This window comes from Musca autumnalis, unplaced genomic scaffold (assembly GCF_047663935.1).
Source record: "Musca autumnalis isolate F117 unplaced genomic scaffold, ASM4766393v1 scaffold_4, whole genome shotgun sequence".
In the NCBI taxonomy this organism is placed as follows: Eukaryota; Metazoa; Arthropoda; class Insecta; order Diptera; family Muscidae; genus Musca; species Musca autumnalis.
In genome coordinates, this window is record NW_027411977.1 from 202,473,760 (window position 1) to 202,545,848 (window position 72,089).

Sequence of the window (72,089 nt, forward strand, 5' to 3'; positions counted from 1 at the left end):
TCGACCAGAAGCTGTGTTGGCATCAACGTAGAAAAATGGCTAAAAATGGGTTGAAGCCAACAAGTTTTTTATGTTCCCTTCCGAATTATGGCTTAACCTTACATTTCATAGACATATGCTCAAAGAAAGTCGCAAAGATTACTCCATGGGCAACATGATACTAGTGTATCATTTTCCGATATATCCACTGCATCCATCTAAAATTGATGCTGACATTTTGTAGCCGGAATTTCGGGGTTTTTTGATTTTTTTTTTTTTTAATAATCCGGAAGTGCAACAAGATAATATTCCAAACTCATAATAGGATCATAGGACTCGTGATTTTAAGTCGTTTAATGTATATCTCATGAGTGTGCTCCTTACAATATCCTAGTAATTGGAGTCTAAGGGCTAAAAGTTGACGCGTGAATTTTCTTAAAAAACATATTTTTTGCGTGTAAAATTTACAACTGTTATTCAATTTCCTTTGAACCCCGCGTAAATTTTGTTCTTTTACCCGACGGATCTAATGAACCCTTCCGCGAATCCTTTATCATAACTTACAGAGATACGCGAGTTATAAGGGTCTTTTACGCAAAATAGAATGTGGAGGCGGATGTGCCTTAGGCCGCCATCAGACCATCTGCTTTTTCGCATGTATGACATCAGCTGTTCTGTATATTAGTATACCCAAGGTGACAACATACATGTGAAAAAGCAGATGGTCTGATGGCCGCCTTAAAGAATCTATTTGAAATAGGTGTATACTGACGTATTTTGGATGGGTGCTAATGAAACCGGATGCGCATCAAAATCGTATGCACATTGCGCGACTTTTGCCCACTTTAAGGTTTTTGGCATTGTGAGATGCAACTGACGGCACACTTTGGTCGCTGAGTGAAACATCGAAATATGCATAGATATTGAAAGAGATTGATTCGCAGTATTCAAACTCGGATGCGCATCAACCGACTTTAACTAATTAGCGAATAACAAACATTTTAATTTTCATATTTTTTGAATGATTGTAATTTCAATATTACTCTTAATATCCTATCCTTATAAGTTATCACAGTAAGCAGTTAAGCACTCGCGATGGTAAACCATATTTCTTGATGAAGCTTTATTAGAGTACATTAATTACTGTATGGGATTTTAGCGAAAAAGTTGGAGAACTCCCAAATATTTTTTTCTAATTTTTCTAATCGAACCAAAAACAAGTAAGCAAAGGTTATAGTCGGGCGGGGCCGACCATGTGATACCCTACACTACTGTACTTGGAAATTCGCTTTCAGAAAATAAAAATTCCTTTATGGAACAAATAAGATTATTTTAAGAAAAAACTTTATCGATTCTACAACCTTATCACATTAAGCTTGGGACATACAGTTCATCACCGAGTCCGAACGGCGTGCCCTAAGACACCACTTTTAGAGAAGTTTTATATGGCTGAAATACTCAGAAAATGTCGCCAGCATTACTGCGGTGTATTTTGCCACCGTTGAAAGTTTGATGTTACCTCGCCGGGGAATTGAACCAACGACATTCTGCGAAAAAGGCGGATGTGAAGTTGAAATATAGCTCCATTCTATGGAATAATATTAGAAACGAAGATACGTAATGATTTTTTTTGCTTTGAGCATATTAAATGTCTCCGAAGTCTATTCTTCAAAAATCAAAAAAATGTAAAATTTCCATGTTTTGACATATCTAATAGGTTGCCACCGTGGTGCAATGGCATGCACACCCGCCTTTCACACTGAATGCCCGGGGCACTTCAACGGTGGCAACGGTCGTTCGTCGTCCAATTTTATTGAACACTACAAATGCTATATACAAATTTTAAAAGGGAACATTGTTAGTCCGGTCAAAATAGACACGCGTATAAGGGGGAAATAGCAAAAATTCCCACAAAGCTGAATTTTGGTGGAGAGCTACGGTTGGCCATTAGAAGCAACGTCCTAAAAGTCCCTATCGATCCCATGTGTGCAAAACAAGTTATTCGGGGTCAAAGGTCATTTTTGGAGGTGTAGATTCAATAATTGTCTACAAGATTGGTCTTTATGATTCTTAAAAAAAGACTTACCATTTTCGAGATATCTAGATCTAAAGGTCAAATAAAAAATTAGCCGCGTAAGTACATTATGAGGCGAACCGGTTAAAGTAACGACACTATGTGTTAGATACTTCCGTAAGCTTTCAAACGATATACACTTTGCAGTAATCGATTCAGTAGAACCGGGTCTAACCCGGTTTTTAAATTTAGCCTTTCGGGTCTAATAACCGGCGAACCGGATCCGCAACCGTTGAAAATTTTACATTTCCATAATCAGCGCAACAAACCCTACCTTCGGACAAAACTTGAAAAAAATCGGAGAGTTTTCGTTGGGGACGCTCCCGTTGGGCTTTCGATTATACATGTGGGTTAAATGGGCTATTTTTGCATAAAATGACTTTAACATTGAATAACTCTACTAAACACACTCCGATTTTGTTGGAATTTTTTTTAGAAGATAGCTATAATTTCACTCTTCAAGAAAATATATATTTTTTGGGGGACAGACCCGATTACTTCGCTTATTTTTGCCGGTTCGTCTGAATATGTGCATATTTCCCTTATAAGTGCATAAAAATCATGTGTTTTTTAGAATAGCTATATCTCAAGAATGGTTCCTTCTAAGAAAAAAATTATCAGTCGCCTGTTGACTGTGAAAGCGAACGAACGTCTGTGTGTTTTGCGCTATTTTCATTGAATTAAAAATGAATTCCACAACCAAATCGCCTACATTTGAAATTGACAATAACAAGGTCTATAAAAACCTTACCATCGGTCCTAAGTTTTTGTTAATGTCGAGAATTAATAGTGAAGAAACATTAAAAAACGTTTCGCCTTTTCTAATTAAAAAGGTTATAGACAGTGTTTCTGGTGAAGTTGATTCGTGTAAAAAGTTACGCAATGGTGATCTTCTCATCAAAACTAAAAATGCAACACAAGCAACAAAATTAATAAAACTTATTTCTCTCACCAACGAAATAAGAGTTGAAGTAAAAGAGCACAACAGTCTCAATAACACCAAAGGTGTCATCTATAGCAACGACCTACGAGGAATCTCCGAAGATGAAATTTTAACAGAACTTAAACCTCAGAATGTTGTCGAAGTTCAAAAGATTTTGAAGAAGGTTGATGCTGCTTTGGTTGAAACCGGGCTTATTATACTTACATTCTCACAAACAAATCTACCTGAAAATATAAAAATCGGATACGAAAGTACCAATATTCGCCCGTACATACCCCTACCACTGAGGTGCCGCAAATGCTTGCGCTATGGTCACATGACTAAATTGTGCCAGAGCGACAAAATATGTATTAATTGTGGAGACTCAGAACATTTAAATGACAACGAGCTCTGCCAGAAAACAACTCAATGTATCAACTGTAAAGAGGAGAATCTGAGTGACAACAATCACTCTGCTCTCAACAAGAAATGTCCAATCTTTCTTAAATATAAAGAGATTCAGACAATAAAAACATTGGAAAAAGTTGACAACAGAACAGCTATCACAAGATACCAACAACGACATCCAAATGACAAGTCATTTACAAAAGCTGCTCGCGAAATTGTTAAGTATGACGATGTTACATCCAACAACACTGCGGAGAAGAAAGACAAAGCAAAGGAATTACCAACAACATCTACTTCGAAAAAAACAACAACAGTCACTATTCTCCCGAAAAACACGTCAAAGCGAACGAGGAATGAGTTGATGAAGAACAAGAACGTTGCTCCCACTAACAACAAAAAAGTGTGCATCAACAAAACTGAGGATGATGATACCATTGATGGGCAGAAATGCTCTCCCTCACACACAAAAGTGTAAAAAATACATGAGTCTCTCGCAATTTGCCCATCAGTGATGATACGGACAGTGACATATAAACATCAACACTCTCTCATATTATACTACTCTATCTCTCTTTTTACGCATTTTTACTTGCACACGCTCTTTCCCTCTTTTCTCTCTTTCATGGTTTTAAATATTCTGCAATGGAATATTAAAGGCTACTGCAACAACTATTGTGAACTTCAGAATTTGATAAAAATGCATAAGCCCAACATAATATCATTACAAGAAACACACACTAAATCAGTAAGAAATTTTCCTATACCTATTAATTTTTGTATGTATTATTCAAAAAATTCAGCTCTCCTTATCCATAAATCTATTCAACATGAATTTATTGGCATATTTGATAATATTGATTCAGTCGTGGTTAAAATTGTATCTGATTCTACTTTTTATCTTTTTTCAACCTACCTAAACCCATCTGGTTCTTTTAATATAAAAGATCTGGAAAATCTTTATTCCTCTTTAAATCCTATTATGATAACAGGGGATATGAATGCTTGGCATCCTCTTTGGGGATCAAGTACAAGTAATTCTAGAGGAAAAATGTTGTCAAAATTTATTACTCAGTCAAATTTGATGATATTAAACAACGGATCCCCAACACATTTATCCACTCACAATACATTCACACATATTGACCTTACTTTGGTTTCACCAATTTTGGCAATTCATGCCAATTGGATAATTGAAAATGACCTGTATGGTAGCGATCATTTCCCTATCATTACAACTTTATTTCAAAACAACAACAATATCAGCGAACATCGTCCAAAACCTTTATTTAATACCCGAAAAGCAGATTGGGATAAATACAAACTTTTATCTGAAAAACTGTGCGATGAAAGGCCTAGTAGTCACAACATAAACAAAGAAACGGCCAATATTCAAAAAATAATACTTCAGTCTGCAAACGAGTCAATACCTCAACACAAAATTTCTCACAATAAAAGTTTGGTTCCATGGTGGAACAGGAAACTTGAAGAGCTTAAGCGGCAAAGGAACCATTTTCTCAATGTATTTCGTAGAAACATAACAACTGAAAATCTCATAAAATACCGCAAAATGAATGCATTGTATAGACGAGAACTAAAGCTTTCAAAAAAATTATCGGTTGAAAAATTCACATCTGACATCAACAACATAAGTCCAACTGAAAAAATTTGGAATAACATCCGCCGATTCTGTGGTTTGAAAATTAGAAACTCTATTAATTGCATCTCCGATGCAAATAGTAATTTAATTTCAAATTCAGAAGAAATAGCCAACAGTTTTTGTGATTTTTGGTCTAGTTTATCTGATGACTTAAAATTTTCTGCCGAATTTCAATCTGCAAAGAACATTTACATGCAAACCCCCACCTGTTTAGTGCCCAAAAAACATGCAGTCGCGCTTGAAAATGATATAACGCTTTTCGAACTTAAACTTTCTCTCAATCAAGTTAAAGGCAAAACCCCAGGTATTGATAGAATAACCTATGACATGATTCGAAATTTGGGAGATAAGACCAAACTCCGACTCGTTTCTCTTTATAATAACATATTAAATAATTTTATTCCACAAGTATACAAAAATAGTCTTGTCATCCCTATCCCAAAGCCCAATACTGATAAAACGGCTGTCAGTTCTTACCGACCCATATCATTAAATAGTTGTTCTTCGAAAGTTCTAGACAAAATTATTGCCAAGAGACTGTGGTGGTTTGTTACCACAAACAAACTACTGAGTTGTTATCAATTTGGTTTTAAAAAGGGGAAATCAGTAGCTGATCCCCTTATCTTCTTGGACTATCATATTAAAAGCTCATTAAAGTCGAACAAACACCTCTCAATAATAAGCCTTGACTTTTCAAGGGCATTCGATAAGATTGGCTTACATGTCATTCTTAAACAACTTGAAGAATGGGGTATAGGACCAAAAATTCACAATTATGTGAGAAGCTACATGATTAATAGAAAGATTAAAGTCAGAGTCAATTCCCATTATTCTGAAACAAAAAACCTTTATAATGGCATACCGCAAGGGTCGCCTCTTTCGGTTGTCTTATTTTTGATTTCGTATAACAAACTTGCAAAAATTCTCGAGTCTCACAAGGAAATCAAATTTGTTTCCTATGCTGATGATTTTGTGATCATTAAGAATCTTAGGAATACAAAAGATCCAATGATCAATATCGATAGCGTTCTAACAGACATAGAAAATTGGTGCATCTTTTCTGGAGCCCAACTTTCACTAGAAAAGTGCAAACATTTACACATATGCCGAAAACATAATTGTTCTCCCAATCTTCTTTGCAATAATAACACTATTCCCTCCGTTCCTAGCTTAAAAATTCTTGGCATGACATTTAACAAGAAATACAACTGGAATTCACATATCGACGAATTATGTTTATCTCTGAACAATAAACTTAACATAATTAAATGTTTATCCAATAGGAAATTCCAATGTAACACTGTTACCTTAATTTCAATTATTAACTCCCTCATTATTTCCAAAATTAGCTATGGTATTTTCCTATATGGATATACGGCCAAGTCTATCTTAAATAAGATAAAAACAATTTTTAACTCCTCTGTCCGAATTGCTCTTGGTGCTCATCGCACGACAAGGATTATTAATATGTTATTTGAAGCCAATCTCATGCCCATTGAAAACTACAGGGATTTGTCAACTGCTAAACTCTTCAAAGCAATATTATTAAATGATGGTTCTCCTGTTATTGAGTTGCTTAAAAAAGCTGTTAAAACCAAGAAATTCGTCGAACTTGATTCGGCATTAAATCGTATTAAGAATTTTTGTGATGAATATTGTATTCCATATAACCGGATGACCTTTTTAAGCAATAAACCCTTCTGGAATTTAAACTCCTTCCCAATTGATACTTCTCTTAGGAAATACCGAAAAGAAACCACAATATTGCAAGTATATGCAAACGAGTTCCAAAATATTCGCGAGAAATACAGCCATTATCAATTTATCTATACAGATGGATCCAAAATTAATAGCTGTATCAGTTACAGCATAGTTAAAAACGAGGAGATTGTAATGAGCTCTCTCCTCCCTGAATATTCAACCGTTTTCTCTGCGGAAATTATAGCCATATATGAAGCAATAAAATACACCAACAGTTTGAGAGGCAAATTTGTCATTGTTTCTGATTCGTTATCTGCTTTAGACTGCATTTCAAACCACAACAATAACAACATATATGCCTCCCTCATTAGAAATGTTTTAAATCACCACAAACATTTACTACTTTGGGTTCCTGGCCATTCAAATATCAAAGGAAACGAGTTCGCTGATACTGTTGCGAAGGAAGCATTCAATTGTCCTCTTATCACAACAGCAAATTTATCCTCAACTGATATCAAAAAGTTTATGAATAAAGATTTCTACAGTAAAAGGCTTTTACTGTGGGATAATTCCTCTGACTGGTATAAATTCATCAATCAAAGTAAAGTCAATATAACGGAGTATCTAAAAAATGATATATCTCTTTCCAGACAAGATCAAATAAAAATTATTCGCCTCAGATTAGGGCACAGTCGTGCTACTCATGATCATATTTTGGACACAGAATTGAAAAAAGAATGCAAATTTTGCAGTTCAAATATATTCGACATGAACCACTTATTAATCAACTGCCAATATATTAAACAATTTACTGATTTAATTTTTCCAAATAATAATTTGATTGATATTTTACGAAATCCACATAATATATCACAGAAATTTGAAATAATTAAATTTTTGAAACTCTGTAACCTTTATCATTCCTTATAAATACATGCATATGCAAATTTTTTCCAAAAAATTCATGAAAAAATTTAATCATTTCTTGTAAATACATGTATATCAGGAAAAATGTATAAAATTGTCTTTTCCATTTCAAAAAAATCAAAAAAATTTGTTGATACTACATCAATGATTTTTGGTACATAGATTAAGAAAAAGATCAGCATTCCAAATCTGTTTTCGTTACTAACTTTGATCGTTGCGCGCAAAAGATATGACCGTTTTAATTATGATAATTAGAAAAAAATCTAAAAAAATCGCGGCTTAATATAGTTAGCTGTTATATCCTATTATCGTTAACTGAATTCGTAACCTTTGCGATGATGCAAAAAATAATCGCGAAGTCTCAATGGTTTCGCGAAAAATCAATTTTGTTAAATAATTTCACGTATTTACAAACATATTTTTAAAACAATAGCGCTCATAGTTACGAAAAATATATAAAAAAAATTATAACAGCATCCAGACATTTTGAGGAATAAAATGATACCTAAGTTGTGAAGGTTGGAGCTATAGTATTCATGTTATTTGCAAAAATACGAAGAAAATATTAGGAAAAAATTAAAATCATATTATTCTAATTTTATTTTTTTTATGATTTTATAGGAAAAGTTGGAGAAAAAATGTTTGAGTTCTTCGGCATTTTCGTCAAAATTTCACGCAATAATGATGATATTCCGTTGTAACAAATTTTTCGCTTATAGTTTTCCTATTGGATAATATTATTAGAACCTTATATTAAATCACAAGGAATTCCAATTGTGGCATAACGTTAAAATAATGTTGTATTGAATATTACAACATTTGAGACGCATATAAACCGCGTAATTATGAAAATGACATGATGCGCATCCGATTTACCAACACAGCGAATCAATCCCTTTTATTTGATGTACAGTTTGTCAAATTCTATTTAGCGGTCACGATGTAGCATCCGCTGCATATTAGGGTGCAAAATACAGTAAAATGGTCATCATTTCCGCGAAGTTCATTTACATTTTATGCGCATCCGATTTCAATAATCACCATTAAAAAATACATCATTCTATACCGTTTCAATGCGATCCATCAAGAACCGTGGATGTAGCATCGCACTCAATTTTTAGAAAAAATCTTGTATATCTCTGGATTTACGAGAGTTTTTAAATATCTGTTTTCGCGCAGTTTAAACACGCGTATCGATCTATTTATTTAAGTAGAACTGACACATCAAAAACGCGTTTTAATATGCGATATTTTCAAAATAATTTTTTGCAAATTTTCGAAATTTGAGGGGTATCATATCCGCCGATCTAGTGGGTGGATTTTTACGCGTCGTGGCTTGTTAGATTCAGAACGTAAAAAAACTAAATTTACGCGAGTTTCCACGGAAATCGAATGACGTTTGTAAATTTTAAAACAAAAAAATTGGTTTTTGAGAAAAATTTACGCACAAAAATTTCGTGTTTAGGCGCAGATTACTGTGATCCTGTGAGGGCTACACCCTCATGTTATACATTAAAAAATGCGAAATCGCGAGTACTACAATCCAATAATAAGCTTTTAGGGAAATCCATCTGCGCGTCCCGATTAGAGCAAAAATTCAAAAAACCCCATTTTTCAGGTTTCAAAATGTCAGCATCCGTTTGAGGTAGATACAGCGGATATATTAAAAAATCATACATTAGAAACTTCAACTCTGAAGTGTGCTCTTTAACTTCTCCTTTGAGCAATAAGCTCTACATTGTGTTGTAAAACCACTAATTGGAAAATAACATAATGAAACTCGTTTATTTCAACGATTTTTCCCGATTTTTTTACATTAGTACGACCACAGCTTCCGCTCAAATTATTATTTAAAGAAACCTCTCGATGAATCGTGCTAGAACAGTTTACTTTGCCGAAATGCGGTCAAAAGTTATGGTATAATAAAACTGATCGCGAGTTACAATACCCCATACCTCAGTTTCAACATAAGTTAATTTTCTACAAAAAGCTTGATATATGCTACTTTTTTCTAATAGACTTTTTATACATAAAAATGTTCTTGCTAATTTCCTGTACACTATTTTTTTTTTAGCTTAAGGCCTAGTAGCCAGAGCTTCCCCCCTTATATTTGTAATTTACTTATAAATATAATTGTTAATAAATAAATAAAAAAAAAAGAAAAAAATTATAAGGGTCAAACTTGTAGATAATTTTTCTGTCTACAATATTTACTTTAGTCACTTTTTGATTAAATCAACCGTTTTCAAAAAATAAATCCGAAAACCTAAAAACCCTTAAATTTTGACCTTTGACACCGAATATTTTTTTTGCACACATGGGATCGATGGGGACTTTTAGGACGTTGCTTTTAATGGCAAACCCTAGCTCTCCACCAAAATTCAGCTTTGTGGGAATTTTTGCTATTTCAATGCCCATTTTGACCGGACTATGTGAGTTTATTGAAGATCTATCGTCCAAAAAAAGTGCCCTTTACCATACATATGCTTAAAAATGCACAAGATTTTCTGCTTTTTAGGGTATTTCGGAAATAGTTCATTGTGAATATATATTGTGATATCAAAAATATATTTTGACCGTTAAAAAATAACTAATAACGAGTAGAAATTGAAATCATTTGAATGCAAACAAATTTATGACTCCCAAAATATTCATATTTAATTATACGCCTGAAGGGAGTTGGAGTCTTCACCAAAATTAACATTTCAACAAAATTTTAATGGTAGCGACACCGAGTGCATTTTGAAAAAAGGTGGCGAAGTGAACCTATGCTGCAATATAGATATGTATAACAGTTCAATTGGACATTTAATATGCTAGGGCTCCACGTAATTTGCAATAATGCTGGGTATTTCTCCATCATAATAGAGACAAATTGTAGCATGGGAGGAAAATGTTTTATTCTACACATAACCTATTATATATTAGGCAGTAGGCCCGTTAGTTACCCAGGAGACATATTGTTGCAATTTGCATCAGGGGAAAGGTCAGTCGTTCTTTTTCCATATGTAGGCTACTTTAATGATATATGCTCTACAGGAAGTAAAATATGGACCAAATTTAAAATTTTTTATATTTTTCATACAAAAGTTAAGGTCAATTTAAACCACTAGATAATATGAGATCATCATCCAAAATTGTATACATGTTCTTCGACTTAAACTCTTACATCGTGCAAAATCTCTTGACTATTGATCTATAATTGCGACCTCTAGCGTGCTTCTGATTACACTACAAACAAATAACTGCATATATTAGGCTGTATCTCTGTTATCTGAGCACGTAAATCAACATAATTGGCATCAATGGAAAGGTCAAGAAATGGTCTTCCAAATTTTATTTACGTGGGCGGAATGTATCTTCCAGGAATACATATATAAGCTGTATATTAAAAATTTTCACAATTTTCACACCAAAGTTGTGGTCCATTTAACCCTCCAAATATTATCTGATCACTATCTCAAATTGCAAGGTTCTTCTTTGTCATATACTCATATCATAATTAAAATTTCGAGGGGATCGGACTATTATTGCGACCTACAGAACAGCTACAATATCGGATAAAAATTATCTTTTTGGTCCATGCAAAATTTCGTGACGATCGGTCCATAATTGCGGCCTGTAGTTTATTTACAATTTATAATGGACAGGCGGACGGACGGACACACATCTCAAAATCGCTTTATCTCGTCGTGATATGAATATTGGTATACCACATTGGGGGTCTAGGACCAATATTTCGCGGTGTTACATGCATTTTTCCCTAAACAAAATTATAATACCCTTTCCACACAGTGGTGTAGGGTATAAGTATATGTATTTGGAATAATATGTTAACAATAAGTTTTTTCTCTTGTGTTGTTGTTATAATATGTAATTTATAAAGCCAATGTTTAAAATGTTTGTTTCATATTTTTTACGCGTTGTCTAGATTCTGTACGTATTTTTAATTTATTTTTTAGAGGTTTATACGAATTTTGTGGTAGCATAATTTTGATTTGCTCCCAGATTTTTTTTTAATTTTTTAGATTTTTCGCGGAAATAAAAACAAATTTTAGAAATTATGGTGCATCTACGGATTGATATCAAATGTTGTTACTGACATATGCATACGTTTTCTCAATAAAACAAATGATAGTAAAAACCGCTATTACTTTTGCGCGAGTTAGGATAGCGATCCGTTCCGAATTAAAAAAAAATATATTTGTTTTGGACGACTGTCCATCTATGTTGTTTATTACAAAGGTTCTGATTGAATGAATACAATTCTTGTTAATATATGACTTATAGCTATGGTAGTAAATTGCATTTATGATTATGTGTTATGTGGGAAATTCCTATTCAGCGTATTTGTGGTAGGCATGTGTCGTTCAGCCGTGTGAATATTATTGGTTTTGCAATTTGGAGTTGTCATACGATACGACCCACAGAGGGGAAACATAGGCCTAAAGTTGCTCAAAACTCAAAATATGAAAATCGTTTTTTTATGAAAAAATGTTGATATACGGTAACCAGACTCTTTTCTGCATTTCCTATAACCATCCTCGACTTTGTAAGATAAACCAATCCAATGCAGCAGTCGATCGAACTCAGCCATACTGAAAACAGAAAATAAATTTTCGAAAACTAAGAAATTAGGTGAACATTAAAATGACGTTATTTTCGCAAAAATTTATATTTTTCATTATTTATTGTTTTTGTACAGTCTCCGAACAAGATTAGCATTTAAGATTGTCTGGTTGATTTTACATTTTTGGTCTTTAATAATGGTGATACATATCCTCTTTATGAACATTTTTTATTATAATTTTTAAGATTACTACAAATTCAATGGGTGCCACCGTGGTGCAATGGTATGCACGCCCGCCTTGCACACAGAAGGTCGTGGGTTCGATTCCCCGGCCAGGCAACATCGAACATTTTTCAACGGTGGCAAAATACCCCTCAGTAATGTTGGCGACATTTCCTGAGTATTTCAGCCTTGAAAAACTTCTCTACAAGTGGTGTCTTAAGACACGCCGTTCGGACTCGGCGATAAACAGTAGGTCCCATATCATTGAGCTAATATGAATCGGGGTGCACTCATTGATATGAGAGAAGTCTCCCTTGTCCCGTATGGGATGTTGTGGAACAATGTTTTTTTTTTTTTGTTTTTTTTTTTTTTACAAATTCAATAGCGAAAAAGTCTATTTCCCCGTCGTTTCCCGACTATAGTTTCTTCTAATGTTTTATGCGCTTGAGTCTCATATATCTGATTCAATCATAAAAAATTGCGCATATTTGCGCCATTCCGAAAAAAATCTAATTTTTCTCAACTAAAATATGAAATATTTTTATATGGAATTGCAAGGTTTACTCACACTAAATTTTGTTCCGCCTTATAACCGGGACTCTTATTTATCAGACTAAACCAACACCTATCAAATATGTTTGCATTATTCAGAAACATTCACGACTTTTCTCATGCGAATTGAGAAAAATTTAATTTAAGTAAGTTTTAAAAAATAAAATTTGGAATGAAATATATGTATATGGGACTATATATACATCTGTACCGATTTGTTTGAAAATTGGCTCAATGTTTTTTTAGGCTAGTTCAGGTTGCATGTGTCAAATTTCAGTGATATTGGTGCATTTTTATCTCATATCAGATGCGAATATATATGGAAGCTGCATCCAAATCTGGACCGATTTTCATTATTTTCTATAGGATTAATCCTTGTACAGAAGATATGCTTTGTGCAAAATTTTATATCAATCCGACTATAAATGAACTATCTAGGGCTTTTGATCAACTTTTAACACAAGTTTCCCCTCTGTGCGACCGGTGGATGGCCGTGTGAATATGCTCATCAGCATATTTATGTTGGCGTGTGTTGGGTGGCCAACGTAACTCCTCCCCCCTTAGAAGAGAGTGACGGCCACAAAGAATTGGAAGTAGATGTGGCCGGAACGATGATATTCGGTGTTACGTGTTTGCGAGTTATCCTTGCAAGAGCACAAAATGTTGTCATCATTAACGAAGCGAGGATTGCTATGGCTAGGTAAGTAAGCTTCATGTTGTCTTCGGTCTCATTCTCAAGGAAAAGGACTGCCTTCTTGTTTTCAAAGTAGAAATTCGCCAATTTCTTCAAATTTAGGGTTTCAATAGTTGATTCTTCATCTATTCGAGTGAGTGCAAGAGGGGCAATATGTGTATGTTCCCAGAACGTAGTGTGGTTGTCCGAGTACCGTATTCCATTGATGAAAACGTCACAGGATTTGTAACGCAAAACAGCAGTTCCTTCTACTTCAGGTGTATTTTTACTGCAAGTAGAGTTTATTAGTAAATTCTTAACATTGATAAGTATAATATAATTCTCTTCAAGTGCGATAATTCCTTCGGCTTCTCCAACGTCGTTGAATACGCATCTGGCTTGCTTGTGATTGATCAGGGACCCAATACACGATGATTGATTTATGTTTCCATTATACGATGAAGATTGGCAATAAAATGTTTGTTCTATCCTGGGACATGCTTTTTCAAAGTATTGAACGCTTTCTTCATTGTGGGCTATATATGGCTGAGTTACGATTATTTTTGTTTTATTAATTGGTAAGGGAATTATGTGACTGAATTGAAATTGACTCTGAGAAAGGACAGGTATTCTTACGTTGAATATAATGTTACTATTGTTGTAATATGCCTGTAGGCCAAGGAGCTCATAAGCATGTTCGTCTGAGATAAGCTCGACAGACTGCTGGTTCAATACATCATAAATGAATTTCATTTCGTTTTGGTTTAATATTAGTTTAGAAATTACATTTAATTTAGCTAAGACTATAGCTTCAGCTAAATTGGTTATGTGGTCATTAAGCAAATCTATGTTGTAGTTTATTTGTTCTAAATACTGCATATCGTGTAGGATGTTTTCTTCCTTTTGTATTCTGTTCGACATTTCTTGTGATAACTTTGTTAAATAAGATTCTATTTTGATTTGTTCTGTGTTAATATGGGAAGTCAAATTTTTAAACCGTTCTATCATTTCTGTATTTAGATTATGTTGATTTTCAAGGGTAATTTTGATATTTCGTTTGTTAGTTTCTAATTTTTTTATTTGTTTGTTTAATTCATGTGCGTCTTGAGCGTCCATATTTCCGGTAATAAATTTTATTGCAGTTCCCAGTCCATTAATAAGTCCTCTTTTTGTCCTTTTGGAAGGCGTGAGAGTTGTAAATTTACTTTGCAGCTCTTTAAGTTTAAGGTTCGTTATTTTTACCGAGTCCGTTAATCTCCCTTGTTTTTGAAACAAGTCTAATACGTGAGCAATTCCTTGAATATTTTTTTCATAGTCATCTAAATTTACTATGTGTATAAGATTGCTGTAATTTTCGATGATTCTTGCTGGTCCGAGATTCAATTGTATTATCCCTTGGTCTTGTTTAATATTTTGTATTTCAATCAGTTGGGTCAGCTAACGAATATCTAAACAAAAAATATAATTATGTTTTCTTTTTAGTCTTTAATCTTGATTTATGAATTTTTTGATTTCTTGATGTAATTATAGTTACTCTATTATTATTTTGGACTTTTTGTTTTGAGAATCTAGGTGTCATTTTATTTCTTCTACATTCTTTTCTACATTCTTTTCTGTCTTGATTAAGCTTTTCAATTCGATTTTGCACGTCCTTTTCCAATTTTTCCTTAATGGAAGGGTAAAGGATTTCCTGGAACTCATTAAGTTTACGTAAGTAATCGTGTTCGTTAGTATATTGTACGTCTCTGTCAAATTTATATGTTCGTCCGTGGAAAAGCTCGTAGGGTGTTAGATTAGTTGCTGAATGAATAGCATTGTTATATGTGATTAATGCTTCAGATAATATTTCTTCATGATCCTGTTCTAATCTGAGTTCCCTTCGTTTTGACATAATTATTCGGTATATTTCTGTTATGGTTGAGTGTAATCTTTCAATTGGGCCATTGCTACTTGTTTGTTGAAAGGAAGTAGAATGTAAAATTATATTATATTGTCTACAGAAGTCCTTAAATATGTTGCTCGAGAATTCCGAACCTTGGTCACAAATTAATTTTTTAGGAATTCCGTATTGTCTGAGAAAAGTTTGTAATGATTTTGTTACTGTTAAACTAGTTCTATTGGGAAGGTTGTATGCAGCAGCGAATTTAGAAAACTTATCTATTATAGTAATGACATGGCGATGGTTAATTGAATAAAGGTCAATATGTATTATGTCAAGTGGTTTTTCTGGAGTTTCTGGTATTTCATATTTAATCCTTGGAGGATTTCTATTGTATTTCAGCGTTTGACACTTTTCACAATTGTTTATCGTTTTAGCAATTTTATTTTTGAGGAATGGGAAATAATATTGTCTTTTTAAATGAAAATAGGTTTCGTTTATTCCGCGATGATTGTTGTTTTCATGGTATTCCCTGATAATGGCTTCCTGATCATCGTCTTGTCTTACGTCAGTCAATATTACCGTACATCGTATCACATTGAATAGTTTGTTATGTGAAAAGTGTTTGGAATATGTTTGTTGAACAATCCTAAAGGTTTCATCATCTGTATATATAGCATTTATTTTGTTCGGTACTATGAATTCTTTGAAAATATTAGTTATTATGTCTTCAGTAAAATGTGAACGTCGAATAGTTTTCCTTTGCTTATTTCTGAATATTGTCTCTATAGTCAACGGTGATCCTGAATCCGATTTTTGCAAAACAACCTGTAAGTTAAATTCATTCAATGGTTTTTCTGAAATGTAAATTCCATCGTCCAAATTTTCTTCCGCTGAATGTATAGTTGTACCCTGTGTTCCTTGATCAGAGGCAATTTCATTTATATTAAGATCGGTTTGCAAGTTGGTATGTTCCATTAATTTTACTCTACTTAATGCATCAGCATTTGTGTTAGCTTTTCCTTTTTTATAAATAATAGTGTAGTCGAATTCCTCTAATTTTAAGCGCCATCTAATAAGTTTGGAATTGGGTTCTTTTAGACTCATTAACCATGTTAATGGTCTGTGATCTGTAACTATTTGAAACTTTCGTCCAAACAGGTAAGGCCTAAAGTATTTTGTAGCCCAGATAATTGCTAACAGTTCTTTTTCGATTGTGGAATAATTACTTTCTGTTTCTGATAAGGTACGAGAAGCGAAACATATAGGTTTGTCCCTACCTATAGTTCCTTGGGACAGAACTGCTCCTAGAGCGACATTGCTAGCATCAGTAGTTAAAATGAATGGTTTTGTAAAATCAGGATATTGGAGAATTGGGTCATTTGTTAGGATGTCTTTACATAATTCAAAGGCCTGTATATATTGTTGTGTTAATTCCACGGATCGTCCTTTTTTTAAACAAACAGTAAGTGGTTTTACTAATTTTGCAAAGTCTTTAATAAATTTTCTATAATATCCCAATAATCCTAGAAATGCTTTTATATCTCTTTGTGTTTTTGGAATAGGAAATCGTTTTATAGCTTCGATTTTGTCTGGATTTGGTTTAATTCCTTCCGTGGAGACTATATGTCCCAAAAATGCCAATTCCTTCTTTAAAAATTCAGATTTATCCAATTGCACCTTTAAGTTCGCTTGATGCAGTCTCTCAAAAATGTCCTTTAAATTAGAAATATGCTCCTGTAGGGAGTTTTTCCCTACTAAATCTTTCAGTACATTGTCCATTACCCTCTGGAATGTTGAGGGGGCGTTTTTGAGACCAAAAGGCATCCTAAGATATTCATAGTGTCCCCCTTCGACAGTGAAAGCTGTTTTTTGAATGTCTTTGGGGTCCATCTCAATTTGATGGAACCCACTCGCAAGGTCTAGTGTTGAGAAATACATACATCTTCCAAGTTTATCGAGAATTTCCGTAATATTAGGTATGGGGTAACGGTCTGATACTGTCTTTTCGTTTAACTTCCTGTAGTCTATAACTAGTCGCCACTTTTGTTTCCCACTTGAGTCTTTCTTTTTGGGAACTACCCATACTGGGGAGCTCCATGGCGAATAGCTTTGTCTAATAATTCCCTGTTCTAGCATATTTTGTATTTGCTTTTTAACCTCTTCTTTATGAACATATGGGTACCTGTATGATTTAGTATACACTGGTATATTATCTGTGGTTGTGATACTATGTTTTATTTTATTTGTAAAGGATAATTTTTGGCCTTCCTTGAAAAATATGTCATTATATTTTTTACATAGCTTAATAATTTCTCTCTTTTCTTCTGCGTTTAAATGATTAGTTCGGATTAGATCTTCTATCTCGTTAATTTTTGATGCAGATGGATTTTCTAAATTCCAGTTGTTAATTTCCACAAAGTCTGAAGGTGAATATTTTTGTACTTTAATAGGCTGATCGATAAGGAGTATTTGATCTATGTTAGAAATATTTTGGATTTCTACTTCACTGAACCAATCTTTTGACGTGTATATTCCTTCAGAGATGCATAAATTGGGTGCTATCAAAGTAGAGTTTATGAAAATATCACCGTTCTGTATGTCTACAGGAAGTTTAACTATTACTTTAGTGAGAGCGGGTATTATTCGCTTTTCTGAAGTAAAGTTTGGTTTTATTTTGAGTTGTATGGTTGAGAAGGGTGTTGAAAGGTATAAGGTTGATAAGTTTTTTTTTTTTTTTTTATTCATTTCTTTATTCATGATAAAAACTTATTACATAGTGAATTGGTGCCCCGCGCCTTTAAGGCATTGTTGGGGCGAGCTGGCAATATTTACATATACACGTCTTAGAATTAAATAACAACTCATTTCTGATAAATAGTCTTCTAGACTAGATAATAAAAAAAAAATATGTACAACTTTAATTGTGAAAAATTTATTATTTACATTAGAAGCATTTCTAAGTTAGTAATAAGATGATACTTCATTCTTGTCTTAAAAATCGATATTCTTTCGGAACTTTTAATAGCATCAGGTAATCGATTGTATTCTGAACATCCAATATACTCTATGCGCTGCTTAGTCTTTTCGAGTCTGCATCGCTTTACATTTAGATTTGAATTGTTTCTCGTATTAAAGACAGATTGGTTCCTGGAAAATTCAATGCACGTGTGACTTAAATGTCGTATTGACTTATACATGTATAGGGATAGCTGGAGCTTCCATAAACCATGCACTGGCAAGATATTTTCACACACATTTGTATATAACGACAGCGTTGAATACGTGATAGGAAGATTATATACAATTTTTAATGCCTTATTCTGCGTTCTCTGAAGACTCTGAAGCTCAGCACTTCTTTTCCAACCATACACTATAGGTAAATAATTTAAATGGCTTTGTATCAGACTTTGGTAAATTAGTAGTTTGGTTTTTGAATTAAACTTGTGTTTAAATTTGTACAGAACTCCAAGAGCTGGAGCTATTTTCCTTTGCACATGTTGAATATGTATGTTCCAGTTCAAATTGTGCTGGAGGTGAACTCCTAAATAACACAAGGTGTCGCATTCAAAAATATGCCTTCCTTCAATTGCAACACAAAACGATGTGTCGTTATTGGTACGATATGGTCGAAAACGTATAAGACGAGTTTTATCCGGATTTACCACTAACCTATTCAGGCGAGTATATTCAAGTATTGTAGCAGCGTCGTGTTCAATTTGGGCCTGTAAAATTATTTCATGACGATATGGGTACAACAGGCAAATATCATCAGCATACATTATAATCTTGCCATAAAGGTTAAGTTTACTAATATCGTTAACATACAGAGAAAATAGAAGAGGTCCAAGGACACTTCCCTGTGGAACTCCGTATTTAACATGACCTACGTCACTTTTAACGCCCATCAAATCAACATACTGCTTTCTCTCGTGGAGAAAACTCTGTATCAATTGTAGTGAATTGTTTACAACGCCATAATATTTCAGTTTCTCCAGCAGTATACTGTGATCTACAAGATCAAAAGCTTTGGATAAGTCATAAAATACTCCTGCAACTCCACCATTACCACCGTCTAGACCATCGCATATCTGATTCACCATATATACTAAAGCTTCCTGAGTTCCACATTTTTTTCGAAAGCCAAATTGATATTTGGACAATTGATTAGTTCGTTCCAGGTAGTCGACCAATTGTTTATGCAATATTTTTTCCAATATTTTGTCTAATGTAGGCAATAATGCAATTGGTCGATATTTATCAACGGTACATGCTCTTGGCTCTTTTGGGATTGGGATAACTTTCGCTGTTTTAAGTACTTGCGGATAAACAGATGTGGCTATGATGTTATTAATCAAGTACGTAATCCTCGAAACAATTATATCCGAAGTTTAAATTATTCCAAGTTTATTACAATAATCGTCGGGATGCCGAACAATATTTTCTACCATTTTCTCGGGAATTTGTAGAAAATAGTTGTTAAATTTGCTGCACTGCACTTTTGTATCATTTATCATATTTCCGTTTTCATCTTTAAGAATTATTTCAGGTTTTGCAGACCTACCCAAGTGTTTATTCAAAAACTCCCAACTTTTCTTTGGGTTCTGCTGCAGAGTTTTTAGTGTATCACCATAAAAATTGTTCATGCAAATGTTATTTGCTCTTCTTATAACTTTACTTATATTCCTTAAGATTTTATCAACATTGGAACAGTGTCTGCTCTTCCTTCGAATTTAGTTTTTAGTTGTCTTAAAATGTCTATACCTAGTAGTCCATCAAAATAATTGTGGAATCTAAACACCAAAAATGTTAGATTTCCACTTTGTTTAAATTCTTTGAATATCGGCAATATCGCCTTCTTCGTTATTTGGTACTGATTTAGAACAGTTGTTATTGTGATTGGTTTACAATCAATTAATGTTGTTTGTCGGGTATACTCTGGATTTATGAATGATGCAGACGCTCCTGTGTCAATTAAGAATTTGAGAGGTTTACCAAACGGTGAAGAAATATTGATGTAGGGTAATGTATTACCATGTTTATTAATTTCTACGTAGCCTGTGGATTTTGGCAGGCTAGAATAGGAAAATTTCCAGAGTCATCAATGTTATCTACTTCTTCATAATTTTCATACATTCCTGAGTTGTGTTCATTCTCGTAATTAACGTTATACATTTCCCTCCCGTGTTGTTGGGAACGGAATGTTTTATTTGTGTTACGACTCACTGCAGTTTTAAAATTACTGTGCCCTGAGTCAACGTCCATGGGTTCTGGTTTCCCAGAGTATTTGAATTTACTCATCCCAGAGTTTATATCCTTGTTAAGGGCATTAAAATTCTTATTTTGATTGAAATTATTATTCCATTTCATAGTTTGGAATCCTGTTCCTGGTTGTCTATATTGGGTATTGTAATTTGTTTGGTATGGTTGTCCACGATAGTTAGATTTCCTGAAGTTTGGCCCAAAAGTCTTCTTCTTTTGATAAAATATGTTTTGTTCTTTTAGACAGAGTGACAAAGCTGAGGGTAACGAGTCGGGTCTCATTGCCCTAATCGTTGCTCCTAAAGGTTCTTTTAGACCAGTGAGAAACGTATTTAAACACATTTCAGCATAGAGTTCTTTTTTGGCTTTAATAACGCCTTGATCTGTTTCATGGATCAGGACATTGTTATGGAGTGTCGACTGTATTTCTACAATCAGGCTATAAAATTTTTCAACATTTCCAAATTGTTTAAGACTATGCAAATCTTTTATAAGAGAAGTTTCGGTTCTCTTGTCTGAATAATGTAAGATAAGATTTTTCTTTATTTCATCCCAGACTAATGGTGTTCCGTGCATATTAAGTATTTCATTTGCCTCTCCTTCGATCTTATTTCTTATAGCTCTTAACAAAATCTTAGCACTCGGTGTGCCGTCGATGTCCCTAAGGTGTAATAAAATTTCTTCGACATTATTAATAAACTCGTATAGGAGTCGATGGTTCCCATCGAACCGTGGAAGGTCCTTGATCGCATCCGGTATGCGTAAGGAGTTGAAAACATCTACACTGTTGCAGTTATTGTTACTACCACTTCCGGAATTCATTTTTAATGTATTGTTTGGAATCGAATACGGATGATATTTTAATAAAGGCTTTTCTTTTTTTAGCATTAAATATATATTTTCACAAACGAAGAATCCTGTTTTTCTCTTTTTCCTTTTTTTTATATATATATTTATATTTTTAATAGTATGTATCTTTCTTTTTATATATGTTACTTTTGTATATATCCTTTTGCTTATTTTTCTTTTAATATTTTGTTTATATATATATTCTTTTCTTGTATGGATCCTATTTTTTATATATTCTTGTTATCGTCTTCCGATATATTTTTTTTTGTATTAATTTTTTCTTTTTAATAATTTTCTTTTTTTCTTTTTTTTATATTTATGTATTTCAATTTGTATACTTTTGAATATTTCTTTCTTATTTATTTATTTATTTTGTTTTTTTTTATTTTATTGAGTTTTTCTGAAGATAATCTATGATATCCCTTCATAGATATTTTATCTTCTTTATTATTAATAAAGTCTATCTATGATATTCCTTCATAGATTTTGAGACTTCTTTGTAGATCCTATCTATGATATTCCGTCATAGATTATAAGGATTTCTTGTTGTTATTAATTTATTTATATTATTATTTATAATTTATTAATTCACTTTTAATTCATTTCTTTTGGATATATATATAATAATTATATGGGTCATAAACCATTTCAGTTTCCCTTTTGTACCAATAATAGATAAAATAATCGTTTTATATATGTATGTTGTAATATATGAAAAAAATATGTTCTCTACTTACAAGCAGTCCATTAGGATAAGAACAATTGCCATTGTTGTAAAATTGCTCCACTCTGTTGTTTAGTTAATCTTTTGTTTTAGGTTCTTTTCCCGGTTGTTAGGCGGCGAAACGCTCCGATGGGTATAGGTTTTAAATCTTATTATTCTTTCAATATTTCCTTTAATGGATGATCTTAATTTTTCTTCACTTTTTATACCCTATACCACAATGTGGAAAAGGGTATAATAAGTTTGTTTTCCAAAAAATTCATGTAACGCCGCGAAATATTCGTCGTAGACCCCTCATGTGGTATACCAAACTTCATATCTCGACGAGATAAAGCGATTTAGCGATGTGTGTCCGTCCGTCCGTCCGTCCGTCTGTCCGTCCATTAAAAATTGTAATCAAGCTAGAGGCCGCAATTATGGACCGATTGTCACAAAATTTAGTATGGAGGTCGGGTTTGGACCAGAATAGAACTGATTAGTTTTTGGCGATGATCGTGAAATGTTAAAGGGATGAAATGGACCAAAAACAAAATTTTTGCTCGATTTTGTAGCCGCTCTGTAGGTCGCAATAATAGTCCGATCGGCGCGAAATTTTAAACGTAGTTTTGGTTTGAGATGAAGAAGTAGCGTGCAAGTCAACGGTATGATCGGATAATATTTAGCGGGTTAAATTGATCAAAACTTTTGTGTGAAAATTGGTAAAATTTCTAATGCACATCTTATAACTTTATCCCAAGAAGACGCGTTTAGTGGTATAGGGTATCACATGGTCGGCCCCGTCCGACTATAGTCTGTTCTTACTTGTTCTTTTTATTTTCAGATTTTTGTTTTTTATTCAGTACTTTCTTTATTCGATTATTCCTTTACACATTTTTGTTCTTATTCAGTACTTTCTTTATTTGATTATTCTTTAACACATTTTTGTTTGTGCCACTTTTTCACTTTGTGTTATTTATATAGTCTTTTCACTTGCTTATCCTTTAAGGATATTCACTTGTTCCTATACCGATCGTCGAACCGGTTTACCGACTGCGCCGGTTAGGATAGCGATCCGTTCCAATTAAAAAAAAAATATATTTGTTTTGGACGACTGTCCATCTATGTTGTTTATTACAAAGGTTCTGATTGAATGAATACAATTCTTGTTAATATATGACTTATAGCTATGGTAGTAAATTGCATTTATGATTATGTGTTATGTGGGAAATGCCTATTCAGCGTATTTGTGGTAGGCATGTGTCGTTCAGCCGTGTGAATATTATTGGTTTTGCAATTTGGAGTTGTCATACGATACGACCGGTGGATGGCCGTGTGAATATGCTCATCAGCATATTTATGTTGGCGTGTGTTGGGTGGCCAACGTAACTCGCGCATCGGCCAATTTTGTGAACGCGACCAGATTTGAAACCAGAATTTTTTCCTTAACCACTTTACCAAAAATCGTAGACGTGCTCGAAATGTTTTTTTAAATGGTTTTATTTAACTCACCCCGTTTGTTTTATTATTTATTCTTGGGTCAAATTTAGTAATTCAAATTTGACCCTCTTCCTGTCAACCGATTAATCTGAAATTTTGTATACACTTTGGATTTTGGTGACAATACAATTATGTTTATTCATTATCATTATAAATTCAAGATGGCCGCCGCTACAAAATGGCGGATAACGTAGGTTTTATCAATCCCATCAATATGGGTATCAAGTGAAAGGGCTCAACAAGCAGAATACAATATACTATAAAAAAATTGAAATCCAAGATGGCGGCCGCTACAAAATGGCGGATAACGTAGGTTTTATCAATCCCATCAATATGGGTATCAAATGAAAGGGCTCAACAAGCAGAATACAATATACTATAAACATTTGAAATCCAAGATGGCGGCCGCTACAAAATTGCGGATAACGTAGGTTTTATCAATCCCATCAATATGGGTATCAAATGTACTATATAAAATTAAAATCCAAGATGGCGGTCTCTACAAAATGGCGGATAACTTAGGTTTTATTAATCCCATCAACATGGGTATCAAATGAAAGGTCTCAACAAGTAGAATACAATTTACTATGCAAAATTGAAATCTAAGATGACCGCCGCTACCAAATGGCTGATAACAATTTTTTATCAATCCCACCAATATGGGTATCAAATAAAAGGGCTTGACAAGAAGAATACAGTGCACTATACAACCACAATACTTAAGATGGGCGCAGCCACTAAATGGCGTATAATTAAGATTTAAATTTAGAAATTGAACCTGTAATTTAGGTATCTGATTAATCCAGCCTGAATCCACCACCCAAGCCAACATTTTTTATCGTTTTGAGGACTGTGTGGCGTTAGGTTGGCTAAAAATGATACGTCGTTAGCGGTACACCACCCAAGTTAAGGTGAAAGGTTAAAACGCGCCGAGAACTGTATGGCATTAGGGTGGATAAAAATGATATGTCGTTAGCGTTCTCCCCTCAAGACTCAGGCGCATCTTGTTGTACATGGCCTTGCCCCTTTATTGGACCTCTGGGGGGTCGACCGTTTAAATGTCCATTACTTGTGGGAACAAAATGGTAAAACAAAAATATAAAGAATACAAACACAAAAAAAAAACAGAAACTGCAGCACAACGTAAACGAAGGCTTCAAAAAGCGAAAGAAAACTATAAAGCAAAACGAGCTAAAGAAAGTGAAGATGATAGAAATAGTCGATTACAATTAGCGTCAAAAACACCTGAGCAATATGAGGCCAGGTTAAAAAAGCAACGTCAGCGATATACACAAATGACGGCGTCAGAAACGCCTGAAGAATATGAAGCCAGGTTAACAAAGCAACGTGAGCGATACACACAGATGATAGAGTCAGAAACACCTGAAGAATATGAAGCCACGTTAACAAAACAACGGGAGCGATACACACAGATGTGTGTTGACTTTAATACTATCATGGGCTTCTACAATACATAAAATGCAGGGCAGCACTGTGGATCACGCAGTCGTATACTTAAGTGCGAAACTGTTTGAAGAAGGTCAAGCCTACGTGGCTCTTAGTAGAGTAAGATCTTTGCAGGGACTACGTATGGAGAATTGGGAAACTAACTAACGGGCAAGAAACATTGCAATAATGAAGCACTAAATGAATTAAACAGAATGCGAAATAAAAACTAAAAACTAGAAAATAAAAATAGGTAAAAAACTTTTTAAGTTAAACGGTTTTATGTTAAACATACATTGCAATGTTTAAGATAAATGTACTAAAAACCAAAAAATAATAAAATAGATACAGTCGTGGGAATTATAAACATATGCATAGACTAGACTAAAATAAAACCGTGGGGCACGTCAATTGTCTACAATCTAGTCTATGCATATGTTTATAATTCCCACGACTGTATCTATTTTATTATTTTTTGGTTTTTAGTACATTTATCTTAAACATTGCAATGTATGTTTAACATAAAACCGTTTAACTTAAAAAGTTTTTTACCTATTTTTATTTAATTTTTTTTCAAATAGAATTGTTAAGGAAATTTTGTTTTTACCATATATTCTTGATCAGCGTGCAATTCTACATCCATATAGCCATGTCCGTCCGTCTGTGGAAATCACTCTGCGTCCGAATCTATTGTAGGTAGGTAAAACTTTTGGTATTGAAAACGGGCTATATAGGCCCGTGACGCGTCGACGTTTTAAGGAACTTTGAAGATAGTCCCATTTTACCACCGAATTGGTTGTAATTTGGTATTTTGTGTGTCCAGAGGCTAAAAAACATTTGTACCAAACATTTTTATGTAGGTTCACGTTTGGATATAGCCTCCATAGGACGGTACCTCCCGATTTTCAGTTAAGTGCAGGTTGTAGCTATATTATCATACCAAAATAACTGAAATTTGGTATTTTTGCTTCTTTGGGATATATTGTCAATATTGGTCCACGTTTTGATGTAGCCCCCAAAGAATGGTACCTCCCGATTTTCGGTACTTTGAAGGTTGTGACCTCAATATCGCCCGAAATGACTGAAATTTGGTATTTAGTCTTCGTTTGGGGTTTAAAACTTTTCACGTGAAATTTGTCGATATAGGTCCACGTCTTCATATAGCCCCCAACAGAACAGTACTTCCCGAAGTACCGTTTAGCATCAATATCCCACCGAAATGGATGAAATTTGGTACCTAATCTTCGTTGGGTGTATAAAATTAATATAGATCCCATAGAGCGGTACCTCCCGATTTTCGGTATTTTGAAGGTTGTGGCTTCCATACATTACTGAAATAGCTTAAATTTGGTATGTAGTCTTCGTTGGGGGTATAAAACATTCAATCGGAAAATTTTTCGGTATAGGTTAAGGTCTTAATATAGCCACCATAGAGGGTTACCTCACAATTTATCATTCACCATAATTCAGCAATCCTGCATATTGATGAATCCACTAAGATGATAATGTGTCACATCACTGAAGATGATTTTCTCCGATTTTAAACGACTGTTACCATTTCTTGCCACAATTCTGACCATTAACGATGTTCGGAATGGTCAAGAGACTTCAGTTCTTGAGTCATTTGTACCTTGTAAGCGGGTAAATGCTAGTCTATATGCATTAATAATGTATTTTGTCAAGAGAATTGACATCTAAAGCTAACTATAACAACGCTATTCTAATCTTCTTCAATACAAAAACACATACATATGAATGTAAGCATGTACACAATCAGTTCCGTCTTGTTATTAATCTTACGTCAAATTCTTGACCTTTCTCAATATTTGTTAATACACAACATTGTAGACATTCAACGCTCTCTTCACACTGGTACCGCTCCCATTGATAGACGCTCAAAACAAATAAATATCTGTTTATGTATGTATGTCAAAACACAAACAACAGAACTCATAGCATAGATTAAGCATAAAAATTCATTTCAATAGTGTGATAAGAATGACAGAAAACCACATAGACGGATGTGGGAGATGATATTTAAGTAACAAGAAAATAAGCTGACATTTCGTTTGCGAAATTTTGTCATGTATAAAATCTATAAAAAAATAAATATTATTATTGAATCATACTTTCTTGAAGCACTGTAGCAGCGACGAAATTTAATAAATTTGTATCACGTTTTTTCATGAGTTTCAAAACTTTCTTCTTTTATCCACTACTAGTTGTTTTTATTGTAAGCGATTAAAAATAAAAACAAAACCCCTGAGCTTGGTTTGTTTATATCCAAAAGATCTTTAACAACCAGCGACGTTCGCAGCAGCAGCATACATACCACAATTGCCCATTGTTTCAATTTGTGTGCTCTGGTGTGGCTGCTGATGCAGTCTTATTGCGGTGGGGTTGGCGTTAACATGTTGTTCGCTTATTATTCGAATATCTCTCCGCTTATTTGGGAATTGTTTGGGGGAATTCTTTTCATTTTTATAATTTTATCTGTAGACGCACGCAGAGCAACTTCGCCAATAGAAGATGTTGAAGATATTGTTAAACGTTTGAATAATTTTAACATTAATGATAATGAAAATAATAACAACAACAACAATGACAATCAAGGTAAGTACAGTGACTTTATAAATTTGGATTTCACGACAATGTTATTAGATTGCAATTGGTGTTATTGAGAAGCGGATGGGAAGTCCCAGCATATGATATATGAAGAGAAAGGGGTGTATAAGACACTGTATGCAATAAACAAGAGTGGCGTTAAGTTCGCCCGTGCCGAACTTTTTATACCCTCCACCATGAAGTTTATTGAAGTAAATAGGAACAATTAGTTTCCCTTCGTTCATGAAAGTACTAAACTCTTCTAAACCAATTCGGTAGAAAATGTGTACACCATATTTTGCAAGCGATTTTTTGTACCTTTAAGGAAGACTAAATACCAAATTTCAGTAATTCCGGTTAAAAAAAATTTCGTGGAAAGTTCTATACCCCCAACGAAGACTGAACACGAAATTTCGGTCGTTTTTAGTGGACAATTGGGTCATAACCATTATAATACCAAAGATCGGGTGGTACCATTCTAAGGGAGCCATATGAAGACGGGGACCAAATTTCAGGTGGAATATACCCCCAACGAAGGCTATATACCACATATCAGCGATATTGAAGCCACAACCTCAAAAATACCGAAAATCGGGAGTGCCGTTCTCTGGAGGCTCAAAAATTATATCCTTGTATTCAGGCCCACAAGAACCAGCTTCGGTAAAATTTTTTCTAACAGGCCTTAAATGGCTCTTATTCGTTTCGTTTTGTGGGGTATGGGCAGTTTAAGACCATCTTTATACCTAATGTAAGTTTGGAAGAAATACTACGAGGTGCAACATTTGGACCAAATCGGGTACTCAATGCGAGGGTCATTGTGCTCTTTTATTTTTGGTCGCAGGGGTTTCTGCACATTATTTCCGGAAGTATGGACTTGCCCATGAAACATTATATGGGTGTTATTAGGTCCGCAAAAACTATTCTCTAACTGGCCTTAAATTATATAATCAAAACTTGTTTTGTTGTTGTAGCAACGCAAATATGTTCGTTCGTATATCTTTTTTAGTAATCTGGTTCTGGTTCCTATGTGTCCAGTTTCAATAATTTTATAATTCTGCAACCTGGACTGGTTGCGTATAAAGAATTAGGAGACAAGTGTATGGGGTTATGTGGGCAGTTAAACCTTTGCAGTTTGCCGTACGGGTCCAATCCACAGGCATGGCATGTGTTGGGTAACGTGCCATCAATTCGGGCCTAATATGCGTGGAGGCCTCTACATCGTACCGATGTTAATTGTGCTGCCTTGGCAGTTGGCGTTATTCTGCTGCGATCGATTGGGGTGGTCTCCGAGTACGACATTCACACTTTATCTTTGAACTTTCGCGCAACTGCTTCAGTGTGAATGCTATTCAAGTCTGTCTGATAGACTCATTGATCTAGAGGTTCTCGGGTGGGGAAAGCCGGCCCAATATATTGTGTAGGGATGCTCACGGAGTTATCACACAAGTAGGTACTGCATCGACAACATCTGGTTGCGCTGATGAACCGGTAAAATCTCCGTCTCCTCATGGAGGTTGTCCACTGGTGTCATGTGAAAGCATCCAGTTGCTGTCTCGGGGATGTATTCTGGCAGGTTTGAATATTCTTTCACTTCGTAGCACATAGCTAGCTTAACACAGACCAACCTATAGTCTTGTAAGATGTCAAGATAAAGGTTTGCGCGAACAATTTAAATATCCTACGGTACTATACACGCAATATTTTGTGGCAGTTTGTGGTCGGAATCGGGACACTGCCGACCAATATGTTCATTGGGAGACTCACATATGGCAACGGCGATAGAACAGACGTCAAGTTCGTGGAATCATCCGCATACATTACGAGCTCTGTGCCGTCTGGAGAGTGTGGAATTTCAGAATGATAGAGGTTAAACAGTTCACAACATATCCCAGAATCCATGTTCAGCAACTGCGAAAGTACTCCTCATGGGGTGGTGACTATAGAACCTTGGCTACCGGAAAGGGGGTGATCGGCCTGTACGATTCTCCTCTGCTAGCTTACTTGCCTGGCTTCAGTAGTGGGATCAACTAGCTAACTTTCAAGCCTACCAGAAGTCAATATGGGTGGTTAACTATAGACTGAGGACATTTGTGAAGTACTATACTGCCTGATTCATTCAGTAGCTTAATCATTGAGATTCCGTATGAGCTCTACGCTTTGGATAATTTCCTTTATCGCAGGAGATACATATGAAACATCGCTCATCGTAAATTGCGGTTGTTGAAAGTTACAGACATTCTCTCATCCTTCTTTCCCAGATTCGACAGTGACATAAACGTGACACACAATTTACTTAATCCTGTATCAATGATGCATTGTTTCAGATGGTCTAGTCACTTTTTCCGATTCTGATCGGGCACTAATCTAATGACTTTAAAAGTAAGGCCCATAACTCTGAGTCTTCATGATTCGTGTGACCAAGCTCATCATGCTCATTTGCTAGTCCCGACGCCCCTGTTGGGGAATTTGGGCTAATTTCGGGTTTTTGACCACCAGATATGTGGCGATCGGCTGCAGAAGTGATGACGTCCCGGAAAATTCTCTCAGCTCACCGAAGATCTGAGGGAATAGAGATCTCTCTGAAGCGGTGGTTGGTAAATCTAAACCCTTTGCCAATCAACTTTTCCATGGTTCAAAAACTAATGGCGGTCAAAGGTTATGAAGTCGGGTGGTCTGTTAACGGAGACGATGACTGGAAGATGGTCCGAGCCAAGAGAAATGTGACTGCCAGGACACGTCGTTTATCACAATGGAGGAGCGTCTTCTTTCCCCGTGCTAGATGACGAATAATCAATTTGTTCGGCCAGCGATGTACCCCTCAGGTCATTGCATAGAACGGAATACCAAAGCTCATGGTGAGCTTTGAAGTCCACTAGCATCAGGCGCAGGACACAGATATTCATCGGTGGCACGTACACATTGAGCAACTCTACCTCGGAAGTTCTACACTTTGTTGCTATCCCCATATATTCCATGTATGGTCACTAGAATCAAGCCAAAGTGAGATAGTTCTGTGCTGCACAGACTTGTGCATAAGGAAGGCGAGTCCTCCTCCTTCGCTTTTTGTACGATCTCTGCACAAAATGTTGTAACCATCGCAACGTTGCAAGCTAGAGTTTGGGAGAAAAGGACATTGTAGAATTTTTAGACCAAATTGTGCGCACCAACCAGTTAGACAGGCAGAATCATAAGTCTTATGTCATTCTTCTGGCTGTCTACACAGACTTTTTTCTGGTTTCCTATACAGACTTCTTTCAGGTCGTCTATAAAGGCTCCCATTTTCTCGTCCATAAAGATTCCCTTCAACTTGTCTATAAAGACTTCATCCTGCTCATCTATAAAGACTTCCTTCTGCTCGTCTATAAAGACTCCCTTCTTCACGTCTGTAAAGACTCCCTTCTGCTCGTCTATAAAGACTCCCTTCTGCTCGTCTATAAAGACTCCCTTCTGCTCGTCTATAAAGACTCCCTTCTGCTCGTCTATAAAGACTCCCTTCTGCTCGTCTATAAAGACTTCCTTCTTCACGTCTACAAAGACTCCCTTCTGCTCGTCTATAAAAACTCCCTTCAGTTCATCTATAAAGACTCGCTTCTGCTCGTCTATAAAGACTCGCTTCTGCTCGTCTATAAAGACTCGCTTCTGCTCGTCTATAAAGACTCGCTTCTGCTCGTCAATAAACACTCGCTACTGCTCGTCTATAAAGACTCGCTTCTGCTCGTCTATAAAGACTCGCTTCTGCTCGTCTATAAAGACTCGCTTCTGCTCGTCTATAAAGACTCGCTTCTGCTCGTCTATAAAGACTCGCTTCTGCTCGTCTATAAAGACTCGCTTCTGCTCGTCTATAAAGACTCGCTTCTGCTCGTCTATAAAGACTCGCTTCTGCTCGTCTATAAAGACTCGCTTCTGCTCGTCTATAAAGACTCGCTTCTGCTCGTCTATAAAGACTCGCTTCTGCTCGTCTATAAAGACTCGCTTCTGCTCGTCTATAAATACTCGCTTCTTCTCGTCTATAAAGACTCGCTTCTGCTCGTCTATAAAGACTCGCTTCAGCTAGTCTATAAAGACTCCCTTCTGCTCGTCTATAAAGACTCCCTTCTGCTCGTCTATAAAGACTTCCTTCTTCACGTCCAAATTGTGCGCACCAACCAGTTAGACAGGCAGAATCATAAGTCTTAAGTCATTCTTCTGGCTGTCTACACAGACTTTTTTCTGGTTTCCTATACAGACTTCTTTCAGGTCGTCTATAAAGGCTCCCATTTTCTCGTCCATAAAGATTCCTTTCAACTTGTCTATAAAGACTTCATCCTGCTCATCTATAAAGACTCCCTTCTGCTCGTCTGTAAAGACTCCCTTCTTCACGTCTGTAAAGACTCCCTTCTGCTCGTCTATAAAGGCTCCCTTCTGCTCGTCTATAAAGACTCCCTTCTGCTCGTCTATAAAGACTCCCTTCTGCTCGTCTATAAAGATTCCCTTCTGCTCGTCTATAAAGACTTCCTTCTTCACGTCTACAAAGACTCCCGTCTGCTCGTCTATAAAAACTCCCTTCAGTTCATCTATAAAGACTCGCTTCTGCTCGTCTATAAAGACTCGCTTCTGCTCGTCAATAAAGACTCGCTTCTGCTCGTCTATAAAGACTCGCTTCAGCTCGTCTATAAAGACTCGCTTCTGCTCGTCTATAAAGACTCGCTTCTGCTCGTCTATAAAGACTCCCTTCTGCTCGTCTATAAAGACTCCCTTCTTCACGTCTACAAAGACTTCCTTCTTCACGTCTACAAAGACTCCCTTCTGCTCGTCTATAAAAACTCCCTTCTGTTCATCTATAAAGACTCGCTTCTGCTCGTCTATAAAGACTCGCTTCTGCTCGTCTATAAAGACTCGCTGCTGCCCGTCTATAAAAACTCGCTTCTGCTCGTCTATAAAGACTTGCTTCTGCTCGCCTATAAAGACTCGCTTCAGCTCGTCTATAAAGACTCGCTTCAGCTCGTCTATAAAGACTCGCTTCTGCTCGTCAATTAAGACTCGCTTCTGCTCGTCTATTAAGACTCGCTTCTGCTCGTCTATTAAGACTCGCTTCTGCTCGTCTATAAAGACTCGCATCTGCTCGTCTGTAAGACTCACTTCTGCTCGTCTATAAATACTCGCATCTGCTCGTCTGTTAAGACTCGCTTCTGCTCGTCTATGAAAACTCCCTTCTGCTCGTCTATAAATACTCCCTTCTGCTCGTCTATAAAGACTCCCTTCTACTCGTCCATAAACACTACCTTCTACTAGTCTATAAAGACTCCCTTTTGCTTGTGTATAAAGATTCCCTTCTGGTGGACTATAAAACACCCTTCTGGTCGTCTGTAAAGGCTCCCTTCTGTTCTTCTATAAATACTCTCTTCTACTTGCCTATAAAGGCTCCCTTCTGTTCGTGCATGAACATTCCCTACTGCTCATCCATAAAGATTCCCTCCTGCCCATATATAAAAACTCCCTTCATCTTCTCTTTAAAGACTCCCTTCTGCTTGTCTATAAAGTCTCCCTTCTGCGACCTTTTCACACTCTTCTCTACATTCATCTTTTTAATTAATTAAAATTCCATCTTTTTCCGCCATCACCTTCGTCTTTTTAATTATTTTAAATTTTTCCTGTGATAGCTTCCTCGTAGCATCATTGCATTACATTCCATCGTGAATCCGCATAATGACCCATTGCAATAATTAACGCAAACAACCATAATTTATCACCGGGGTTCAATTTCATTTTTGTTTGTTTCTTCATGTTCTTCTTTAACACTTTTGTTTTTCATCGTTGTGTGTTCTGTGTTTTCTTTTCAAGGACCCCCATGTCTGTTGGATGTACAAAAGGATTTTCCACGACCAAATGATTTGCAACCGCTCTACCTTATGCCAGATACAAATCAATTTTGGTTGCCCAATGAATGGGGACAATTGGAAATACCACATGGGGCTGTCATTGAACTACAATGTACCGAATCATTTGCCAATTTCACAGAGGCGAAAGACAAGAACAACAGACATCACAGCAGCAGCACCACCACCACCCACAGTCCCAGTAGCTACGGCAACATCTTTCGCATTGCAAAGAATACCCGAACAATACGTCCACGTTGCCTGCAAGATAAAAGTTTCATGTGGCAAGGAGAAAAATACGAATTCCGACAATTCATGTGTGCCAGAGCCAACAGATATTTTATCGAACAACTACATGAAAAATGCCCAGCTATGACAGATGACCAATCTTCGGTTACGGCTGAAATGTACCGTGTTGGATTCAACATTAGCAGCAATCGATTTGTGGAAAATATGCGTATCTGCTATGAGCCCAGCCAACTACGTACATTGTATGTTCGCTATGTATTGACACCGGCCAGCATTCATTTCCAGAGAGCAGTAAAGCGCTTAAATTTCAACCAGGCTGGTTACTTCAAAGGTTTCAACATGAATCACATCTATTCGCGTAACAACCAACAACAGCAAGCAGCTGCGACCATACAAGACCAACATGTTCAACATCTCATTGATAACAGACAATTTTTGACCCGAGGTCATATGGCGGCAAAGGCGGACTTTATCTATGCCAGTCAACAAAGGTCTACTTTTAATTTCTTCAATGCTGCTCCCCAATGGCAGGGTTTCAATGGTGGTCAATGGCAGTCAGTAGAGGATGCAGTGCGTAAGTATGCAGCCGATAGGAAGCAAATGTTGCATTGTTATACGGGTACCTGGGGTATTATGAAATTGCCATTGCCATTCACCAGCAACACAAGCGATGCCCACATTAATACGTTTACAACAGAAAGTCCCTTAATACCACAACGTGATTTCTATTTAACCAGAGATGACAATAACAATGGCCTTCTACCCGTTCCAATGCTGTATTATCGTTTGGTGGTCAATAGTCAACACAGTCATGGCATTGTCCTGGTGGGTGTAAATAATCCCCATGCCAGCTTAAATGAAATCATCTCCGAGTATGTAATTTGTGACGATATACACGAAGAGGTTGGCTGGCTGCGTTGGATGCAGAATAAAAATCTACAAAAGGGATATTTGTATGCCTGCCATGTTGGAGATTTTGTCCGAGCTGTTGGTCACTTACCAAGTTATTTGTTAAATGTTACCGAGATATTAAGCTAATTGTAAGCTGGGGAATGGGGGAAAGGAAGGAAAGAGGCAGAAATGAAATAAAATAAAGTAAAAAAATATAGAAAACAGAAGGGAGTTTTTATAGACGAACAGAAGGAAGTCTTTACAGATGAACGGAAGGGAGTCTTTATAGACGAATAGAAGAGAGTCTTCTTAGTTAAGAACAAAAGAGTTTATAGACGAGCAGCCGTTTTTATAGGCGAGCAGAAGAGAGCCGTTATAGAAGAGCAGGAGGGTGTATTTGTTGACGAGCAAAAGGGAGTCTTTATATAGGGAATCTTTATAGACGAGCCGAAGGGAGTCTTTATAGACGAGCCGAAGGGAGTCTTTATAGACGAGCCGAAGGGAGTCTTTATAGACAAGCAGAAGGGCGTCTTTATAAATGAGCAGAAGGGCGTATTTATAGACCAGTAGAAGGCAGACTTTATAGACGAACAGAAGGGAGTCTTAATAGACAAGCAGAACGAGTCTTTACAGAAGAGCAAAAGGGGACCTTTACAGACGAGCGGTCTTTAGAGACGAGCAGAAGGGGGTCCTTACAGACTTGTAGCAGGGAGCCTTAGAGGCGAGGATAAGGGAATTTTTATAGACGAACAGAAGGGAGTCTTTAAAGACGAGTAGAAGGCAGCCTTATAGATAAACAGAAGGGACTCTTTAAATACGATCAGAAGGAGTCTTTATAGACGAGCAGAAGGGAGTCTTTATAAAGGAGCTGAAGGGAGTCTTTATAGACGAGCAAAAGGGAGTCTTTATAGATGAGCAGAAGGGAGTCTTTAAAGACAAGCAGAAGGGAGTCTTTATAGACGAGTAGCGGGTAGCCTTAGAGGTGAGCATAAGGGAATCTTTATAGAAGAACAGAAGGGAGTCTTTAAAGACGAGTAAATAGGGGCGTTATAGACGAACAGAAGGGAGTCTTTATAGAGAAGCAGAACGAGTCTTTACAGAAGAGCAAAAGGGACCTTTACAGACAGAGCGGTCTTTAGCGACGACCAGAAGAGGGTCCTTACAGACATGTAGCTGGGAGCCTTATAGGCGAGCATAAGGGAATTTTTATAGACGAACTGAAGGGAATCTTTATAGACGAGCAGAAGGGAGTCCTTATAGAAGAGCAGAAGGTAGTATTTACAGACGAGTAGAATGGAGCCTTATATATGAATATAAGGGAGTCTTTATAGACGAGTACAAGAGAGTTTTATTGGCGAGCAGAAGGAAGTCTTTATAGACGAGCAGGAGGGAGTCTTTGTAGAGGAACAGAAGGGAGTCTTTGTAGACGAGCAGATGGGAGACTTTACAGACGAGCAGATGTGGTCTTTATAGCCTAGGGAAGTCTTTATTGAGGAGCAGAAGGGTGGCTTTATTGACGATCAAAAGGGAATCTTTATATACTAGAAGAAGGGAGTCTTTGTACATAAGGAGAAGGGATTCTTTATAGATGAGCAGAAGTGGATCTTTATGAGCGAGCATAAGGGTGTCTTTATGGACAAGCAGATGGGAGTATTTATAGGCGAGCAGAAGGGAGTCTTTATAAACGAGCATAAGGGAATCTTTTTAGACAAGCAGAAGAGAATCTTTATACACGAGCAAAAGGGAGTCTTTATAGAGGAATAGAAGGGAATCTTTATAGACGAGCAGAAGGGGATCTTTATAGACAAGTATAAGGGAGTCTTTATGGACAAGCAGATGGGAGTATTTATAGACGAGCAGAATAGAGTCTTCATAGACGAGCAGAAGGGAGTCTTTATAGACAAGCAGAAGATAATCTTTATAGACCAGCAGAAGGGAGTCTTTATAGAGCAGATGTGGGCTCTATAGACGATCCGAGGGAAGTCTTTATTGACGAGCAGAAGGGTGGCTTTATTGAGAGAAGGTATTCTTTATAGACGAGCAGAAGTGGATCTTAATGAACGAGCATAAGTGAGTCTTTATAGAAGAGCAAAAGGGAGTCTTTATAGATGAGCAGAAGGGAGTCTTTAAAGACAAGCAGAAGGGAGTCTTTAAAGACAAGCAGAAGGGAGTCTTTATAGACGAGTAGCGGGGAGACTTAGAGGTGAGCATGAGGGAATCTTTATAGACGAACAGAAGTGAGTCTTTATAGACAAGCAGAACGAGTCTTTACAGAAGAGCAAAAGGGACCTTTACAGACGAGCGGTCTTTAGTGACGACCAGAAAAGGGTCCCTACAGACTTGTAGCAGGGAGCCTGATAGGCGAGCATAAGGGAATTTTTATAGACGAACTGAAGGGAGTCTTCATAGACGAGCAGAAGGGAGTCTTTATAGAAGAGCAGAAGGTAGTATTTACAGACGATTAGAATGGAGCCTTATGTATGAATATAAGGGAGTCTTTATAGACGAGTACAAGAGAGTTTTATTGGCGAGCAGAAGGGAGTCTTTATAGACGAGCAGGAGGAAGTCTTTGTAGAGGAACAGAAGGGAGTCTTTGTAGACGAGCAGATGGGAGACTTTACAGATGAGCAGATATGGGCTTTATAGCCTAGGGAAGTCTTTATTGACGAGCAGAAGGGTGGCTTTATTGACGATCAAAAGGGAGTCTTTATATACTAGAAGAAGGGAGTCTTTGTACATAAGGAGAAGGGATTCTTTATAGATGAGCAGAAGTGGATCTTTATGAGCGAGCATAAGGGTGTCTTTATTGATGGGAGTATTTTTAAGCGAGCAGAAGGGAGTCTTTATAAACGAGCATAAGGGAATCTTTTTAGACAAGCAGAAGAGAATATTTATACACGAGCAAAAGGGAGTCTTTATAGAGGAATAGAAGGGAATCTTTATAGACGAGCAGAAGGGGATCTTTATTGACAAGCATAAGGGAGTCTTTATGGACAAGCATAAGGGAGTCTTTATGGACAAGCAGATGGGAGTATTTATAGACGAGCAGAAGGGAGTCTTTGTAGACGAGCAGAATGGAGTCTTCATAAACGAGCAGAAGGGAGTCTTTATAGATGAGCAGAAGGGAGTCTTTACAGACAATCAGACGGGAGTATTTATAGACGAGCGGAAGCAAGTATTCGTTGATGAGCACAGGGCAGCCTTTATAGACTAGCAGAAGGTAGTTATCAGGTGGCAGTTTTTTAAAGTGTTTGTACCAGGGAGAAAAACTTATATCACCAATATTTTTGAAAATTTAACATAGCTGAAGCCAAGGTTTACCCTTTTAGAACACGCGACTCGTGATTGTATATTATACAAATTAAATACTTTTGGATAAAATGAAATGTTTTTGGACGTGGCAAAAAATATTGGCCTTAAAAGATAATTTGCGTGGAAGCTGTGGCTATATTTATGTTAAAAATTGGTGAAAATGGGTTGAAGCCACTATGTCTTTTTTTGTTTTCTCTCGATTTGTGAGTAAACCACACTTCTCTCGAGTTTCCTGTCAAAGTAAAAGCAGAAGCAAACTAAATAAGGATCATCTTACTAGTGTAGTACTTTTCAAAATTTCGTCTGCTTCTACCATTAAATGATGCTGACATTTTGAAGCCAGATTTACAGTGTTTTTTGAAATTTTCTTCTAATTTCATTCCGCAAACAGGTTTTTCAAAAGACCATATATAGGATTGTAGTACTTGCGATTCTGAGTTATTTGATATAAATATTGTGAATGTAGTCTGCACAGATTCATAGAAATCTGCATCCAAATGTGAAAATTTTGTGCGAACATTTTTCTAAAAATCGTATTTTTCGGGCCTAATTTTAACAATTGTCATTCGATTTCTTCGTACTTGATTGCACATTTTAGTTTTTTACGTTCCGGATAAATCATTCCCCGTGAAAATCCATCTACTAAAACGCGAGTTACAAGAAATTCCAAAGTAGAAAAATCATCTAAAATTGTTTTTGGAAATATCGCGTATTTTATCGCGTTTTCTAAGGTTCGTTTCCACTGCAATGAAATAAATAATACAGCATCTTCGTTTTAGTGGAAACAGAGATTTCACTGATAAGGGAGCTACATTCATTTTATCCCAAAAAATAGTGTGTGATGCTACATCAACGGTTCTTGATTGATCGCCTTGAAATAGATATATATCGATATAGATTTTCATGATGAACACTGAAATCGGATGCGGACAAAAATTGTATGCACTTTGCTCAAATTAGCGATATTTTATAGGTTTTTTAATGCAAGGATACAGCCGATGCTACATCTTAGCCTCCAGTGTAAATTTCGAAAAATATATATAAATTAAAAGATATAGTCTTGCTGTACATGAAAATCACATGCGGACAAAATGATTTTGATCATTACGCGATTTACACGTATTTTAAAATTCATATAAATTAAAATGGGTCATTTGACCTCTGTTTCCATTTCAGAAGCTTTGAGATATATCCTCATTAACCCAATTACCTTCCCTAATGGGAAAGCTTTAATATGAATGTCAATAAAGCAAAATCCGTCTATTTTATTGGGAGATTTAAGCAAAATGAAGGAAGTATTCCTATAGATTTTTTCAATATTTTCTACTACATAATGCATGTGAAAAAATATTTTGTCAAATAAAAAATTCTTTTTTGACCAAAATATGTGTTTATTTTGGCTGTAACATCAAAACTATAACACGAATCTGTACGATTGTAGTCTCATTTGATTCGCCGTTAAGTTTCGATCCACAACAAATTTTTAGTTAATTTTATGACCACTAAATGGGCCTCAATTTTGAAAAAAGTTGACTTATATTCAATAATTTATCAATTTAATGTACATTCCGCGAATTCTGTGTAATATTTTGCAGGTATTATGCAATCTAGTCGCTGAAGTCACTTCGAGAGAACTTTTTTGTAACAATGGTGCTCATTAAAACAATTAGCGTTTTTATAATATTTTTTCTTAAAAAGCGAAATAAAAGCGCCATAACTTTTGTCCGCATCAACCAAAAATTGGCTCGCGACCAGATTCGTACTGGGAATTTTTTTCTTAACCTACATATCAAAAATCGTTGATGTAGCGCGAAAAAAAAAATTATCCTTTTTTTCTGAAATCGAATATTAAATAATTGACAATATTCGTGATATACGACCAAAAGGGGAAGTATATATAGACGGCCAAAGGGAGATGTTTAAAGACGACTAGGAGGAAATCTTTATTGGCGATCTGAAGGGAGTGTTTGTAGACGACCCTTCTGGTCATTTATAGAAACGTATTTTCGAAGCATTGTGGCGTTTTTTATTGGGATAGCGTTTGCAATTTTGTTTTTTCAAAATAGTCTGGCTTAATCCCATTGTTGTTGTTTTAATATTTTAAAACAACTATTTTATTAGTGGAAAAGATTTGGCATTGCTCGCCAAGGGGTAAGGCAGGGAATACTATAGTTTCGATCCACGCCACTGGATCTCATCAGTTCCCTTGTTTCTTGTTTGTGGATATTCTCCACCGAAGTTATTTTTCAATAACTTCTTCAACAAGAAACTTTTTATATCCAAACATCAATCGTCAGCTCGAAGTATAAAGGTAAGCAAAGAAAAAAGTTCAATGAGAAGTTTTTCCTTGGCAACCTCATACAACTCCGACGAAAGTGTCTGCGAAAACAATTCAAACCTCTTCCACTTGTATGTGTCGTCGACGTCGACGTATTTTCTATAAATGACCAAGAGGACCTAGAGGCAGTCTTTATAGACGACATAAAAGGAGTCTCTATGGAATCTTTATAGAAGAGTTTTTATATATGACCAAAAAGGAGTCATCATATACAATCAGAAGGAAATCTTTATAAATGACCAGAATGGATACTGTATAGACAACAAGAAGGAAGTTTTGGTATACGATCAGTGGGGGGTTCATAGGCGACCTGAAATTAGTCTAGTAGCGACGTTAGAAGGATTGACAGTTGTGTAACGGAATGAAAGGCTAATCACGGTGCTCTTAAACCAACTTTAAATGAAAGGAGCTTACACCTGGGAAGTTTCTGCGGATTCTGAAATTACAATGTTCATAGATGAGAAAAATATAAAAAAAAAATCAACGGACCGTTTTTTGGATAAATCGCGGTCAAAATTCACATTTTTAGGGTTTTTAAAGTATTCACTATTTTGCTTGGAAACCGCAAGTTCTGTCGAAATTGACTTGGGGAAAATATTATGGCTGCGGAAATTCTCTACATGATTGACCTTTATGATATTTTCGTAGGTTTTACCGTTTTTGAGATATAAAAGTTCAAATTGGGACAACGCACTGACTCGATCGCCTCTTTATAAAACACTGCCTTAACTAACTTTATGTGAAAACCGCTTACACATGGGAAGTATTTGCGGATTCTGAAACAGCAATGTTCGTATATGAGAAAAATACCAAAACGAGAAAAAATCGCTGGAGGAGTTTTTAAATAAATCGCGGTCAAAGTTCACATTTTAGGTTTTCGGGATTTCGATTGGAAACCGCAAGTGCTATTGGAATGAGGCTAAAGAAAGTGTTGTAGCTGTGAAAATTCTCTAGAGGATTGACCGTTATGATTTGTTCCTAGATTTTACCATTTTTCAGATAGAAGTTCAGGTCACATTTTTAAGTTTTTTTGTTGGATTTTCACGATTTGCTTGAAAACGAAATGACACTATGGAAAATCATGACATTGTTTTATAAGGAGAAAATACAGTCAGTGAATTGTCCAATTTCTCATAAATGGTAAAACCTACGAAAAAATCATAAAGGACAATCTTGTAGAGAATTTTCACTGCTACAATTTTTTTAGTTCCATTTTGATACGGCAAAATCGTGAAAACCTAAAAACCCTTCAACATGTAAACTTTTACCGCGATTTATTTAAAAAGCGCTCGGAGATTTTTTGTTCTTGTCTATGAACATTGTAGTTTCAGAATCAACAAAAACTTCCTAGATGTAAGCGCCTTCTTTTAAAGATGGAGCAAAATAAAATTCCCATATATTCCTTGACGGAACTGTCAGCAATCATTCATCGTGTCAAGTGAGCTTTCAAAACTTTTCGAAACTTGGCTATGGAACGCTAATTGAAAAATCTGATAAGTTCTGACCTCACATGTATATATTCATCATGGCAAGGTTTTAGGTGTGGCCGCCTTTTTCGACCTTAAGGTATTTGGTCTGCTGTTTTAAAGGTGTTCCACAGTCCTTAATGTCTCATTAAATATTCGTTTAAGAAATTCTATAATGAAATGTAAACAAATCGCATCTGAATACTTTATGACTGCAATAAACCTATGATTTGGATAATCGCATAAATATTAAATATGACTTCTGATTACGAACTAGAAAAACAGATTGTCTAGAAAAGGGGGTTTTTGTGTCAGTACGTCAGTGGTATCAGCAAATTAAAATTTTTGTTAGATAAAGTCAATATGAGTCATAACGGTTTTTGGAGTTCTAGAAGCGATTTATTTGTGCCTGAAATATTTCGATTTTAACACTGAAAATGCAAACAACTTATACAGGGACTGCAAAAACCTTAGTTGGGTTTCGTGCTGTTAGATCGGATTTGAATTTTATAGCCTCATATAAACCGAACTATCTCAGAAACTAATAAGAATTTTACTTTGCGGTTTTCAGCAATATTGAAAACCTAAAGTAGTAGAACTTAAGTGCCAAAAACTGCACCTAGCGCATCATAATAGATAAAATATACGTAAGTGTACCTTATTTCTGGAATTGTGGTCAGTAGCAGCTAAATGATTGGTAGTTGAACTAAGTAACCTGCCGCAGAATTTTCAAAATAATGTGCTCAGCAATTATTTAGAACATTCTAAAGCTCTAAAATACTTATTTCATGTTGTTTAAGCGGTACTTTATACCTACTTTCTACAAAACATATTTCAATTAATGTTTATAACGGCTGTTTATTTTTATATTTGAGATTTCAATCCATTGTAGATTTATTTATCAAATTGTCTTTAAAAAATGTGTTAGAAACACCGTGATAGAGACATTTTACCACATTGGAATATTCTGAAGAGTAGTGAATTACAATTACACAGCGGATATTTTTTTCAAAGAAAAGTCAACGAAAAATGTAACAGTTTTGGAGATATGGTGCGAAATACACAAAAAAAAAATATAATTTTGGGATATATTATGCAGTTTGAGGCTATAAATTCAGTTTTTCGAGTTGACTATTTTTCTAAATATTTTCTTCATGCTTATATACAAGCATGATTCAGAGGTTTAAACAAGATTTGAATTGGTTTCAGAGATATTGCCTCGATTTGCCATAAAAGTCACTATTTAGCCTTTTAGATGAGGCAATAAAATCTGAACCCCATCCATCAACACAAAATCCGTTTAAGGTTTTTGTCATAAACAATGAAAAAACCGTTGAAAATGCACGATTATTGAAACAATATTGTTTAAAAAATCCACGATTATTGAAGCAATATTGTTTAAAAAATCCACGATTATTGAAGCAATATTGTTTTAAAAATCCACGATTATTGAAAGAATATTGTTCAAAAAATCCACGATTTTTGAAAGAATATTGTTTAAAAAATCCACGATTATTGAAAGAATATTGTTTAAAAAATCCACGATTATTGAAACAATATTGTTTAAAAAAACCACGATTATTGAAAGAATATTGTTTAAAAAATCCACGATTATTGAAAGAATATTGTTTAAAAAATCCACGATTATTGAAACAATATTGTTTAAAAAATCCACGATTATTGAAGCAATATTGTTTTAAAAATCCACGATTATTGAAAGAATATTGTTCAAAAAATCCACGATTTTTGAAAGAAAATTGTTTAAAAAATCCACGATTATTGAAAGAATATTGTTTAAAAAATCCACGATTATTGAAACAATATTGTTTAAAAAAACCACGATTATTGAAAGAATATTGTTTAAAAAATCCACGATTATTGAAAGAATATTGTTTAAAAAATCCACGATTATTGAAAGAATATTGTTTAAAAAATCCACGATTATTGAAAGAATATTGTTTAAAAAATCCACGATTATTGAAAGAATATTGTTTAAAAAATCCACGATTATTGAAAGAATATTGTTTAAAAAATCCACGATTATTGAAACAATATTGTTTAAAAAATCCACGATTATTGAAGCAATATTGTTTTAAAAATCCACGATTATTGAAAGAATATTGTTCAAAAAATCCACGATTTTTGAAAGAATATTGTTTAAAAAATCCACGATTATTGAAAGAATATTGTTTAAAAAATCCACGATTATTGAAACAATATTGTTTAAAAAAACCACGATTATTGAAACAATATTGTTTAAAAAAACCACGATTATTGAAAGAATATTGTTTAAAAAATCCACGATTATTGAAAGAATATTGTTTAAAAAATCCACGATTATTGAAAGAATATTGTTTAAAAAATCCACGATTATTGAAAGAATATTGTTTAAAAAATCCACGATTATTGAAAGAATATTGTTTAAAAAATCCACGATTATTGAAAGAATATTGTTTAAAAAATCCACGATTATTGAAAGAATATTGTTTAAAAAAACCACGATTATTGAAAGAATATTGTTTAAAAAATCCACGATTATTGAAAGAATATTGTTTAAAAAATCCACGATTATTGAAAGAATATTGTTTAAAAAATCCACGATTATTGAAAGAATATTGTTTAAAAAATCCACGATTATTGAAAGAATATTGTTTAAAAAATCCACGATTATTGAAAGAATATTGTTTAAAAAAACCACGATTATTGAAAGAATATTGTTTAAAAAATCCACGATTATTGAAAGAATATTGTTTAAAAAATCCACGATTATTGAAAGAATATTGTTTAAAAAATCCACGATTATTGAAAGAATATTGTTTAAAAAATCCACGATTATTGAAAGAATATTGTTTAAAAAATCCACGATTATTGAAAGAATATTGTTTAAAAAATCCACGATTATTGAAAGAATATTGTTTAAAAAATCCACGATTATTGAAAGAATATTGTTTAAAAAATCCACGATTATTGAAAGAATATTGTTTAAAAAATCCACGATTATTGAAAGAATATTGTTTAAAAAATCCACGATTATTGAAAGAATATTGTTTAAAAAATCCACGATTATTGAAAGAATATTGTTTAAAAAATCCACGATTATTGAAAGAATATTGTTTAAAAAATCCACGATTATTGAAAGAATATTGTTTAAAAAAACCACGATTATTGAAAGAATATTGTTTAAAAAATCCACGATTATTGAAAGAATATTGTTTAAAAAATCCACGATTATTGAAAGAATATTGTTTAAAAAATCCACGATTATTGAAAGAATATTGTTTAAAAAATCCACGATTATTGAAAGAATATTGTTTAAAAAATCCACGATTATTGAAAGAATATTGTTTAAAAAATCCACGATTATTGAAAGAATATTGTTTAAAAAATCCACGATTATTGAAAGAATATTGTTTAAAAAATCCACGATTATTGAAAGAATATTGTTTAAAAAATCCACGATTATTGAAAGAATATTGTTTAAAAAATCCACGATTATTGAAAGAATATTGTTTAAAAAATCCACGATTATTGAAAGAATATTGTTTAAAAAATCCACGATTTATTGAAAGAATATTGTTTAAAAAATCCACGATTATTGAAAGAATATTGTTTAAAAAATCCACGATTATTGAAAGAATATTGTTTAAAAAATCCACGATTATTGAAAGAATATTGTTTAAAAAATCCACGATTATTGAAAGAATATTGTTTAAAAAATCCACGATTATTGAAAGAATATTGTTTAAAAAATCCACGATTATTGAAAGAATATTGTTTAAAAAATCCACGATTATTGAAAGAATATTGTTAAAAAAATCCACGATTATTGAAAGAATATTGTTTAAAAAATCCACGATTATTGAAAGAATATTGTTTAAAAAATCCACGATTATTGAAAGAATATTGTTTAAAAAATCCACGATTATTGAAAGAATATTGTTTAAAAAATCCACGATTATTGAAAGAATATTGTTAAAAAAATCCACGATTATTGAAAGAATATTGTTTAAAAAATCCACGATTATTGAAAGAATATTGTTTAAAAAATCCACGATTATTGAAAGAATATTGTTTAAAAAATCCACGATTATTGAAAGAATATTGTTTAAAAAATCCACGATTATTGAAAAAATATTGTTTAAAAAGTCCACGATTATTGAAAAAATATTGTTTAAAAAATCCACGATTATTGAAAAAATATTGTTTAAAATATCCACGATTATAAAAAAATATTGTTTAAAAAATCCACGATTATTGAAAAAATATTGTTTAAAAAATGCACGATTATTGAAACAATATTGTTTAAAAAATCCACGATTATTGAAAGAATATTGTTTAAAAAATCCACGATTATTGAAAGAATATTGTTTAAAAAATCCACGATTATTGAAAGAATATTGTTTAAAAAATCCACGATTATTGAAAGAATATTGTTTAAAAAATCGACGATTATTGAAAGAATATTGTTTAAAAAATCCACGATTATTGAAAGAATATTGTTTAAAAAATCCACGATTATTGAAAGAATATTGTTTAAAAAATCCACGATTATTGAAAGAATATTGTTTAAAAAATCCACGATTATTGAAAGAATATTGTTTAAAAAATCCACGATTATTGAAAGAATATTGTTTAAAAAATCCACGATTATTGAAAGAATATTGTTTAAAAAATCCACGATTATTGAAAGAATATTGTTTAAAAAATCCACGATTATTGAAAGAATATTGTTTAAAAAATCCACGATTATTGAAAGAATATTGTTTAAAAAATCCACGATTATTGAAAGAATATTGTTTAAAAAATCCACGATTATTGAAAGAATATTGTTTAAAAAATCCACGATTATTGAAAGAATATTGTTTAAAAAATCCACGATTATTGAAAGAATATTGTTTAAAAAATCCACGATTATTGAAAGAATATTGTTTAAAAAATCCACGATTATTGAAAGAATATTGTTTAAAAAATCCACGATTATTGAAAGAATATTGTTTAAAAAATCCACGATTATTGAAAGAATATTGTTTAAAAAATCCACGATTATTGAAAGAATATTGTTTAAAAAATCCACGATTATTGAAAGAATATTGTTTAAAAAATCCACGATTATTGAAAGAATATTGTTTAAAAAATCCACGATTATTGAAAGAATATTGTTTAAAAAATCCACGATTATTGAAAGAATATTGTTTAAAAAATCCACGATTATTGAAAGAATATTGTTTAAAAAATCCACGATTATTGAAAGAATATTGTTTAAAAAATCCACGATTATTGAAAGAATATTGTTTAAAAAATCCACGATTATTGAAAGAATATTGTTTAAAAAATCCACGATTATTGAAAGAATATTGTTTAAAAAATCCACGATTATTGAAAGAATATTGTTTAAAAAATCCACGATTATTGAAAGAATATTGTTTAAAAAATCCACGATTATTGAAAGAATATTGTTTAAAAAATCCACGATTATTGAAAGAATATTGTTTAAAAAATCCACGATTATTGAAAGAATATTGTTTAAAAAATCCACGATTATTGAAAGAATATTGTTTAAAAAATCCACGATTATTGAAAGAATATTGTTTAAAAAATCCACGATTATTGAAAGAATATTGTTTAAAAAATCCACGATTATTGAAAGAATATTGTTTAAAAAATCCACGATTATTGAAAGAATATTGTTTAAAAAATCCACGATTATTGAAAGAATATTGTTTAAAAAATCCACGATTATTGAAAGAATATTGTTTAAAAAATCCACGATTATTGAAAGAATATTGTTTAAAAAATCCACGATTATTGAAAGAATATTGTTTAAAAAATCCACGATTATTGAAAGAATATTGTTTAAAAAATCCACGATTATTGAAAGAATATTGTTTAAAAAATCCACGATTATTGAAAGAATATTGTTTAAAAAATCCACGATTATTGAAAGAATATTGTTTAAAAAATCCACGATTATTGAAAGAATATTGTTTAAAAAAATCCACGATTATTGAAAGAATATTGTTTAAAAAATCCACGATTATTGAAAGAATATTGTTTAAAAAATCCACGGTTATTGAAAGAATATTGTTTAAAAAATCCACGATTATTGAAAGAATATTGTTTAAAAAATCCACGATTATTGAAAGAATATTGTTTAAAAAATCCACGATTATTGAAAGAATATTGTTTAAAAAATCCACGATTATTGAAAGAATATTGTTTAAAAAATCCACGATTATTGAAAGAATATTGTTTAAAAAATCCACGATTTTTGAAAGAATATTGTTTAAAAAATCCACGATTATTGAAAGAATATTGTTTAAAAAATCCACGATTATTGAAAGAATATTGTTTAAAAAATCCACGATTATTGAAAGAATATTGTTTAAAAAATCCACGATTATTGAAAGAATATTGTTTAAAAAATCCACGATTATTGAAAGAATATTGTTTAAAAAATCCACGATTATTGAAAGAATATTGTTTAAAAAATCCACGATTATTGAAAGAATATTGTTTAAAAAATCCACGATTATTGAAAGAATATTGTTTAAAAAATCCACGATTATTGAAAGAATATTGTTTAAAAAATCCACGATTTTTGAAAGAATATTGTTTAAAAAATCCACGATTATTGAAAGAATATTGTTTAAAAAATCCACGATTATTGAAAGAATATTGTTTAAAAAATCCACGATTATTGAAAGAATATTGTTTAAAAAATCCACGATTATTGAAAGAATATTGTTTAAAAAATCCACGATTATTGAAAGAATATTGTTTAAAAAATCCACAATTATTGAAAGAATATTGTTTAAAAAATCCACGATTATTGAACGAATATTGTTTAAAAAATCCACGATTATTGAAAGAATATTGTTTAAAAAATCCACGATTATTGAAAGAATATTGTTTAAAAAATCCACGATTATTGAAAGAATATTGTTTAAAAAATCCACGATTATTGAAAGAATATTGTTTAAAAAATCCACGATTATTGAAAGAATATTGTTTAAAAAATCCACGATTATTGAACGAATATTGTTTAAAAAATCCACGATTATTGAAAGAATATTGTTTAAAAAATCCACGATTATTGAAAGAATATTGTTTAAAAAAACCACGATTATTGAAAGAATATTGTTTAAAAAATCCACGATTATTGAAAGAATATTGTTTAAAAAATCCACGATTATTGAAAGAATATTGTTTAAAAAATCCACGATTATTGAAAGAATATTGTTTAAAAAATCCACGATTATTGAAAGAATATTGTTTAAAAAATCCACGATTATTGAAAGAATATTGTTTAAAAAATCCACGATTATTGAAAGAATATTGTTTAAAAAATCCACGATTATTGAAAGAATATTGTTTAAAAAATCCACGATTATTGAAAGAATATTGTTTAAAAAATCCACGATTATTGAAAGAATATTGTTTAAAAAATCCACGATTATTGAAAGAATATTGTTTAAAAAATCCACGATTATTGAAAGAATATTGTTTAAAAAATCCACGATTATTGAAAGAATATTGTTTAAAAAATCCACGATTATTGAAAGAATATTGTTTAAAAAATCCACGATTATTGAAAGAATATTGTTTAAAAAATCCACGATTATTGAAAGAATATTGTTTAAAAAATCCACGATTATTGAAAGAATATTGTTTAAAAAATCCACGATTATTGAAAGAATATTGTTTAAAAAATCCACGATTATTGAAAGAATATTGTTTAAAAAATCCACGATTATTGAAAGAATATTGTTTAAAAAATCCACGATTATTGAAAGAATATTGTTTAAAAAATCCACGATTATTGAAAGAATATTGTTTAAAAAATCCACGATTATTGAAAGAATATTGTTTAAAAAATCCACGATTATTGAAAGAATATTGTTTAAAAAATCCACGATTATTGAAAGAATATTGTTTAAAAAATCCACGATTATTGAAAGAATATTGTTTAAAAAATCCACGATTATTGAAAGAATATTGTTTAAAAAATCCACGATTATTGAAAGAATATTGTTTAAAAAATCCACGATTATTGAAAGAATATTGTTTAAAAAATCCACGATTATTGAAAGAATATTGTTTAAAAAATCCACGATTATTGAAAGAATATTGTTTAAAAAATCCACGATTATTGAAAGAATATTGTTTAAAAAATCCACGATTATTGAAAGAATATTGTTTAAAAAATCCACGATTATTGAAAGAATATTGTTTAAAAAATCCACGATTATTGAAAGAATATTGTTTAAAAAATCCACGATTATTGAAAGAATATTGTTTAAAAAATCCACGATTATTGAAAGAATATTGTTTAAAAAATCCACGATTATTGAAAGAATATTGTTTAAAAAATCCACGATTATTGAAAGAATATTGTTTAAAAAATCCACGATTATTGAAAGAATATTGTTTAAAAAATCCACGATTATTGAAAGAATATTGTTTAAAAAATCCACGATTATTGAAAGAATATTGTTTAAAAAATCCACGATTATTGAAAGAATATTGTTTAAAAAATCCACGATTATTGAAAGAATATTGTTTAAAAAATCCACGATTATTGAAAGAATATTGTTTAAAAAATCCACGATTATTGAAAGAATATTGTTTAAAAAATCCACGATTATTGAAAGAATATTGTTTAAAAAATCCACGATTATTGAAAGAATATTGTTTAAAAAATCCACGATTATTGAAAGAATATTGTTTAAAAAATCCACGATTATTGAAAGAATATTGTTTAAAAAATCCACGATTATTGAAAGAATATTGTTTAAAAAATCCACGATTATTGAAAGAATATTGTTTAAAAAATCCACGATTATTGAAAGAATATTGTTTAAAAAATCCACGATTATTGAAAGAATATTGTTTAAAAAATCCACGATTATTGAAAGAATATTGTTTAAAAAATCCACGATTATTGAAAGAATATTGTTTAAAAAATCCACGATTATTGAAAGAATATTGTTTAAAAAATCCACGATTATTGAAAGAATATTGTTTAAAAAATCCACGATTATTGAAAGAATATTGTTTAAAAAATCCACGATTATTGAAAGAATATTGTTTAAAAAATCCACGATTATTGAAAGAATATTGTTTAAAAAATCCACGATTATTGAAAGAATATTGTTTAAAAAATCCACGATTATTGAAAGAATATTGTTTAAAAAATCCACGATTATTGAAAGAATATTGTTTAAAAAATCCACGATTATTGAAAGAATATTGTTTAAAAAATCCACGATTATTGAAAGAATATTGTTTAAAAAATCCACGATTATTGAAAGAATATTGTTTAAAAAATCCACGATTATTGAAAGAATATTGTTTAAAAAATCCACGATTATTGAAAGAATATTGTTTAAAAAATCCACGATTATTGAAAGAATATTGTTTAAAAAATCCACGATTATTGAAAGAATATTGTTTAAAAAATCCACGATTATTGAAAGAATATTGTTTAAAAAATCCACGATTATTGAAAGAATATTGTTTAAAAAATCCACGATTATTGAAAGAATATTGTTTAAAAAATCCACGATTATTGAAAGAATATTGTTTAAAAAATCCACGATTATTGAAAGAATATTGTTTAAAAAATCCACGATTATTGAAAGAATATTGTTTAAAAAATCCACGATTATTGAAAGAATATTGTTTAAAAAATCCACGATTATTGAAAGAATATTGTTTAAAAAATCCACGATTATTGAAAGAATATTGTTTAAAAAATCCACGATTATTGAAAGAATATTGTTTAAAAAATCCACGATTATTGAAAGAATATTGTTTAAAAAATCCACGATTATTGAACGAATATTGTTTAAAAAATCCACGATTATTGAAAGAATATTGTTTAAAAAATCCACGATTATTGAAAGAATATTGTTTAAAAAATCCACGATTATTGAAAGAATATTGTTTAAAAAATCCACGATTATTGAAAGAATATTGTTTAAAAAATCCACGATTATTGAAAGAATATTGTTTAAAAAATCCACGATTATTGAAAGAATATTGTTTAAAAAATCCACGATTATTGAAAGAATATTGTTTAAAAAATCCACGATTATTGAAAGAATATTGTTTAAAAAATCCACGATTATTGAAAGAATATTGTTTAAAAAATCCACGATTATTGAAAGAATATTGTTTAAAAAATCCACGATTATTGAAAGAATATTGTTTAAAAAATCCACGATTATTGAAAGAATATTGTTTAAAAAATCCACGATTATTGAAAAAATATTGTTTAAAAAATCCACGATTATTGAAAGAATATTGTTTAAAAAATCCACGATTATTGAAAGAATATTGTTTAAAAAATCCACGATTATTGAAAGAATATTGTTTAAAAAATCCACGATTATTGAAAGAATATTGTTTAAAAAATCCACGATTATTGAACGAATATTGTTTAAAAAATCCACGATTATTGAACGAATATTGTTTAAAAAATCCACGATTATTGAAAGAATATTGTTTAAAAAATCCACGATTATTGAAAGAATATTGTTTAAAAAATCCACGATTATTGAAAGAATATTGTTTAAAAAATCCACGATTATTGAAAGAATATTGTTTAAAAAATCCACGATTATTGAAAGAATATTGTTTAAAAAATCCACGATTATTGAAAGAATATTGTTTAAAAAATCCACGATTATTGAAAGAATATTGTTTAAAAAATCCACGATTATTGAAAGAATATTGTTTAAAAAATCCACGATTATTGAAAGAATATTGTTTCAAAAATCCACGATTATTGAAAGAATATTGTTTAAAAAATCCACGATTATTGAAAGAATATTGTTTAAAAAATCCACGATTATTGAAAAAATATTGTTTAAAAAATCCACGATTATTGAAAGAATATTGTTTAAAAAATCCACGATTATTGAAAGAATATTGTTTAAAAAATCCACGATTATTGAAAGAATATTGTTTAAAAAATCCACGATTATTGAAAGAATATTGTTTAAAAAATCCACGATTATTGAAAGAATATTGTTTAAAAAATCCACGATTATTGAAAGAATATTGTTTAAAAAATCCACGATTATTGAAAGAATATTGTTTAAAAAATCCACGATTATTGAAAGAATATTGTTTAAAAAATCCACGATTATTGAAAGAATATTGTTTAAAAAATCCACGATTATTGAACGAATATTGTTTAAAAAATCCACGATTATTGAAAGAATATTGTTTAAAAAATCCACGATTATTGAACGAATATTGTTTAAAAAATCCACGATTATTGAAAGAATATTGTTTAAAAAATCCACGATTATTGAAAGAATATTGTTTAAAAAATCCACGATTATTGAAACAATATTGTTTAAAAAATCCAGGATTATTGAAACAATATTGTTTAAAAAATCCACGATTATTGAAAGAATATTGTTTAAAAAATCCACGATTATTGAAAGAATATTGTTTAAAAAATCCACGATTATTGAAAGAATATTGTTTAAAAAATCCACGATTATTGAAAGAATATTGTTTAAAAAATCCACGATTATTGAACGAATATTGTTTAAAAAATCCACGATTATTGAAAGAATATTGTTTAAAAAATCCACGATTATTGAAACAATATTGTTTAAAAAATCCAGGATTATTGAAACAATATTGTTTAAAAAATCCACGATTATTGAAAGAATATTGTTTAAAAAATCCACGATTATTGAACGAATATTGTTTAAAAAATCCACGATTATTGAAAGAATATTGTTTAAAAAATCCACGATTATTGAAACAATATTGTTTAAAAAATCCAGGATTATTGAAACAATATTGTTTAAAAAATCCACGATTATTGAAAGAATATTGTTTAAAAAATCCACGATTATTGAAACAATATTGTTTAAAAAATCCAGGATTATTGAAACAATATTGTTTAAAAAATCCACGATTATTGAAAGAATATTGTTTAAAAAATCCACGATTATTGAAAGAATATTGTTTAAAAAATCCACGATTATTGAAAGAATATTGTTTAAAAAATCCACGATTATTGAAAGAATATGGTTTAAAAAATCCACGATTATTGAAAGAATATTGTTTAAAAAATCCACGATTATTGAAAGAATATTGTTTAAAAAATCCACGATTATTGAAAGAATATTGTTTAAAAAATCCACGATTATTGAAAGAATATGGTTTAAAAAATCCACGATTATTGAAAGAATATTGTTTAAAAAATCCACGATTATTGAAAGAATATTGTTTAAAAAATCCACGATTATTGAAAGAATATTGTTTAAAAAATCCACGATTATTGAAAGAATATTGTTTAAAAAATCCACGATTATTGAAAGAATATTGTTTAAAAAATCCACGATTATTGAAAGAATACTGTTTAAAAAATCCACGATTATTGAAAGAATATTGTTTAAAAAGTCCACGATTATTGAAAGAATATTGTTTAAAAAATCCACGATTATTGAAAGAATATGGTTTAAAAAATCCACGATTATTGAAAGAATATTGTTTAAAAAATCCACGATTATTGAAAGAATATTGTTTAAAAAATCCACGATTATTGAAAGAATATTGTTTAAAAAATCCACGATTATTGAAAGAATATTGTTTAAAAAATCCACGATTATTGAAAGAATATTGTTTAAAAAATCCACGATTATTGAAAGAATATTGTTTAAAAAATCCACGATTATTGAAAGAATATTGTTTAAAAAATCCACGATTATTGAAAGAATATTGTTTAAAAAATCCACGATTATTGAAAGAATATGGTTTAAAAAATCCACGATTATTGAAAGAATATTGTTTAAAAAATCCACGATTATTGAAAGAATATTGTTTAAAAAATCCACGATTATTGAAAGAATATTGTTTAAAAAATCCACGATTATTGAAAGAATATTGTTTAAAAAATCCACGATTATTGAAAGAATATTGTTTAAAAAATCCACGATTATTGAAAGAATATTGTTTAAAAAATCCACGATTATTGAAAGAATATTGTTTAAAAAATCCACGATTATTGAAAGAATATTGTTTAAAAAATCCACGATTATTGAAAGAATATTGTTTAAAAAATCCACGATTATTGAAAGAATATGGTTTAAAAAATCCACGATTATTGAAAGAATATTGTTTAAAAAATCCACGATTATTGAAAGAATATTGTTTAAAAAATCCACGATTATTGAAAGAATATTGTTTAAAAAATCCACGATTATTGAAAGAATATTGTTTAAAAAATCCACGATTATTGAAAGAATATGGTTTAAAAAATCCACGATTATTGAAAGAATATTGTTTAAAAAATCCACGATTATTGAAAGAATATTGTTTAAAAAATCCACGATTATTGAAAGAATACTGTTTAAAAAATCCACGATTATTGAAAGAATATTGTTTAAAAAGTCCACGATTATTGAAAGAATATTGTTTAAAAAATCCACGATTATTGAAAGAATATGGTTTAAAAAATCCACGATTATTGAAAGAATATTGTTTAAAAAATCCACGATTATTGAAAGAATATTGTTTAAAAAATCCACGATTATTGAAAGAATATTGTTTAAAAAATCCACGATTATTGAAAGAATATTGTTTAAAAAATCCACGATTATTGAAAGAATATTGTTTAAAAAATCCACGATTATTGAAAGAATATTGTTTAAAAAATCCACGATTATTGAAAGAATATTGTTTAAAAAATCCACGATTATTGAAAGAATATTGTTTAAAAAATCCACGATTATTGAACGAATATTGTTTAAAAAATCCACGATTATTGAAAGAATATTGTTTAAAAAAGCCACGATTATTGAAAGAATATTGTTTAAAAAATCCACGATTATTGAAAGAATATTGTTTAAAAAATCCACGATTATTGAAAGAATATTGTTTAAAAAATCCACGATTATTGAAAGAATATTGTTTAAAAAATCCACGATTATTGAAAGAATATTGTTTTAAAAATCCAGGATTATTGAAACAATATTGTTTAAAAAATCCAGGATTATTGAAACAATATTGTTTAAAAAATCCAGGATTATTGAAACAATATTGTTTAAAAAATCCAGGATTATCGAAAAACTATTTTTTAAAAAATCCAGGATTATTGAAAAAATATTGTTTAAAAAAATCCACGATTATTGAAAAAATATTGTTTAAAAAATCCACGATTGTTGAAAAAATATTGTTTAAAAAAGCCACGATTATTGAAAAATATTTTTTAAAAGATCCACGATTATTGAAAAAGTAGTGTTTAAAAAATCCACGATTATTGAAAAAATATTGTTTAAAAAATCCACGATTATTGAAAAAATATTGTTTAAAAAAACCACGAGTATTGAAAATATATTGTTTTAAAAACGATTATTGAAAAAATATTGATTAAAAAATCCACTATTATTGAAAGAATATTGTTTAAAAAATCCACGATTATTGAAAGAATATTGTTTAAAAAATCCACGATTATTGAAAGAATATTGTTTAAAAAATCCACGATTATTGAAAGAATATTGTTTAAAAAATCCACGATTATTGAAAGAATATTGTTTAAAAAATCCACGATTATTAAAAGAATATTGTTTAAAAAATCCACGATTATTGAAAGAATATTGTTTAAAAAATCCACGATTATTGAAAGAATATTGTTTAAAAAATCCACGATTATTGAAAGAATATTGTTTAAAAAATCCACGATTATTGAAAGAATATTGTTTAAAAAATCCACGATTATTGAAAGAATATTGTTTAAAAAATCCACGATTATTGAACGAATATTGTTTAAAAAATCCACGATTATTGAAAGAATATTGTTTAAAAAATCCACGATTATTGAAAGAATATTGTTTAAAAAATCCACGATTATTGAAAGAATATTGTTTAAAAAATCCACGATTATTGAAAGAATATTGTTTAAAAAATCCACGATTATTGAAAGAATATTGTTTTAAAAATCCAGGATTATTGAAACAATATTGTTTAAAAAATCCAGGATTATTGAAACAATATTGTTTAAAAAATCCAGGATTATTGAAACAATATTGTTTAAAAAATCCAGGATTATCGAAAAACTATTTTTTAAAAAATCCAGGATTATTGAAAAAATATTGTTTAAAAAAATCCACGATTATTGAAAAAATATTGTTTAAAAAATCCACGATTGTTGAAAAAATATTGTTTAAAAAAGCCACGATTATTGAAAAATATTTTTTAAAAGATCCACGATTATTGAAAAAGTAGTGTTTAAAAAATCCACGATTATTGAAAAAATATTGTTTAAAAAATCCACGATTATTGAAAAAATATTGTTTAAAAAAACCACGAGTATTGAAAATATATTGTTTTAAAAACGATTATTGAAAAAATATTGATTAAAAAATCCACTATTATTAAAAAAAATATTGTTTTAACAATCCACGATTAGAGAAAAAATATTGTTTAAAAAGTCCACGGTTATTAAAAAAATATTGTTTAAAAAATCCACGATTTTTGAAAAAAAAAATTTAGTCAAGCTTAAACCTTAATTTATTAGTGGAAAAAATGGCGATGTTTACCAAGGGGTTAGGCAGGCAAGACATTATTTTCGAATCTCGCCACAGATCCTCATCAGTTCCCTTGTTTCTCGTTTTCCAACAATAAACTTTTTATACCCAAGTGTCAACTGCACTTGCAAACATAACCAAATCTTTCCCACTGCTATGCGTTCGTTGAGTCTCAAAGAAAAACAAGGGAACTTATGAGGATCTGTGGCGAGATACGAAATAATAGTCTTCCCTGCCTTACCCCTTGGTGAACATCGCCATTTTTTCCCACTAATAAATTAAAGTTGTTTTATTAAAATATTAAAACAACGACTATGGGATTAAGCCTGACTATTTTGAAAAGCAAAATAGGAGTGGTCATCCCAAATAAAAAACGACAACCCTCTAAAATTTACTATTATTGAAAATATATTGTTTACAAATCCACATTTATTGAAAGAAAATTTAATGGTAATCAGATATTAAAGTTAAATGAGTGTTGCATAAAATTAGGCGTAACTTAAGACAAAGACGAATTACGCCTTTCCATACTAAGCTTGTTACGTTCTGCGTTATTGCAGAACAATAAAAACGTAACAGGCAACAACGTAGATTTTCCGTTTCCCTCTTGAATAAAATACCATGAAAACGTTCTCTCTCTTCCTTACGCGTATGCACCAATGTAGGATACTTTAGTTTATGACCAATTTTCATGGTAATATTTTCCTGTCTTTCACCGTTGTCAACGATGACCAACAAGATTAACGGGCTGAGTAGTAGTTGATTTACCACGGCAAAGAATAGTGTTACGCAAAGAATGTTACTAAAGAATGTTGCAACAAAACACACACATTTGAAGCCGCCTCTATTGAAATAATGGCCTTTAAGTTGTCAACATGGCTGTCCAGTGAATCCTTGTTTGTATCGCCTTATTTGAGTGTGTTTGCGTGTGCAATGCCTCCTTGATACTTTGTAACGCAACGGAAATATGCAAATTTGTTAAGAAGCTACGGGAGCTAACGGAAAAACATAGACCTTAAAAAGAGACAACAAACCAAAGAAACGACAAAAAATAATGACAACTTGCAATGGCTTTGTTGCGTATCTACTTGTAATACTGCCTGTGCTTGCCTTCTGGCAAGGCAAACTAGCTTCGATTTAACGTTTGCTGTTGTTGACTTGAAGGCAACATTGTTGCATTTGTAAACAAGTGGGTATTTTAGTTTTCAGCAATCACTGTAGGCTTATTTTTTTTTTGCTTCCTGCTTTGGCACTGAGGTAAAACGAAACGAACCAGTAGATAATTTGAAAGTGGACACCAGCAACTCACGAATGAAATTCTGTAATGTTTCATGAGTTTTGTAAGACAGAGCTTGGGGCTGGCAGCAAAGTGGTTTCGAAGGACACATTTTTTTTAAGATTTTAATTCTCAGATAAATATGCGGAAACGGGATGGTAATATTCATGTTAAGGTCCTTCGCACGACGACATAAAAAAGAGTCCCTACAAAAAAAATATATATTTTCAACGATCATACCGTACAAGACAATGCGGAGAGACATTGCTCTTATCTATGAGGGCAGCCCGATACTTTTTCTACGTAAAAAATGTGGGGGCTTATTTTTATCGTCAAGTCCGAAGTCGAAGGACACAATTTTTTATACCCTCCACCATAGTATGGAGGGTATATTAAGTTTGTCATTCCGTTTGTAACACATCGAACTAATCATTTGCGACCCTATAAGGTATATATTCTTGATCAGGATAAAATTCTAAGACGATCTAGCCATGTCCGTATGTCCGTCCGTCTGTCCGTCTGTTGTAATCACTCTAGCTTCCGCAATAATTGAGATAGAGTGCTGAAATTTTGCACTCGAGGGTCTTTTTACCATAGGCAGGTCAAGTTCGAAGATGGGCTATATCGGTCCACTCTTTGGTATAGCCCCCATATAACGGAACCTCCGGATTTGAGGTATCTTGACGTTCTTCGCCACATTTGCAGACCGAATTAGCTATAATTTGGCACTTAGGGTTCCTAGTGATCAACAAACTTATATCCCAAAGGATATGGGCATAGGTCCATGTTTTGGTATAGCCCCCATATAACGGTACCTCCCGATTTTCGGTATTTTGAGAATTTTAGCCACAATTTGTAACCGAACTATATGCAATTTGACATTTGAGGTTCTCAGTGGTCATGAAACATCTCCACCAAACATCGTCAACATAGGTCCATGTTTTGGAATAGCCCCCATATAACGGTACCTCCCGACTTTCGGTATTTTGAGAATTTTAGCCACAATTTGTAACCGAACTATATGCAATTTGACATTTGAGGTTCTCAGTGGTCATGAAACATCTCCACCAAACATCGTCAACATAGGTCCATGTTTTGGTATGGCCCCCTTATAACCGTACCTCCCGATTTTGGGTATTTTGAGCATTTTAGTTACAATTTTTAACCGAACTAGCTGCAATTTGCCATTTGAGGTTCTCAGTGGTCATGAAACATCTTCACGAAACATCGTCAACATAGGTCCATGTTTTGGTATAGCCCCCATATATCGGTACCTCCCGATTTTCGGTATTTTGAGAATTTTAGCTAAAATTTTTAACCGAACTAGCTGTAATTTGCAATTTGAGGTTCTTAGTGGTCATGAAACATCTCCACCAAACATCGTCAACATAGGTCCATGTTTTGGTACAGCCCCCCTATAACGGTATCTCCCGATTTTCGGTATTTTGAGAATTTTTGCTGCAATTTTGAACCGAACTAGATGTAATGATCGGTATTTTGAGAATTTTAGCTATAATTTTATCTATTCTAAAATAATCTTCAATTTACATATGTCCATGTTTTGGTATATCCACCCATATAACTGTAACCTCCCGATTTTCGGGAATTTTCAGTGGTCACTAAAATTCGTCAACATGGGTCCATTTTTGAGGGTCTACATTGTTTTGATGAAACTACCCTCAATTTGACTCTTGAAGTACCTTTCACCTACCTGAACACATTTTTATACCCTACACCACTATGTGGAAAGGGTATTATAAGTTTGTTTTGGGAAAAATTCATGTAACACCGCGAAATATTCGTCGGAGACCCCCAATGTGGTATACCAATCTTCATATCTCGGCGAGATAAAGTGATTTTGAGATGTGTGTCCGTCCGTCCGTCCGTGTGTCCGTCTGTCCATTATAAATTGTAATCAAACTCCAGGCCGCAATTATAGACCGATCGTCACGAAATTTGGTATGGAGGTCGGTTTCACATTAGAATAGATCGCTATTTTAGTTGGTGATGATCGTGAAATATTTAGCGGGTGAAATGGACCAAAAACATTATTTTTATCCGATTTTGTAGCTGCTCTGTAGGTCGCAGTAATAGTCCGATCGCCTCGAAATTTTAAATAAAGTAAGCGTATATGACAAAGAAGAAGTTTGCAATATGAGATGGCGATCAGATAATATTTAGAGGGTTAAATGGACCACAACTTTTGTGTGAAAACTGTGAAAATTTTTAATAAACAGTCTATATCTTTGTTCCGGAAAGACACATTCCCCACTCGTGAGTTATAGTTGGAAGACGATCTCTTGACCTTTCAATTGATGTCAATTATGTTGATGTACGTGATCAGATAACAAAGTTACAGCCTAATATATCCAGTTTTTTGTTTGTAGTGTCATCATAAACCCGCTGGAGGTCGCAATTATAGCTCAATAGTCACGAAATTTTGCACGAGGTAAGAGTTTAGGTTGAAGAAAATGCCTATAATTTTGCATGATGATCTGATATTATTTAGCGGTTGACATACACCATTACTTTTGTATGAAAAATATACAAATTTTATTTTTGGTCCATATTTTCATTCCTGGAGGGCATATACCGGCAAAGTAGCCTACATATGGAATAATAACTACTGACCTTTCCCCTGATGCAAATTGCAATAATGTGTCTGCTAGATAACGCACCTACTGCCTGATAAATAATGTGTTTTGTGTAGAGAACCACAATTTCCTCCCATGCTACAAATTGTCTCTATCATGACAGATAAATTTTCAGTTCAGTTGTCAAATTGGATTTTTATACAAATATTGCAACATGGGGTCACGTCGCCACCTACCAAAGATATGTCTCATCGAAATATTGGTTTTAGACCCCAAGTATATTTGAACGAAATTCGTTTCAGGCAATTTGAAGTCTATTTAGCGCTGTTGTCCGTTCATCTGTCTCTCTTAATGTCTAACTGGCTGGTGCGCAAGATAACTCTCGAACGGATCTACCGCTTAGAACCAAATTTTATACAACGTAATATTTTGCCCAAACTTTGTTTAAGTTCGAATGTAGGCTATGTCGGTCCACACCTCCCCCAAAAAAGTTCAAAATTGTTTTCGAAAAATTGTGTGAACGATAACTCGCGAAGTGAGAAATCGATTTGCTCCAAACTTTCCATATATTATTATTCCTTCCAGATATAGATCGGATAAGACTTTAAGAAATTTAAGAGTTCTCTCGAATCGTTTTGAATTTTTTTCAAATTGCATGGTATGTATATTTATTTATTTTAGGTGTATTCCAAAAAGGAACCTGATATTCAAAGACAATTTGAAGATGCAGCAGGAGGGGCTAATCAATGTGAATTTTTCCAGTTTTCGAATAGTATTTAGAAATGTATAAATTATATATTTTTCCACAAACATCCCAGTAAAGACAAGAGAGGCTTCTCTTATATCAATGGATTCATATCATGTTATTGATATGTGACCTAGTTTTTATCGCCGAGTCCGAACGGCGTGTCCTAAGTTGCCACTTGTAGAGACGTTATTCATGGCTGAAACACTCAGGAAATATCACCAACACTACTAAGGGGTATTTTGCCACCGTAGACAATTTAATGGGAATCGAACCCGGACATTCAGCGTGCAAGGCGGTTGCACATAGCTAATTCCTACAGGCTGTGGTGTAGGGTATCACATGGTCGGCCCCGTCCGACTATAGCCTTTGCTTACTTGTTTTAGATTAGATTAGATAACACTGTACAACAAAATGGAGGTGAAAGTTTGGGGCACGGAAAATTCCTCTTGGGAAAGAAAGGCCTTGGTGAGTATATTATGAACCCCGAAGGACAGATCCACCGTGATTCGAACTTCCGTGTTATGGCGTGATGAAATTTTTGTTAGAGACCCTGTGGGCCATCAGGAATTAGCGTTATATCTTTGTTCACTGTTGCTTAAGTGCTCTACAAAAACAACAAACAAAGATATAATGCTAATTCATGATGGCTTACAGGGTCTCTTGCAAAAACTTCATCACGCCATAACGTGGACGTTCGACTCACGGCGCATCTGTCCTTCGGGGTTTTAATATAAACACACCAAAGGCTTTCATCTCCAAAAGGAATTATCTCTGCCGCAACATTTGTGTTCACAGTGTAATTTAAGCAATAGTGGGAGGCAGTAGGAGTCTATCCATTGTCGAAAAGTTGTTACACCTAAAATTGTGAAAGGACCCTAATTATTCCATTTTAGTTAAGACTATTTTATGGTGGAGGGTATAAAAAGTTCGGCCAGGCCGAACTTAACGGCTTTTTACTTGTTTAAGATTTTAATTCTCAGATAAATATGCGGAAACGGGATGGTAATATTCATGTTAAGGTCCTTCGCACGACGACATAAAAAAGAGTCCCTACAACAATAAAAAAATATATTTTCTACGATCATACCCTACAAGACAATGCGGAGAGACATTGCTCTTATCTATGAGGGCAGTCCGATACTTTTTCTTTGTAAATAATGTGGGGCCTTATTTTTAGCGTCAAGTCCGAATGGCATGTCCAACATGACCCGAGGGAACGAAAGCCTACATTACGCAGAGAGATTTAGCCCCCATTGGAAAATATTATACTGGGACTGGGATTAGAGCGGTGACTCCCATCAAATAATGTTTATTAAACAAATCCAGGGTTGTTGCTTTGTTGCATGTTAACCACTGTTCTTCCTCATAGCCTTATTTCCATTCTCCAAATGTGGGAACTGAAAGTCAAAGGATGGTCTTGCCAGAATACGAATAACAAAGAACGTTTTATGGCTGCATTGGAAGAAACGAAGCATAAAATGCTGATTCCCCAACATCCATGGTGGACGATGAAGATGATGAGAAGGATGGATGAGCTTTTATTGTTCTTGTATTATTGTACCGCACTTTGCTGCTTTTGTTGTAGTTGTTAATTCTCGGAAAAGAAAGAAAACTAAGGGTCTATTTAAGCCTACCTACTGCACTTATTACACATCGTTAGGGCAAAAAGGTATTGTATTTCGTTGTTAGCATGCAATTGCCGTTATAATGTTAAAAGGGATTATGTTGGTTTTGCAAGGAATTTCTAAATATTTTAAAAAATTCATTAACGACTAACAGAATGTTCCATTAAATACCTAATTGTGGGGATGATAGATACACTATCAAGGGTTCTGATTGACTTTAGGGTTCTGACGTGCTTAGAAATCCACTTGGTCCTTTTTCCGTTTCAAGTTAAGGCTAACACGGCTCACGCTTAAGTCGCTTTCGAACCTTTTAAAGAAGGAAGACTAAACCGAGGGACTGCACATTAGGGCTATAATCAAAAAAAAAAAAAAAAACAAGTAAAAAAGCGTTAAGTTCGGCCGGGCCGAACTTTTCATACCCTCCACCATAAAATATTCTGAACTAAAATGGAATAATTAGTTTTCAATCTTGTCCCCAACTTTAAGTGGGTACGTTAAAATGTCAGATAATGTTCATAAAATGCTTCATTCGGGAGGCCCTTTTTTATGGTGCCTATATCTAACTATGTATGTTGACAATTTTTGGTGGTCTAGAAATTGGAAGGTACCGTTATATAGGGGTTATAATAAAACATGGACCTATTTTGACAGTTTTTGATGGGAGCCTTTAATGTAAAATAGCTTCTCATTCGGTTAAACATTGTAGCTAGAATCCTCAAAATACCGAAAATCGGAACATAACGCGGGAACTTCAAATGTCATTAACAGCTAGTTCGGAGGTACATATGTGGGCTATACGAAAATATGAACTTAAATGAAAAATTTTTGTTGGCTCTTAAATTTCAAATTACGGAAAGTTCGTCCAAAAATAAAGCTAAGGTACGGAAAATCGGGAGGTTTGTTTTGGGGCTATATCAAAACATGGACCTACGTTCGATAAACATTTTAAGTAAAATATTGGGGCTATTGATGCAGATGTGTGGTGACCACTTCAAATGTCAAATTACAGTTAGCTTAAATTGCCAAATTACTGAAAATTGGGAGGTACCGTTATATGGGAGCTATATCCGAACATGGACCTATGTTGACAATTTTTGATGGAGAGGTGTTGTGACCACTAAGAACTTCAAATGTCAAATTACTGCTAGTTCGGTTTAATATTGTAGCTAAAATTATCAAATTACTGAACATCGGGAGGTACTTTTATATGCGGGCTTTATCAATACATCGACCTTTCTTGACGATTTTTGGTGGAGAGGTTTGGTGACCACTAAGAATTTCAAATGTCAAATGTTCAAATTACAGATAATTAGGCTAAAACTTGTAAACATGGACCTATGTTCATAATTTTTTCGAATATAAGTTTTTTGGTCACTAAGAACCCTAAATATAAAATTATATCTAATTCGGTCTAGAAATGTGACTTAAATGGGATGGGGGCTATTGCAAAATATGGACCTATGTCCACTAGTTATATAAGTTTATTGACATTAAAGAACCCTAAATGTCAAATTATAGCTAAATCGGTCTGAAAATGTAGATAAAAACGTCAAAATACCGTAAATCGGGGGGGTACCGCTATATGTGGGCTATATATAACGTGGACAGCTAATTCGGTTAAAACTTGTAGGTAAAATCTCAAAATATCGAAAATCGGGAGGTACCGTTATATGGGGGCTATACCAAAACTTGGACCTAGGTCCACAACTTATGTTATATAAGTTTAGTTACACTTAAGAACCCTAAATGCCAAATTATAGCTATATCGGTCTGAAAATGTGGCTAAAAACGTCAAAATACCGTAAATCGGGGGGTACCGTTATATGGGGCCTATACCAAAACGTGGACCTATGTCCACAAGTTTTGTCACATAAGGTTATTGACATTTAAGAACTTCAAATGTCAAATTATAGCTAAATCGGTCTGAAAATGTAGCTAAACCCGTCAAAATACCGTAAATCGGGGGCTACCGTTATATGGGGGCTATACCAATACGTGGACCTATGTCCACAACTTTTGTTATATAAGTTTATTGACTTTTAAGAACCCCAAATGTCAAATTATAACTACATCGGTCTCAAAATGTAGCTAAAAACTTCAAAATACCGCAAATCGGGGTGTACCGTTATATGGGGGCTATACCAAAACGTGGACCTATGTCCACAACTTCTAATTTATAAGTTTATTAACACTTAAGAACCCTAAATGTCAAATTATAGCTACATCGGTCTGATAATGTAGCTAAAAACGTCAAAATACCGCAAATCGGGGGGTACCGTTATATGGGGACTATACCAAAACGTGGACCTATGTCCACAAGTTTTGTTATATAAGTTTAGTGACACTTAAGAGCCCTAAATGTCAAACTATAGCTAAATCGGTCTGAAAATGTAGCTAAAAACGTCAAAATACCGTAAATCGGGGGGTACCGTTATATGGGGGCTATACCAAAACGTGGACCTATGACCACAAGCTTTGTTATATAAGTTTATTGGAACTTAGGAGCCCAAAATCTCAAATTATAGCAACATCGGTCTGAAAATGTAGCTAAAACCGTCAAAATACCGTAAATCGGGGGGTACCGTTATATGGGGGCTATACCAAAACGTGGACCTATGTCCACAACTTTTGTTATATAAGTTTATTGACACTTAAGAACCCTAAATGTCAAACTATAGCTAAATCGGTCTGAAAATGTAGGTAAAAACGTCAAAATACCGTAAATCGGGGGGTACCGTTATATGGGGGCTATACCAAAACGTGGACCTATGTCCACAAGTTTTGTTATATAAGTTTATTGGCACTTAAGAGCCCTAAGTGTCAAACTATAGCTAAATCGGTCTGAAAATGTAGCTAAAAACGTCAAAATACCGTAAATCGGGGGGTACCGTTATATGGGGGCTATACCAAAACGTGGACCTATGTCCACAAGTTTTGTTATATAAGTTTATTGACACTTAAGAGCCCTAAGTGTCAAACTATAGCTAAATCGGTCTGAAAATGTAGGTAAAAACGTCAAAATACCGTAAATCGGAGGGTACCGTTATATGGGGGCTATACCAAAACGTGGACCTATGTCCGTAACTTCTGTTATATAAGTTTATTGACACTTAAGAACCCTAAATGTCAAATTATGGCTAAATCGGTCTGAAAATGTAGCTAAAAACGGCAAAATACCGTAAATCGGGGTACCGTTATATGGGGGCTATTCCAAAACGTGGACCGATATAGCCCATCATCGAACTTGACCTGCCCGCAAACAAAAGACGCATTTTTCCAAAATTTGAGCGTTCTATCTCCATTTTTGTGGATGCTAGAGTGATTACCACAGACGGACGGACGGACATGCACAGATCGACTCAGATCAAGAATATATATACTTTATAGGGTCGCAAATGAGTATTTCAATGCGTTACAAACGGAAATACAAACTTAATATTTCCTCCATACTATGGTGGAGGGTATAAAAATTAATAATCAATTATATGTGAGAAACTATGAGAAACTATCAGAGTTTAAGTCGTAAGGTTAATCATCTTATATTGGGTTGGACCCAAGTGGCCAAATTAGACCAGCAAATTTATTTAAAAATGTCTTCAATCGAGCGTTACCTTTATAGTCCCCATTATACTAAAACATGGACCTATGCTGGCAACCTTTGCTGGAGAATTTTGTGATTACTGGGAACCTCAAATGTAGCTAAAATACTAAAAATACCGAAAATCCGGAGGTACAGCTATATGTTAGATTACAGGTAGTTATTGTTTCATCATATTTTTCATGCATGTCCACCACTGTACTTCCATGTAGGTGCTAATATCTTCGAAATTCCATATAAAGCATAGACCTATGCCCACAGTTTTTGATAGATAAGTTTTTGAAAGGCTTCGAACCTTAAATGCCAAATTATATCCAAATCGGTCTGAACATGTAAAAAAAGCGTCAAAATATAGTTTTGTGACAACTGGGAGCCACAAGTGTCAAACTTCAAGTACTTTTGTTAAAAAAATAGCTAAAATCGTCAAAATACCGAAAATCCGGAGGCACTATTATATGGGGCTATACTTAAACGTGGACCTATGTTGACAATTTTGGATGGAGAAATGTTGTGACCACTTGGAACCTCAAATGTTAGATAACAGGAAATTCGGTTAAAAAGTAGCAAATATCTTCGAAATACCTAAAAAACATAAACCTATGTCCATAGTTTTTGGCAGATACTTTGTTTAAGACTTCGAACCTTAAATGCCAAATTATATCCAATTCGGGCTGAAATTATCGTTATATTGGAGGCTATACCAAAACGAGGGTGACGTAGGGGATGGAAGATACCAAGGAACGGTCCTGACCTGCCTTAAAATGGCAAATCCCAGGATTTATCTTGGTCCCTCTTTCATCTCAAGTGGACACTGACCTCCCCGTGGTGTCACCTGGAGAACTGCCTTTAACACCCGTTAAAGGTAGTGAGCTAACATGTGTCGCGCGATCACCCATAAAAACGTTTAAAACTTGGGTTTGGGCGTCGGGCTAGTAACCCTCCCCTAGAAAAAACAGCCTACTATGAAAAAACGAAAGAAAAGAAAAACAAACCCCTCTAAAGTTGACGAACCCCGCAAACGTTTTAAGGACCATGATCTGCGAATCAGCACCTGGAATGTTCGCATCAGCACCTGGAATGTTAGGGAAGGTGCAGTTTACTCATTGGCAGATGTACTTAAAAAGTACAAGGCCGACATTACTGCCATACAGGAAATACGATGGAACGGGAAAGGCGTCACAACAACACCTAAAGGTGACGCACTGTATTATAGCTGCCATGACACAAAGCATGAGTTTGGTTGCGGATTTGTAGTTGGTCGGAGGTTAAAACATCTGGTCTCCAGCTCCACTTCCGTAAATGAAAGACTCGCTACAATTCGATTAAAAGCAAAATTTATTTGCGCTCATGCTCCCACTGACGACAAGGACGAACAGACCAAAGATATATTTTACGAGCGCTTAGAAGAAACTTAAGACCGTTGCCCTGCCCATGACATTCAAATTATACTAGGCGATTTTAATGCCAAAATTGGAAAGGAGAATATCTTTGGCCCGACAGTCGGGAAATTCAGTCTCCACAGTGAAACATCTGACAATGGTATGAGGCTGATAGACTTTGCAGCTGCAAGAATCATGGTAGTTAGTAGTACCAGATTTAAGCATCTCGATATTCATAAGGGCACCTGGCTGTCGCCAGATCTAAGAACAAGAAATCAAATTGATCACGTTGTGATAGATGGAAGACATGCATAGAGCGTGTTGGATGTACGATCGTTCCGAGGTGCAAACATGGACTCGGACCCCTACCTTATTGCAGCAAAGGTACGTACCAGATTAAACGTATCAAACAAAGTGCGAACAGACACAACACGGAAGTTGGACATGGGTAAGCTGCAATCACAACAGATATCCACAGCATATTCCAACTGCTTAATCAGAGCACTCCTCGTCCCGATAACATATCAGGACAATGCCAAAACATTGCCCACTCCATGCAAACAGCCGCAAAATCAGTACTTGGATACCAGAGACCTCCACCAAGGAATCCATGGTATGTATGTCCAGGAGTGTCGTGCTGCTACCGAAGAGAAAAATGCGGAATATAGGGCTACTTTACAATCAGTAGCAACGCGTAGCGCACGAAAGAGGTATCGGAGAGAGGAGAAACGTCTTTTCCGCAAGAAAAAGAGAGAGATGGAAAAGCGGGAGTGTGAACAAATCGGATGTACAGGAGACAGAATGAAGTCCGAAAATTCTACCAAAGAGTGAAACATCAAACTGATGGCTTTGGAACTGGCACATCCTCCTGTAGAGACCAGCAAGGTAATCTGGTAACTGATACAGATAGTGTGCTAAGGATATGGAAAGAGCATTTTTCCAAACTGTTGGTATCCAATTGTAGCAAAGTCGACGATGATACCACATGCTCCAACTATAGGGGCATAAGTTTTTTCCCTATCGCCTACGAGATAGTGTCATGGATATTGTGCGAACGACTAAAGCCCATGGTCAACGAAATAATTGGACCATACCAATGCGGCTTTAGACCTGGCAACTCGACCATTGACCAGATATTTGCCTTGCGGCAAATCCTGGAGAAGACCCAAGAGACGCAGATCGACACCTACCACCTTTTTGTCGATTATAAAGCAGCCTTCGACAGCCCGATACGTTAAAAGGTATTCCAAGTCATGTCTGAATTTGGTATCCCCGCAAAGCTCATTCAGCTTTGTAAAATGACTCTGACTGACACAAGATCTTCAGTTAAAATAGGAAAGAACCTCTCCGAAGAGTTTTGTACCAAAAGAGGTTTCAGGCTAAGAGAAAGCCTTTCGTGTGATCTTTTTAACATCCTGCTAGAAAAGGTTATAGGAGAAGTAAACGTCGAAAGAAGTGGCACAATCTACACCAATAGCCACATGTTACTTGCTTATGCTGATGATAACGACATCATGGTACGATCAGTAAAAGAAATAACCGATACCTTTATGAAGGTCGAAGGAGAATTTGCTAAAGTGGGTCTGGCGGTAAACGGCGAGAAGACCAATTTGATGGTGTCGACGAGCAATGCGTCCATTGAGATCGGACCAACTGTTGAAGTTGGTTCCTATAATTTTGAGGTAGTAAAAGACTTCGTAAACACAACAAACGACATCAGTTGTGAAATAAAAAGAAGAATTGTCCTATCTCAATTTTTGTGGATGCTAAAGTTGTTACTACTGACAGATGGACGGATGTGCATACATCGACTCAAAATTTTACCCTGCTCAAGAATATATATACTGAAAAACAAACTTTTTATACCCTCCATACTATGGTAAAGAGTAAAAAAATACATTTGGTACCATTTTCGGTCACCGCTTTAAGATGTAATGACTAGTGCAGCCTATGTGAAAAATGCAAAGAAATAACGAGGGGAAAACATAAGTAAAATAATTTTTTTATTTAAAAATGTTGCCTATTATGGCGATGATAATTTTAATTAATTTCTTGTTGAAATCGAGCGATGATTTCTTGCAGGTGAAAAAAGAAAGCCGAAGATTCGAATTCACATAACCACCATTCTGCGACCGGTTTCGTTTCTGGTAGTGGCTCATCGGACATATAGGCTGTGGAATGGCTTCTGGATACTTTCAAGAATATTTTTAAGGACCATCAACTAGCGTCGATTTTTTCTAAAAAAAAATTAAAAACCATCAACTAGCCTGGATGTTTTAAAAAATATTTTTAAAGGTCATCAACTAGCCTGGATATTTTACACAGCGTGGATTTTTCAAAACAAATTTTTGTAGGGCCATCAACGAGCATTTTAAGGACCCTGGATGATGGTCCTTAAAAATGTTCTTGAAAATATATAGGCTATAGGCTAAAAAATAGCCAGAACAGTCGATGGCCCTGAAAAAAATATTTTTGAAAAAATTTTTCTAAGAAGATTATTTTTTAAGGACCATCAATTAACCTGGTTATTTTAAAGAACATTTTTTAAGGGCGGTGGAGTTTTCCAAATAATATTTTTTAGGGTTAAAAACTATCGTACATAATTTCAAGATCATTTTTTAAGGACTATCGAGAATATTTTTGTGTAGGCCATCAGCTAGCCTGGATAATGTCAAGAATATTTTTTAAGGACCATCACCTAGCGTCGAATTTTTCTAAAAAAATATTTTAAGGACCTTCAAATAGACTGGATATTTTATATAATATTTTTAAAAGTCATCAACTAGCCTGAATATTTTACACAGCGTGGAGTTTTCTAAACAAATTTTTTAGGGCCATGAACTAGTCCGCATGTTTTCAAAAATATTTTTTAAGGGCCATCAACTGTTCTGGCTATTGTGAATAATATTTTTAAGGACCTTCAAATAGCCTATATATTTTCAAGAATATTTTTTAAGGACCAGAACCCAGCGTGGATTTTTGTAAGAAGATTATTTTTTAAGGACCATCAACTAACCTGGATATTTTAAAGAATGTTTTTAAGGGTCGTGGATTTTTCTGAATAATATTTTTTAGGATCAAAACTATCCTAGATATTTTCAAAAACAATTTTAAGGACGATCAAGAATATATTTGTAAAGAGCATCAACTAGCCTGGATACTTTCAAGAATATTTTTTAAGGAACATCACCCAGCGTCGAGTTTTTCTAAAAAAATATTTTAAAGACCATCAACTAGCCTGGATATTTTAAATAATATTTTTAGAGGTCATCAAAAATT

The 72,089-nt window shown here is 33.3% G+C and overlaps 1 protein-coding gene across 1 annotated transcript; it reads left to right on the top strand.

Moving 5' to 3' along the window:
* The first annotated feature begins 27,707 nt into the window (after window positions 1-27,707).
* LOC141401652 (salivary protein Tsal1) lies at window positions 27,708-35,142 on the top strand. Its single transcript, XM_073981988.1, has 2 exons — window positions 27,708-27,934; window positions 33,746-35,142. The coding sequence occupies exons 1-2, from the start codon at window positions 27,733-27,735 to the stop codon at window positions 35,065-35,067; spliced, it is 1,524 nt and encodes a 507-aa protein (XP_073838089.1). The 5' UTR covers window positions 27,708-27,732; the 3' UTR covers window positions 35,068-35,142.
* Window positions 35,143-72,089: the final 36,947 nt, after the last annotated feature.

Excerpts from the sequence above, each read along its gene's own strand:
- LOC141401652 (XM_073981988.1), top strand. The coding sequence starts at position 27,733 with ATGTTGTTCGCTTATTATTCGAATATCTCTCCGCTTATTTGGGAATTG. Across the intron at positions 27,935-33,745 it reads CAACAACAATGACAATCAAG|GACCCCCATGTCTGTTGGAT; the intron begins GTAAGTACAGTG and ends TTTCTTTTCAAG.